We start from the raw sequence: 62,500 nt of genomic DNA on the forward strand, positions 1-62,500 counted from the left end.
ACAATTGTCCAAATACTGCATATTTCAGTTTTACTATAAAAAAACAATGTTGTCTTTGACAGAAAAGGCGTAAGGCTTTTTTTTTTTTTTTACTTTATATCAACCTGAAGTTGATATACAGATTTATTGTAAGCGTTAAATAAAAAATAAAATAATTTGACTTGTTTTTAACATTTTAATGTTATGTTATTTTAATTTATTATGCGCCCCCCAACCAACTGTTACATCCGCGACTGAGACCCTTTATGGGCCCCAGGAGCCCTAAAAGGTAAAAAAAAAAAATCTACATATTTTGTTATGGTTTGAAAGTAAAAAATATCAAAATGGCCCCCGCATGCTTTAATTTTTCCTCAGTGGAAAAAGATTGGACACCCCTGCAATAAAGCAAAACTTCACATTTCAGAGTGACCTTTTATGGCGGGCAGCCTAAGGCACACCTGTGCAATAATCATGATGTTTAATCGGCATCTTGATATGACACACCTGTGAAGTGGGATTGATTATCTTGGCAAAGAAGAAATGCTCACTAACACAGATTTAGACAATATTTGAGAGGAATAAGTATTTTGTGTATATAGTAAAAGTCTTAGATGAGTTCATGTCATGAAAGATGGGAGCAAAAACAAGTGTTGCTTTTATATTTTGGTTCAGTATAAGAATTGTGTCCAAAAAATGATGCCTCTATGAAAACAACATTCAGTTACACATTTAACAGTGTTTATTATGGTGGTTGTAATTGTTCAAATTCCATCATTTTTTATTATTTTATTTTAATTAAAATTTAAACAAACTTTAGTTAGTTGAGTATAGTGCATTTTTACTTTGAGAGCTTCTAATGTTTTAGATCAGAGTGTCTAAACTTTTTCCACCAAGGGCCGCATATTGAATATCTAAGGTGACTAAGAATATTGATAATTATAAGTAGAAACATTTCAGCTTTTTTTCCCATTTCATTCCAATTTTTTGCCACGTTTTTCTTACATTTTTTTACTGTTGTTTGGACACACCTTCTCCTCATTCAATGTGTTTTCTTTATTTTCATGACTATTTATTTACATTGTAGATTGTCACTGAAGGCATTAAAACTATGAATGAACACATGTGGAGTTATGTACTTAACAAAAAAAAAGGTGAAATAGCTGAAAACATGTTTTATATTTTAGTTTCTTCAAAATAGCCACCCTTTGCTCGGATTACTGCTTTGCACACTCTTGGCATTCTCGCAATGAGCTTCAAGCGCACCTGTGAAGTGAAAACCATTTCAGGTGACTACCTCTTGAAGCTCATCGAGAGAATGCCAAGAGTGTGCAAAAAAAGTAAATCATAGCAAAGGGCGGCTGTTTTGAAGAAACTAGAATATAAAACATGTTTTCAGTTATTTCACCTTTTTTTTTGTTAAGTACATAACTCCACATGTGTTCATTCATAGTTTTGATGTGACAATCTACAATGTAAATAGTCATGAAAATAAAGAAAACCATTAAATGAGGTGTGTACAAACTTTTGGCCCGTATGTTATTAGGAAATATACCTAAAGTGCACTGTAAAAAAACGGTCATCTACTGGCAGCCAAACGAAAACCATAAAATTAAAGTAAAACATGGTAAACCAAATAATGATCAAAAACATAATTACAGAAATTTTCATGAAACGTTTTACGGAAAAATATCGTAATATTACATGAATTTGAAAGTAATTTAAGAAAACAGAAAATGCTATGTATAATTAATTTGGTATTTTTCTGTAAAAAAAAATAGAAATATACATAGTTTGTCATTACTGGCATATTACTTAAAATAACAGGCGGATTGTTTATTTACAGATAATGTCTTCAATTCTACAGTTTTATAAACGATTTTTAAAAATAGAAAAATTACAGTAGAAATTTAGAGTAAATTAACCATAAAAATAGGATTTTTTAAAAAAGTGTGCCTGATTAAATTTTAAAAGTTGTATATTTCCAAAAGTATCGGTATCGCCGATACCAGCCTGAATTATACTTGGTATCAAGCAGAAGGAAAAACAGTATCACACACCCAGAGCCGGTTCGTGGCATAGGCCGTATAGGCAAATGCTAAGGGCGCCGTCCATCAGGGGGCGCCACGCCAGTGCCACAAATGTTGGAGGAAAAAAAAAAAAAAAAAAAAAAATGTTGGTACTATTATTTCTAAATACAAAAAATAATCCCACGTTAATTAAAATGCAAAGTAAAGCCTATTTAATATAAATATTATTTGTTACAACACTACGCCCCCTCTCTTCCCGTATCATGACTCTTTTTGGACGTCACCACATCAAAAAAATCAACACAAGATGTCAAAACGGCCAAAACTGTCAGGTGCCCAGGGAAGAAAAAATAGAAAAGAAGAGGAGGAGAAACGAGAAAAAGACAGAGGTAGCAGGTAGGTAACGTTAGCCTACATGAAATTATTTGTCTGTTACAGAATGTGATAGTAACCTGGCTTTTTAGCATTAAGCTAATGTTACATGATTCGGCAATTGCTAATCAATAAATAGCTAGTTCTGTTTTAACGTCGGGTTAATATTGTGGAGGGGGCTAAATTGTTATGGAAAATAATAATGTAACGTTAGGTAATTACAGTACTCCCACCTTACATTCCTCAGGGACATTTGTATTAGATCTTTTAAGTACCGGTAGGTGTTTTTTGTTTACATTGTTATTGCCTTCTGGTTAGCTAATGTTTGCCCTGCAGGTAATAGTCACTTTTCCGCCCCTTTATATATTAGGTATAGTTGTAAGCCTAGTTGTTAAAGTGCACATCATTAATGTTAATTAAGCAATAACACACGAGTGCTGAATGCTGCTTTTTTAATTTGAGCACTGCTGTGATTCGGTTAAAGATAATCATAACACAACATTCTCATATAATATGTTAATTTGCTTTCTTTAAGCAAAAAAAAAAAAGGTCAAAGACAAAGCTATTCGGTTTTTCGTGAGTATATACACTTCACTGCCGATGTGGGGGGGCGCCACCTAATGTACAGTATGTACAGTATGTGTCCTGACCGCTTTTTGTGTTCACCAGACAGGTAAAGAAAGTGTCAAAATACCCCAAATAAAAACGGCAAGTAAATGTATTTCAAGTATTTGTCGTTTATTTCATCTTATTCTGAGGATTATGGTCTGATTTCATTTTCACGAGGCCATCTTTAAGATGAATCATGCAAAAAACAACCACTAACAATCAGTTCACCTCCAGAAGGTGTCTTCCTCCCCATTTTTTGTCACTATTGCTCCCATATCTGAAAAGAAAGAGTGAGTATTGTCCACTCTTGGATGCACTTGATCCATGCATAGAGGTCAGTTTGGGGCTTTCCCAGGAGCCTCGTTATTGTCAAGGCACCTAACACTTATATATAAAAAGAAAAGAAAAGAAAAAGGTCTCAGAACATATTTTAGTCTGGGTCTTAACGGAGTCTGGTGTTGAGGCAAAGTAATGAAAGTTCCTGAGAAGAGATTGTTTGGTTTGTGAAGAGAGCAAAAAAAACAGGTATAATTCATTGTAAGAATCATAAGGGGATTAAAAAAACGTACCACGTTACTTTATAGTTCCATTGAAGCACCTCTTTGAAAGATAATCACGATAAGGATAAATGGCATAAAAGTGTGTATATTCAGTCCTGCTGGGGCCTCAGAGGCCTTTGTTGAAGTACACGCTTTGTACGCCGTCGCCGTGCTTGGACAGGATGGCGTCACGGAGCTCCGGCTCGAGTTTGGACACGGCAATGGAGCTGGGAGGGGAGGAGAAGGAAGAGCAACGTGGTCAGGCTTTTATTTGGTGTTGGAGAACATTTACCGTATTTTCCTGACTATAACCCGCTACTTTTTTCCCCACGCTTTGAACCCTGTAGCTTATATTTATTGATTTTTCTGCGCAAATGGTCATAATGTTCTGTATTCAACTAGGGCTGCAACAACTAATCGATTAAATCGATTAAAATCGATTATAAAAATAGTTGTCGATTAATTTAGTCATCGATTCGTTGGATCTATGCTATGCGCATGCGCAGAGGCTTAAAAAAAAAAAAAATAAATAAAAATGTTTTTTTTAATTTATTTATTTTATTTTTTTAAAATAAACCTTTATTTATAAACTGCAACATGTACAAACAGCTGAGAAACAATAATCAAAATAAGTATGGTGCCAGTATGCTGTTTTTTTTTCAATAAAATACTGGAAAGGATAGAAATGTAGTTTGTCTCCTTTATTCGATTATTAAATCGATTAATCGAAGTAATAATCGACAGATTAATCGATTATCAAATTAATCGTTAGTTGCAGCCCTATATTCAACTAATACTTTTTGTATTTCAAGACACTAAAAAAGTTGTTATTCTTTGTGCCATGGCGCCATCAATCAATCAATCAATCAATCAAAGTTTATTTATATAGCCCTTAATCACAAGTGTCTCAAAGGGCTGCACAATCTTTTGGATGAGTTGGCTAACTGCAGGTGGTGCCGTTTGAAAATAGAATAGAATAGAATGGACTTTATTGTCATTATATTTGCATATAACGAGATTAAGGACTCCAATTTAAGATGCGGTAGTGGGAACAAATATGGGGTAAAAGTAAATTACACAAGAGGTAATAAAGAAAAAAAACTAACAATTGAAATAAACAGACTACTATCCAATAAAAATAAGCAATCCTGTACAATATACAAAACACTAGAAATACAAAATAATGTACAATATACAGCAGTGGTCCCCAACCACCGGGCCACGGCCCGGTACCGGTCCGCAGACCGATTGGTACCGGGACGCAGAAGAAATAAAATTTAAAAAAAAAAATAAAAAAATTAAAAAAGTTTTATTTTTATTTTTTATTAAATCAACATAAAAAACACAATATATACATTATATATCAATACAGTCTGCAGGGATACAGTCCGTAAGCACACATGATTGTATTTCTTTATAAAAAAAAATAACCCCCCCCCCCCCCCCCCCCCCCCGGGACAAATTTTCAATCGTTGACCGGTCCGCAGCTACGAAAGTATTCGCCCATAGCATTTTTTCCTCGAAAGGATTCTTCATTTATCGCTCCAAGCAACATTTGTCAATTTTACAATACAATATACCCCTTAAATAATTTTACGGGGTATATTGTAGCGTCCCGGAAGAGTTAGTGCTGCAAGGGCTTCTGGGTATTCTGTTGTGTTTATGTTGTGTTACGGTGCGGATGTTCTCCCGAAATGTGTTTGTCATTCTTGTTTGGTGTGGGTTCACAGTGTGGCGCATATTTGTAACAGTGTTAAAGTTGTTTATACGGTCACCCTCAATGTGACCTGTATGGCTGTTGACCAAGTATGCCTTGCATTCACTTGTGTGTGTGTGAAAAGCCGTAGATATTATGTGACTGGGCCGGCACGCAAAGGCAGTGCCTTTAAGGTTTATTGGCGCTCTGTACTTCTCCCTACGTCCGTGTACACGGCGGTGTTATAATAAGTCAAAATTTTACTTTTTGAAACCGATACAGATAATTTTGAAACAGATACCGATAATTTCCGATATTACATTTTAAAGCATTTATCGGCTGATAATATCGGCAGTCCGATATTATCGGACATCCCTAATATTTACTGTACATGATAAGTTTTTTGTGATTAATCACACGAGTTAAGGCGTTATTATTGACAACCACAATAAAAAGTAACGGGTTACCATTTCTGTGGGAACAAAGAGCAGGCTGCCGGCACCATGAAGACCAAACTGTTGAAAAAAAAAAAGAAAAAAGAAAAAAAAGAGTCAAAAGATGTGTTTATCCCTGAGACTTCCACAATAAAATCCTCTCATCACGCCAGATGTTGTACTTACAAGACGCCCACCATCATCACTTGAATGGGCCCGTGGAGATACGTGATTCTCTGTGAAAGGAAAACAATGTTTTTATTTGGCCTTTCTCAGCAAGCAGGCATGTGATTTGACCACAATGAAAAAGACTGAAAAATTTTCCGGGGGTCTGGGGGACGAAGGCCCCCAGCCAGGTCCAGGGCAACGCCCCCCCCCCCGAAGCTCCTGGTTTTTCACCAATTTAACATGCTAAAATTAACAAAGACAACACCATTTGAAGAAAATATTTTAGTGTTTAAAGACATGAAAACATCATTAATAGAACATACATAACACAATTATCCTAATGAATCACTGTATATGGTTCAGTCCCAACAGTATTTAGTCACTAATATTTACATCTTGTGTTCATTTCACATCCACAGGTGTCACATTGATCAGTGTTATTATCTACAGTTTATTTACAGTATTACTTCAGTTCACTTCACACATTAGCTTCCTCAGAGAGCCCAGCCCTAACATGAGCTTTCCTTGCAAATTTCTGAGCAGCCTGCATTTTCCTTTTGGTCTGTGCTTTTGTAGCTTCTTTTTTGGATTTTTGGATAAATATAACAAAATACCAAATGTAAACATTTCATTTTTTTCTGCCAAAATAGGATATAAATTTATGAAAATAATTAAACATGTTTAGTATTGTTTACTCATATTTGAAAATAGGAAATAATAATAATGTGAGGACACTGACATATTGCATAAAACAAGTGTGAAAATATTTACCTTCAAGATTGTTACACCACTGACAAAACAAAGGATGAAGTCCGTAAGGTTTGCTCACTTTCGGTTGACATCCAAAAGTAGCAGCTAGTGAAAAGTTCGTTTTCCTTGCTTCAAGTTGTTTCATATGTTTTTGGCGTTTCGCATGTACTTCCAAACCCTTGAAACTTCGTGATCCATAGTCAATATTATCATGACACCACGTGCACAAAACCTTTCCGGGACGATCGATTTTCCGAATAAAATCACCGAACAAAGTCGTAACTTCCTTCTTCCCGAACGGTATCAGTGATTTCCCTTTCCATCCAGTCCCATCGAAACTTATTTTTGACATGTTTATCAATTTTTTTTACTCGCAAAGCGTCCTTTCTCTCGAGAACCGACATCGTTTACATATGGAAAATGGCGGTAATAACCATTATGAATGATGACGTTATTAAAGTCATCATTCATAACAGATGTCCTGATTGGTCACAAGGAACATATCGACCAATCAACTACGGCGTAATATAAACTACGTCTCGAATCTTGATTTAGGGTCGGAAAAAAACGGAAAAACGGGAGATAATTTTTTTTTTTCCCCGAGATTAAAAGACGGAATTCCGACTTTAGACGGAAAAATCACATGCCTGAGCAAGGCAGCAAAAAAAAAAAAAAGAAAAGGGGGGAGCTAACCTGCATGAATTTGTATTTTTCCAGCCTCTGCATAATGATGGGGAGGATGACTGCAAAACAGACACGAGCAAAGATAAATACAGCCATTAAAAATAAGTTTTTAAAATGTTCTATACATACTCATTCCTGGTGCAGCCATGGTGATCCTGGAGATGACCACCTGGGTGATGCCTTTCGCCGCCGCCTTCTACACAGGAGAGAATAACACCATAGAAGTAGTAAAAAGGACAAAAAATAACAAATGCAAAAAAAAAACAAAAAAAAAGGCCTCACTTTTGAGTGGCCGAGTTTGTTCCCGTTTTCATCGGTGACAGCGATGCCGTTTAGGATTTCCCTGAAGAAAACAAGGACCAGAATTATCGCATTATTCCTTCATCCATATTGAAGGAACAAAAATGCAATGGACAAAAATACAGCAAATATTTATTAAAAAGGACACACAGAGTGAAATAAATATTCACATGAATGTGCTTTAATCCAGTGTTTTTCAACCTTTATTAAGCCGAGGCACATTTTTTGCGTGGAAAAAATGCGGAGGCACACCACCAGCAGAAATCATTAAAAACGAAACTCAGTTGACAGTAAAAAGTTGTCGCAATTGTTGGATATGACTTTAAAGCATAACCAAGCATGCATCACTATAGCTCTTGTCTCAAAGTAGGTGTACTGTCACCACCTGTCACATCACACCCTGATTATTTGGAGTTTTTTGCTGTCTTCCTGTGTGTAGTGTTTTAGTTCTTGTCTGGCGCTCCTATTTTGGTGGCTTTTCCTCTTTTTTTTGGTATTTTCATGTCGCGGTTTCATGTCTTCCTTTGAGCGATATTTCCCGCATCTACTTTGTTTTAGCAATCAGGAATATTTCAGTTGTTTTTATCCTTCTTCGTGGGGACATTGTCGATTGTCATGTCATGTTCGGATGTACATTGTGGACGCCGTCTTTGCTCCACAGTAAGTCTTTGCTGTCGTCCAGCATTCTGTTTTTGCTTACTTTGTGGCCAGTTCAGTTTTAGTTTGGTTCTGCATAGCCTTCCCTAAGCTTTGATGCCTTTTCTTAGGGGCACTCACCTTTTGTTTATTTTTGGTTTAAACATTAGACACTTTTTTACCTGCACACTGCCTCCCGCTGTTTCCGACATCTACAAAGCAATTAGCTACCGGCCGCCACCCACTGGTATGGAAGAGTATTACAGGGTTACTCTGCCGAGCTCCAGACAGCACCGACACTCAACAACAACACATCATTTGCAGACTATAATTACTGGTTTGCAAAAAATATTTTTTACCCCAAATAGGTGAAATTAGATTATCTCTCACGGCACACCAGATTATATCTCACGGCACAGTGGTTGAAAAACACTGCTTTAACCTACTAATATTCAACATGCTATATTTTTATGAAGAAATTATATAATTAGCAGGAGAAATGTTGCAGGGGTGCCGGAAATTATTTAATTACGTAATCTATTAATGTCATTATTTGTTTCATAATTTAATTTTTTTTCCCTACAAATTACTTCATTATTTAACTAACTATTTCACGACTTACTTAAGTATTTCATGATTTACATGAAACTGTATGTCAGCGCTTCAATAATTTATTTTATTCTATGAAGTGCTGCTGAACATAGGGTTCATGGAATAGATAAATAAATCATTACATCATGAAAAATTAAATTAAATCAATAATTTAGTGATTAAATAATCAAACATTAAAATAATTTATTACCATAAATGTACTTTTACGTCAAATAAATTAATGACACATTTAATAACATGTATGTATTTAATTCCAATTAGAATTAACAAATTTAGGTAGATATTTAAAGATGTATTTATTTAATTTTCCTATTTGGACCTACTGGTCTGCCAGAGAATAAGAAAACATAGCAGAAGGGATCAATGTGGCCAACTTAGCGCCTTGTTTAGTATTCAGACCTCTCTAGAGAGTCTCTGTCTACATTTACACTGCAAGTAAAATGTTATCTTTATCAGACTCCAGTGTAAACGCGCACAGGCCCCAACGTGGCCCCAATGTGGCCGATAACGTGAAAACAAAGGAAGTTGCGTAAATGTACATGGAAGTCGCTGCTGCTGCTAATACTACAAAAATAAAATAAAAGTCCCCACACATTAAAAATGAGTGTTTTTTACGTGAAAATAAATTAAAAGCAAAATAATGTATGAATGGATATATACAGTATATAGGTGTAATATATTTAGGTTTTTAATCTTTTTATGGCTGTAAGTAGAGGCAACACGGACATCAGTGTAACTTTATTTTTCAATTCACTTACATGTGTACGTAACATGTAAACAAATACGCCACAGCGTCAATTCAACAATTGCTATTTCTTTGGAATCAAAATATATATTTATATATTACACATTGCCTTTTAGTTGTGCACTATTGACTAGTGATGCACTGAAACTGGATGTTGGGATGACGTTTCCACTTCCGCTGGCGAGCTGCGGCCTTTTTTGCGCACACGAATGACGTCGCTCACCCAAAAGTCGCATACTCAGGCCCTGGCCCTAACCAATCTGGCGCCCTAGGCAAGATTTTAGGTGGCGCCCCCCCCCCCCACATCGGCAGTGAAGTGTATATACTCACAAGAAACCGAATAGCTTTGTCTTTGACCTTTTTTTTTGCTTAAAGAACGCAAATTAACATATACTTGTGATTTAGGGCTATATAAATAAACATTGATTGATTGATTGATTGGTATTATATGAGAATGTTATGTTATGATTATCTTTAACTGAATCACAGCAGTGCTCAAATTAAAAAACAGCATTCAGCACTCATGTGATATTGCTTAATTAACATTAATGATGTGCACTTTAACAACTAGGCTTACAACTATACCTAATATATAAAGGGGTGGAAAAGTGACTATTACCTGCAGGTCAAACATTAGCTAACCAGAAGGCAATAACAATGTAAACAAAAAACACCTACCGGTACTTAAAAGATCTAATACAAATGTCCCTGAGGAATGTAAGGTGGGAGTACTGTAATTACCTAACGTTACATTATTATTTTCCATAACAATTTAGCCCCCTCCACAATATTAACCCGACGTTAAAACAGAACTAGCTATTTATTGATTAGCAATTGCCGAATCATGTAACATTAGCTTAATGCTAAAAAGCCAGGTTACTATCACATTCTGTAACAGACAAATAATTTCATGTAGGCTAACGTTACCTACCTGCTACCTCTGTCTTTTTCTCGTTTCTCCTCCTCTTCTTTTCTCTTTTTTCTTCCCTGGGCACCTGACAGTTTTTGGCCGTTTTGACATCTTGTGTTGATTTTTTTAAGTGGTGACGTCCAAAAAGAGTCATGACACGGGAAGGGAGGGGGCGCACCTTGCGAGGGGGACGGGGGGGGGGGGGGGGGGGGGGGGGGGCAGGCGTAATGTTGTAACAAATAATATTTCTATTAAATAGGCTTTACTTTGCATTTTAATTAACGTGGGATTATTTTTTGTATATAGAAATAATAGTACCAAGTTTGTTTTTTTTTGTTTTTTTTTCCTCCAACATTTGTGGCACTGGCGTGGCGCCCCCTGATGGACGGCGCCCTTAGCATTTGCCTATACGGCCTATGCCACGGACCGGCCCTGCGCATACGGTTGCCGTTTAGACTAAAGTCACATTTGAAAAGATTAGATTCGGACTACCTCCTGATGTGGCCTGAATCTGATGCTAAAAGATTAGATTTGTAGCACTTTGGAGCGTCAAGACTGGCAAAAAACCCTGATCTGTGTATTTGAGGGCAAAAAAACCCCTAACAGATTCGGCGTGCAGTGTAAACGAGGCCTCTGTCTGTGGGCCCCAGGTTGGTAGAGTGGCCGTGCCAGCAAACTTGAGGGTTCCAGGTTCGATCCCCGCTTCCGCCATCCTAGTCACTGCCGTTGTGTCCTTGGGCAAGACACTTTACCCACCTGCTCCCAGTGCCCCCCACACTGGTTTAAATGTAACTTAAATATTGGGTTTCACTATGTAAAAGCGCTTTGAGTCACTAGAGAAAAGCGCTATATAAATATAATTCACTTCACATCTAATAGCACTCACAAATAACTTGGTCTTGTTTTTGACATAAAATGAAAGAAGCGACAGGAAAAATGTAATTTGTATTTCTATTACGGTTGTACAGATAGCGATATTTTGGTACCGGTACCAAAGTATCGATACTTTTCTAAATAAAAGGGACCACAAAAAATGTCATTATTGGCTTTATTTGAACAAAAAATCTTAGGGTACCGGTACATTAAACAAATGTTTATTATTGCAACGAAAAACAATTTTGTCCTTAAATAAAAAAGTGAACATACTAGACAACTTGTCTTTTAGTAGTAAGTAAACAAACAAAGACTCCTAATTAGTCTGCTGACGTATGCAGTAACATATTGTGTCATTTATACACCTATTTTGTACACATTATAAAGGACAAGCTGTAAAATTGATTTTTAATTTACTTGTTCATTTACTGTTTAATATCTGTTTTAACATGTTCTATCTACAATTCTGTTAAAATGTAACGGGGGGTTTTTTTGTCATAAAAAAATACAATCATGTGTGCTTATCCTTGCAGACTGTATTGATATATAATGATATATAATGTAGGAACCAGAATATTAATAACAGAAGGAAACAACCCTTTTGTGTGAATGAGTGTAAATGGGGGAGGGAGGTTTTTTGGGTTGGTGCACTAATTGTAAGTGTATCTTGTGTTTTTTATGTGGATTTAATAAAAAATTATTATTTTTTTATAATTTCTTGTGCAGCCCGGTACCAATCGATTCACGGACCGGTACCGGGCCGCGTCCCGGTGGTTGGGGACCACCATCTTAAAGCACCTCTTCCTGAGGGCGTTTCAGTGTTATAACTTCATCTTTATCTTTACTTTTTAAGCCAAAATGCGTCCATTCTCCTTTTTCTGTCTACACACTGTGTCTGCTTGTAGGTACTCTGTGATTGTGCGCTGCCGAACATGCTTCTCTGCTCGTAAAACCAGCAATGTGACGACGCACCATCATGCCCGGTACTTTTCAAACAGAGTATAGTACCGTTTTTGATAGAGATGTCCGATAATGGCTTTTTTGCCGATATCCGATATTGTCCAACTCTTAATTACCGATTCCGATATCAACCGATACAGATATATACAGTCGTGGAATTAACACATTATTATGCCTAATTCTGTTGTGATGCCCCGCTGGATGCATTAAACAATGTAACTTTACCATGAATTGATTAATGTGGACCCCGACTTTAACAAGTTGAGAAACTTATTCGGGTGCTACCATTTAGTGGTCAATTGTACGGAATATGTACTGTACTGTGCAATCTACTAATACAAAACCCGTTTCCATATGAGTTGGGAAATGGTGTTAGATGTAAATATAAACGGAATACAATGATTTGCAAATCATTTTCCACCCATATTCAGTTGAATATGCTACAAAGACAACATATTTGATGTTCAAACTGATAAACATATTTTTTTTTTGCAAATAATCATTAACTTTAGAATTTGATGCCAGCAACACGTGACAAAGAAGTTGGGAAAGGTGGCAATAAATACTGATAAAGTTGAGGAATGCTCATCAAACACTTATTTGGAACATCCACAGGTGTGCAGGCAAATTGGGAACAGGTGGGTGCCATGATTGGGTATAAAAGTAGATTCAATGAAATGCTCAGTCATTCACAAACAAGGATGGGGCGAGGGTCACCACTTTGTCAACAAATGCGTGAGCAAATTGTTGAACGGTTAAGAAAAACCTTTCTCAACCAGCTATTGCAAGGAATTTAGGGATTTCACCATCTACGCTCCGTAATATCATCAAAGGGTTCAGAGAATCTGGAGAAATCACTGCACGTAAGCAGCTAAGCCCGTGACCTTCCATCCCTCAGGCTGTACTGCATCAACAAGCGACATCAGTGTGTAAAGGATATCACCACATTGGCTCAGGAACACTTCAGAAACCCACTGTCAGTAACTACAGTTGGTCGCTACATCTGTAAGTGCAAGTTAAAACTCTCCTATGCGAGGCGAAAACCGTTTATCAACAACACCCAGAAACGCCGTCGGCAAAAAAAAAAAAAAGTTTATGAGTTTGAACATCAAATATCTTGTCTTTGTAGTGCATTCAATTGAATATGGGTTGAAAAGGATTTGCAAATCATCGTATTCTGTTTATATTTACATCTAACACAATTTCCCAACTCATATGGAAACGGGGTTTGTACAAGTTTCAATCAATCAATCATAAACAAGGTTTTCCAAAATAAGAGAACAACTTCAACTCCAGTTATGTTTGGCGGGGTTGAAGTGGGCGGGGTTTGGTGGTAGCCGGGGGTGTATATTGTTGCGCCCCGGAAGAGTTAGTGCTGCAAGGGGTTCTGGGTATTTGTTCTGTTGTGTTACGGTGCGGATGTTCTCCCGAAATGTGTTTGTCATTCTTGTTTGGTGTGGGTTCACAGTGTGGCGCATATTTGTAACAGTGTTAAAGTTGTTTATACGGCCACCCTCAGTGTGACCAGTATGGCTGTTGACCAAGTATGCCTTGCATTCACTTATGTGTGTGTGACTGGGCCGGCACGCTGTTTGTATGGAGAAAAAGCGGACGTGACGACAGGTTGTAGAGGACAATAATGTTGTCCGGGTGGAAATCGGGAGAATGGTTGCCCCGGGAGATTTTCGGGAGAGGCACTGAAATTCGGGAGTCTCCCGGGAAAATCGGGAGGTTGAAACCGATACCGATAATTTCCGATATTACATTTTAAAGCATTTATCGGCCGATATCGGACATCTCTAGTTTTTGATTCATTAGTACCGTACAACCCTAATTTCTACACACAATTGTTTCGCTTTGCATGTTCTTTACTAGGGTTGGGTATTGAGTATCGATTGGAACCGGGACTAACTTTCAGATTCTCCCGGAATCGTTCAAAAGTTTAAATTTCGATTCCTATTTTCGATACCAGTCCGCCGACCGGAAAAAAATATGTCCGCCGAACCGGAAGAAGAAGCCGCTGAACACCAACGAAGAAGCGCCCACCGCCGGAAGTGTTAGCAAAGCCGAGCGAGTCAGTCAAGCTCAAGCATGGATAGCGGGCGTCGGCGGTCGAAAGTGTGGCTTCACTTTACACAAAAAAATGAAATAACCGCGAAATAACAGAGCTCCATGTCCATCAAGAAACGAGTGGAGAGAGAGCTGCATATGTACCAGGACGTTCCACCGATACTTATGTCTGACGACCCTGCTGCATGGTGGTGGAACCAACAAAAGACTTATCCTTTGCTGTCATATCTCGCTTTCTCCTATTTATGCGTTCAGGCTTCTTCCACACCCAGCGAACGTGTATTTTCCACAGCAGGAGACACTATCTGTCCAGAACGCTCACGCATCCTGCCTGAGAAGGCGGATATGGTCATTTTCCTAAACAAGAACTGTCTCTGATTTTATACTGTACCTGCTGCTAATCTGGACTGGGTTTTGCAAGTTGTTTCTTATTGTTTATTTGCTTTTCTGCACCAGGTTAGCCCATCAGTGGGAGCACGGTAACATTTTTAAGTACCTGCAGCATCATACACTTGTGTGTAAATGTGTTTTCATGAGGTTTCCTGCAGCATCATACACTTATGTGTAAATGTGTTTTCATGAGGTTTCCTGCAGCATCATACACTTATGTGTAAAGGTGTTTTCATGAGGTTTCCTGCAGCATCATACACTTATGTGTAAAGGTGTTTTCATGAGGTTTCCTGCAGCATCATACACTTATGTGTAAATGTGTTTTCATGAGGTTTCCTGCAGCATCATACACTTATGTGTAAAGGTGTTTTCATGAGGTTTCCTGCAGCATCATACACTTATGTGTAAATGTGTTTTCATGAGGTTTCCTGCAGCATCATACACTTATGTGTAAATGTGTTTTCATGAGGTTTCCTGCAGCATCATACTTATGTGTAAATGTGTTTTCATGAGGTTTCCTGCAGCATCATACACTTATGTGTAAAGGTGTTTTCATGAGGTTTCCTGCAGCATCATACACTTATGTGTAAAGGTGTTTTCATGAGGTTTCCTGCAGCATCATACACTTATGTGTAAATGTGTTTTCATGAGGTTTCCTGCAGCATCATACACTTATGTGTAAATGTGTTTTCATGAGGTTTCCTGCAGCATCATACACTTATGTGTAAATGTGTTTTCATGAGGTTTCCTGCAGCATCATACACTTATGTGTAAATGTGTTTTCATGAGGTTTCCTGCAGCATCATACACTTATGTGTAAAGGTGTTTTCATGAGGTTTCCTGCAGCATCATACACTTGTGTGTAAATGTGTTTTCATGAGGTTTCCTGCAGCATCATACACTTATGTGTAAATGTGTTTTCATGAGGTTTCCTGCAGCATCATACACTTATGTGTAAATGTGTTTTCATGAGGTTTCCTGCAGCATCATACACTTATGTGTAAATGTGTTTTCATGAGGTTTCCTGCAGCATCATACACTTATGTGTAAATGCGTTTTCATGAGGTTTCCTGCAGCATCATACACTTATGTGTAAATGTGTTTTCATGAGGTTTCCTGCAGCATCATACACTTATGTGTAAATGTGTTTTCATGAGGTTTCCTGCAGCATCATACACTGTGTAAATGTGTTTTCATGAGGTTTCCTGCAGCATCATACACTTGTGTAAATGTGTTTTCATGAGGTTTTCAAAAATAAAGCTCTCTTGAGGAAAGTGTACCCCTGGGAAAATGTATTCATAATTTATAATATTTATATTCAAGTTCATAGATTTGATATTTATATTCTAGTTGAAAACAGCCCTGTGAGGAATTTATAGTAAAGTTCATAAAAAGTTAATAGAATTACAATTTGATGGAGAATGTCAGACTATTTCATTCAGAAAGACTGTAGGTTAGCTAGCTCATTTAAAATATCCTAAACTTTTTTTTGACCCTGCCTCTTAAAAGAATCGGAATCGAGAATCGCCAGGAATCGGAATCGGAATCGTTCAAATTCAAACGATACCCAACCCTATTCTTTACACACATTGCTTTGAGCATCTTCAGTGCACACAATGAAATATGATGCCAATGTTGTGGAGTGGGACTCACTGTTGCCTCATCATGGGAATGTTGACACAGTTGGCCGCTGCCACAGCCACGAAAGGGACCCATCGTGCGACCAGAGGGGGCGCTCTCTGCGGAGGGAGCAAAACATTGGCGGCGATGTAAAGATAATTGAAGGCTGCACAGTGCCGGCTTGAAGCGAGTGACGGTACCTTCGTGTAGAGGTTGAGCCCGACCGCCGTAGCCAAAGCCGTGCTGGTCGCCGTGACGTAGGCCACGCCGATCTGCCTAAAACGCACAACAAACGCATTTCAGCACGGTGACGATGACAGATGTGGCGTAAGCGAGGCTCTTACTTCGGGGTGATGCTTGACGCGGCGTTGCGGTTGGTGTAGTTGACCAGCGCGTTGAAGGACTGATTGACCCACTGCCAAAACACCACCGCGGGGGACCGTCCTGGAAAGACAAGACCATCCAAGACATGTCTGGCACAAGCTTTACTACCAAGTGGCATTTGTGTGAATGTGAGGTTTCACTTCTTTACTGTCTAAAAACATATAAAAGCAGGATTAACAAAAGAAAAGGGGTCAAATTGTTCAATTGTTATTGTTTTAGTTAGGGATGTCCGATAATGGCTTTTTGCCGATATCCGATATTCCGATATTGTCCAACTCTTTAATTACAGATACCGATATCAACCGATATATGCATTCGTGGAATTAACACATTATTATGCCTAATTTGGACAACCGGGTATGGTGAAGATAAGGTACTTTTTTAAAAATTAGTAAAATAAGATAAATAAATTAAAAACATTTTCTTGAATAAAAAAGAAAGTACAACAATATAAAAACAGTTGCATAGAAACTAGTAATGAATGAAAATTAGTCAAATTAACTGTTAAAGGTTAGTACTATTAGTGGACCAGCAGCACGCACAATCATGTGTGCTTACGGACTGTATCCCTTGCAGACTGTATTGATATATATTGATATATAATGTAGGAACCAGAATATTAATAACAGAAAGAAACAACCCTTTTGTGTGAATGAGTGTAAATGGAGGAGGGAGGTTTTTTGGGTTGGTGCACTAATTGTAAGTGTATATTGTGTTTTTTATGTTGATTATATTAAAAAAAAAAAAAAAAAAAAAAAAACGATACCGATAATAAAAAAAACGATACCGATAATTTTCGATATTACATTTTAACGCATATATCGACATCTCTAGTTTTAGTCTATTTTATTGATCATGGATCAGGCTAAGTGCCTTTGGATCGATGTTGGTTGTTGATTATGAACATTATATGCAATAAGGTTGTCACTAGAAATGTCCGATAATATCGGACTGCCGATATTATCGGCCGATAAATGCTTTAAAATGTAATATCGGAAATTATCGGTTTCAAAAGGTAAAAGGTATTACTTTTTAAAACGCCTCTGTACGGAGTGGTACACGGACGTAGGGAGACGTACAGAGCAGTTGCGTCTCCCAGTCATACTTGCCAACCCTCCCGATTTTCCCGGGAGACTCCCGAATTTCAGTGCCCCTCCCGAAAATCTCCCGGGGCAACCATGCTCCCGAATTTCTCCCGATTTCCACCCAGACAACAATATTGGGGGCGTGCCTTAAAGGCGCACCGTAACGCAACAGAACAAATACCCAGAACCCCTTGCAGCACTAACTCTTCCAGGACGCTACAATATACACCCCCGCTAGCCCCTAACCCCCCACCTCAATCCCGCCCACCTCAAACTCCTCATGCCCTCTCAGGGAGAGCATGTCCCAAATTCCAAGCTGCTGTTTTGAGGCATGTTAAAAAAAAGAATGCACTTTGTGACTTCAATAATAAATATGGCAGTGTCATGTTGGCAATTTTTTTCCCGTAACTTGAGTTGATTTATTTTGGAAAACCTTGTTACATTGTTTAATGCATCCAGCGGGGCATCACAACAAAATTAGGCATAATAATGTGTTAATTCCACGACTGTATATATCGGTATCGGTTGATATCGGAATCTGTAATTAAGAGTTGGACAATATCGGAATATCGGCAAAAAAGCCATTATCGGACATCTCTATTTATAATGTATATTTTCTGCTGGATCTACTATTAGCGGGGGGTGTGTATTGTAGCGTCTCGGAACAGTTAGTGCTGCAAGGGGTTCTGGGTATTTGTTCTGTTGTGTTTATGTTGTGTTACGGTGCGGATGTTCTCCCGAAATGTGTTTGTCATTCTTGTTTGGTGTGGGTTCACAGTGTGGCGCATATTTGTAACAGTGTTAAAGTTGTTTATACACTACCCTCAGTGTGACCTGTATGGCTGTTGACCAAGTATGCTTCGCATTCACTTGTGTATGTGAAAAGCCGTAGATATTATGTGACTGGGCCGGCATGCAAAGGCAGTGCCTTTAAGGTTTATTGGCGCTCTGTACTTCTCCCTACGTCCGTGTACACGGCGGCGTTTTAAAAAGTCATACATTTTACTTTTTGAAACCGATACCGATAATTTCCGATATTACATTTTAAAGCATTTATCGACATCTCTAGTACTTATGATATTGAAAAAAGCAAGTATTGATGCATTTTTTTGTGTGTTGGTATCAATACTGTTGACTACACTAATGCAATACATGATATATATTTTTGGCGACATTTGGGTCACCGACGAGAGACTCTCTTTGAAGTACCTGTAGAACTGGAGCATGGCGCCCGTGATGGCCATGCCTCCTGGTACCTGAAAGGACATACGTCCGATGAGGTTCATGCGGTCCCCCGTGTCGGGGTGAAAGGCGGAGTCATAGAGCTTCTTGGCGTAGTGGAGCTGCTCCTCCGTGGTGCCCGGCGGGACGGAACCTGCCCTGAAACGTGGAAGGTGCACTTGAACGCAGCACGTACGAAATCACACCAGCCAGCTCCCGTTCTTACCTGCAGCTCTCCACTAAGGCTTTGGCCTCGTCCAGGCGCGAGTCCGGCAGGAGCGCCGTCCGCCAGTCGGTGATGTTGAAGAAGTGCTTCAGCCGGCCCATGAATGTGGACTGGTCCCATCGCGGCGCGTCAATGTCGAACGTGGAGGTCAGCGCCATGACGGTTCCTGGCGGGCTAATCCAAGGCGGCTGGTCTTGCAGACCTGAAGAACAGGCAGTTATTAGTTATGGGTCAGATGTTATTAATTGATGTATAATGAAACACAAGGAGTGATACTGCGTCCCTAGATTTGAAGGAAAACCACACGATCGATACAGCTGCTGTCATATGACTATGACAGTTGGAAGAGTGGTGTTCTACGCTTAACATCGTTTTATTGTCAACATCATCAGACTAATAGTAACTTAAAAAAAAGGCAAGCGTTTGCCATCATTTGTATCTTTTAGGGCTGGGCAATAAAACAATATCAATATAAATTGCAATACACTTTTAATCAATATCAATAAAAAAGGCATTTGATAAAAAAATAAATATACAGTACAGGCCAAAAGTTTGGACACACCTCATTCAATGTGTTTTCTTTATTTTCATGACTATTTACATCAGGGGTCCCCAAACTATGGCCCGCGGGCCGGATCCGGCCCCCCAGCATCCAAAATTTTAATTTAATTTTTAATTTTTTTAATTAATTAATTTATTTTTTCTAATCCATTTTCTACCGCTTGTTACTCTCGGTGTCTCCTAGCCGCTCAGGCAAATCATATTGTTTAAAAATAAATTTTCCCATCAATAATGTGACAATGTTAAACGTTGATGAACATCAATGTTAATTGATGTTAAATGACAAAAGGGATTAACTCGCTGGAATATAAAGACAATGTATATACATATATATATATATATATATATATACGGTATATACATATATATATATATATCAGTGTTTCCCACACATTCATTTATTTGTGGCGGCCCGCCACGAAAGAATTACGTCCGCCACAAATAAAACATTTATTTATTTTTTTTATTCCTGTCCAGCTTCTCAGGCAAATCATATAGATGATGTCTTGGTGACCACGCCCACAGCCAAGCCCCCAGCCAAGCCCCCACAGCCACAGGTATCTTGGCAGTTTATGGGAAACACTGTATATGTATATATATATATATATATATATATATATATATATATATATATATATATATATATATATATATATATATATATATATATATATATATATATATATATACAGCCCGGCCCCGGGCCAAATTTTTTTAACCCAATGCGGCCCCCGAGTCAAAAAGTTTGGGTACCCCTAATTTACATTGTAGATTGTCACTGAAGGCATCAAAACTATGAATGAACACATGTGGAGTTATGTACTTAACAGAAAAAAGGTGAAATAACTGAAAACATGTTTTGTATTCTAGTTTCTTCAAATTAGCCACCCTTTGCTCTGATTACAGTTTTGCCCACTCTTGGCATTCTCTCCATGAGCTTCAAGAGGGAGTCACCTGAAATGGTTTTCACTTCACAGGTGCACTGCAAAAAGTCAGTGTTCAAAAACAAGAAAAAACAAAACAAAAACTAGGGTTATTTTTAGAGATGTCCGATAATATCGGTCTGCCGATATTATCGGCCGATAAATGCGTTAAAATGTAATATCGGAAATTATCGGTATCGTTTTTTTTTTTATTATCAGTATCGTTTTTTAAAAAAACTTTTATTTATTTATTTTTTTTATTTATTAAATCCACATAAAAAACACAAGATACACTTACAATTAGTGCACCAACCCAAAAAACCTCCCTCCCCCATTTACACTCATTCACACAAAAGGGTTGTTTCTTTCTGTTATTAATATTCTGGTTCCTACATTATATATCAATATATATCAATACAGTCTGCAAGGGATACAGTCCGTAAGCACACATGATTGTGCGTGCTGCTGGTCCACTAATAGTACTAACCTTTAACAGTTAATTTTACAAATTTTCATTAATTACTAGTTTCTATGTAACTGTTTTTATATTGTTTTACTTTCTTTTTATTCAAGAAAATGTTTTTAATTTATTTATCTTATTTTATTCATTTTTTTAAAAAGTACCTTATCTTCACCATACCTGGTTGTCCAAATTAGGCATAATAATGTGTTAATTCCACGACTGTATGTATCGGTTGATATCGGTATCGGTTGATATCGGTAATTAAAGAGTTGGACAATATCGGCATATCGGATATCGGCAAAAGCCCTTATCGACATCCCTAGTTATTTTATTTGAACTACGCAAAATGATCTGCCGATAGAACAAGAAAATTCGGCTTGTCAAGACTTTCCAAAACAAGTAAAATTAGCTAACCTCAATGAACCCAAAAATACCTTAAAATAAGTATATTTTCACTAATAACAAGTGCACTTTTCTTGGTAGAAAAAAAAAAAGGAGACCTTTTTGCTCAATATGTTGAAAAATATTCTTAAATAATAATAATAATAATGAATTGCATTTGTAACGCACTTTACATTTGTTAAATTAAGTAAATGCTAGTGCCATTATCTTGACGTAATGATATGCGCTCCGCATCATGATTTTTTTTTTCATGCTTGAAGTAAGAAATTATTACTTAAAAAAAAGTAGTTTTATACTTGTGAGTGTTAATGACACAAGCTTTGCAACAGTTGATATTCTAGTTTCAAGCATGTTTTACTCAATATAGGTCATCAAATCTCAGCAACAAGCTGTAATATCTGACTGAGATCATTTAGGACCAAAACCCTTAAAACAAGTAAAACACTCTAACATAAAATCTGCTTAGTGAGAAGAATGATCTTATCAGACAGAAAATAAGCAAATATCACCCTTACTTAGATTTCAGTTTTTGCAGTGTGGGGTTGAAGCACCAGTTGTGCTTTCTGCGCAGCTATTCTTAAAAAAAAAAAGGAAAACAAGTATATTTGCTAACTATTAATTTATTCGCAGTGCTAATGTAATGGCTTTTATAATCCAGCCCATGACAATTATGAAACACAGACACAGTATCAGTGCAGGCCATACAGCTAGTGAGTGTGCCATATAGGGGTGTAACGGTACGTGTATTTGTATTGAACCGTTTCTGTACGGGGGTTCCGGTTCTGAGGTGTACCGAACGAGTTTCCCACACGGACATATTAAGTAGCGTAACGCACGTTGTGTAAACAATGCACACCGAGGCACAACACACGGCATGCTAGCAGCTAACGGGCTACGATAGACTGACCATACGTCCTCTTTTCACCGGACATGTCCTCTTTTGCGGAGCTGTCAGGGCGGAGTTTCTTAAATGCCTCAAATGTCCGGCATTTTGAGTTAGGGTTGCGTGTATTTTCAATGTACGTTCAGGGTTAAGAAGGGGTTAAAAACAAAACAAATTGTGCTCGCAGCAGCATTCTTGAGGGAGGGGCAGAGACAGAGAGTGAGTTATGATAAACGTGCATGCGTCGCCAGGCTCTGCTTTTTATCCATAGATTTATCAGATTTAATTTTTTATTATCTATAGCAGGGGTGTCAAAAGTGTGCCCCGGAGGCCATTTGCGGGCCACAGCTAATGTTTTAAAGGCCCACGGCACATTCTAAAAATACTATTAAAATAAACAAAAATATAACAAAAGTGAAATAAAAAAGCTTAAAGGCCTACTGAAAGCCACTACTACCGACCACGCAGTCTGATAGTTTATATATCAATGATGAAATCTTAACATTGCAACACATGCCAATACGGCCGGGTTAACTTATAAAGTGACATTTTAAAATTCCCGGGAAATATCCGGCTGAAACGTTGCGGTATGATGACGTATGCGCGTGACAAAGTCCGAGTAACAGAAGTTATGGTACCCCGTAGAATCCTATACAAAAAGCTCTGTTTTCATTTCATAATTCTACAGTATTCTGGACATCTTTTGCAATTTTTTTAATGAACAATGAAGGCTGCAAAGAAGACAGTTGTAGGTGGGATCAGTGTATTAGCAGCGGACTACAGCAACACAACCAGGAGGACTTTGTTGGAGCGCTAGCCGCGCTAGCCGCCGACTTCACCTTGACTTCCTACATCTCCGGGCCGCCAAACGCATCGGGTGAAGTCCTTCGTCCTTCTGCCGATCGCTGGAACGCAGGTGAGCACGGGTGTTGATGAGCAAATGAGGGCTGGCTGGCGTAGGTGGAGAGCTAATGTTTTTAGCATAGCTCTGTGCAGTCTGGTTGCTAAGTTAGCTTCAATGGCGTCGTTAGCACAGCATTGTTAACCTTCGCCAGCCTGGAAAGCATTAACTGTGTATTTACATGTCCACGGTTTAATAGTATTGTTGATTTTCTATCTATACTTCCCGTCAGGGGTTTGTTTCTTTTGTTTCTATATGCAGTTAAAGCAAGATGCTATCACGTTAGCTCGTAGCTAAAGCATTTCGCCGATGTATTGTCGTGGAGATAAAAGGCACTGAATGTCCATTTCGCGTTCTCGACTCTCATTTTCAAGAGGATATAGTATCCGAGGTGGTTTAAAATACAAATCTGTGATCCACAATAGAAAAAGGAGAGTGTGGAATCCAATGAGCCAGCTTGTACCTAAGTTACGGTCAGAGCGAAAAAAGATACGTCCATCGCTGCCTCTCAAGTCATTCACTGTAACGTTCCTCATCTACGAATCTTTCATCCTCGCTCAAATTAATGGGGTAATCATCACTTTCTCGGTCCGAATCTCTCTCGCTCCATTGTAAACAACGGGGAATTGTGAGGAATACTAGCTCCTGTGACGTCACGCTACTTCCGGTACAGGCAAGGCTTTTTTTAATCAGCGAGCAAAAGTTGCGAACTTTATCGTCGATTTTCTCTACTAAATCCTTTCAGCAAAAATATGGCAATATCGCGAAATGATCAAGTATGACACATAGAATGGATCTGCTATTCCCGTTTAAATAAAAAAAATTAATTTCAGTAGGCCTTTAAAGGTTAAATGTAATTTAGAAAAAGTTGCAATGTTGACTAACAAAACAAAGCTGTTTTTTTTTTCTTTCAAACTGTCATTGCTCAAAACATAATATTCAATCAAAATCAATGTTATTATGAATTATTGACCTATCCAAGGTTCCCATTATTTCACATCAAATATTCCACTAAGAAAAATATTTTTGGTGGAAGATTCTGCAAATTTCGAAAATAAATAATCCAAAAATTTACATTTTGTTGTTTTCTTACTGTATCGAAAAGGAACTGAACGGTGACCTCTAAACCGAAGTACGTACCGAACCGAATTTTGTGTGTACCGTTACACCCCTAGTGCCATACACTCCTTGAGGTATCATTTACTCATCACTAGTAAAAACAAAACAGTACTACTCTATATTTCCATTATATTGATTTTGCGGAAGTGTTTTTGTCTTGTGCAGCTTTTTGGCCACAATAAAAGCCGCATTTTACACTTAGTCACTAAATCCTAAACAACCTTCCCCCAGTAGACAATCCTGCACTAGAAATCATTGACCAACTCCTGGTGGAAAGAAACAGCATCGTCCACCACTAATTATTCACCTGCTTCGTTGAATATTATCAGTGGCTGTTTTCGCAAGGTTTTCGGAGGAGAATGCGTGACCAGGCCTGACCCGGACTGGATTGTTCTGGTTCTTGTTTGCTTTCAAAGTGAACCCTGCAAAGGCCAAAAGGCCTGTATCTAACGCGTGACATGACGCTGAGTTTTACTAACATGCCTGGAAGTGATAGGGCCTACAGGACATTCCTTCTGCAGAATGTAGGTCATCAGCAGTGGAGGGGCAGCCTGTGGATTTAAGTAAGATATGTAAAGGCCTGCAAAAATGTACACTACCGTTCAGAAGTTTGGAGTCACCCAAACAATTTTGTGGAATAGCCTTCATTTCTAAGAACAAGAATAGACTGTCGAGTTTCAGATGAAAGTTCTCTTTTTCTGGCCATTTTGAGCGTTTAATTGACCCCACAAATGTGATGCTCCAGAAACTCAATCTGCTCAAAGGAAGGTCAGTTTTGTAGCTTCTGTAACGAGCTAAACTGTTTTCAGATGTGTGAACATGATTGCACAAGGGTTTTCTAATCATCAATTAGCCTTCTGAGCCAATGAGCAAACACATTGTACCATTAGAACACTGGAGTGATAGTTGCTGGAAATGGGCCTCTATACACCTATGTAGATATTGCACCAAAAACCAGACATTATCTCCCCGTGAATGCGTGTACATTTAACCATAGTGTAATGATAAGTGTGACCAGTAGATGGCAGTCAAACATAAGAGCTATGTGTAGACTGCACTATGATGGTGATATGACTCAAGTAAAGACCAACATTTTGTATGTTCCATTGAAAATATAGAACATTACACACGGCGCTCAAAAATCTATCAAAAATGTTTTAGTACGACTTTGGTAAGCTATGAAGCCGCACCGCTTGATGGATTGTCGGCGCATTAAAAATATGAGTATTATTATGGTGTGTGTATAAGGTAAGACATTATCTGGCCTTTTGTTTTGTAATATTATACAAAAGCAACTTTTCTTACATTCTGTTACCTGCTGACCTGTATTTGGGATCTGCATAAATCCTGAAAAATTGCGCGCGTCCACCTTTGTAGTCAAAAAGCTTCTTCTTTTTCTCTATCTTCTAGTTATGGGACTTTCATCGTCCGCTGTTGCCATTTCTAATATAAAGTAGTGTAAAGTTCTTACTTATATCTGTCAGTAAACTCGCCATGAAAGCGCTAAAACATACCGGTGTGGTGAGTTTACATTATTCACCCAAGGAACTTTAGTTAATTAGTTGACAGGAAGTTGAATTAGCTAACAACTCCAGTATCTCCCCGTGAATGCGTGTACATTTAACTATGGTGTAATGATAAGTGTGACCAGTAGATGGCAGTCAAACATAAGCGCTATGTGTAGATTGCACTATGATGGTGATATGACTCAAGTAAACACCAACATTTTATATGTTCCATTGAAAATATAGAACATTACACACGGCACGGCGCTCAAAAATCTATCACAAATGTTTTAGTACGACTTTGGTAAGCTATGAAGCCACACCGCTTGATGGATTGTCGGCGCATTAAAAATATGAGTATTATTATGGTGTGTGTATAAGGTAAGACATTATCTGGCCTTTTGTTTTGTAATATTATACAAAAGCAACTTTTTTTACATTCTGTTACCTGCTGATCTGTATTTGGGATCTGCATAAATCCTGAAAAATTGCGCGCGTCCACCTTTGTAGTCGATAAGCTTCTTCTTTTTCTCTGTCTTCTAGTTATGGGACTTTCATCGTCCGCTGTTGCCATTTCTAATATAAAGTAGTGTAAAGTTCTTACTTATATCTGTCAGTAAACTCGCCATGAAAGCGCTAAAACAAACCGGTGTGGCGAGTTGACATTATTCACCCAAGGAACTTTAGTTAATTAGTTGACAGGAAGTTGAAGTAGTTGACAACTCCAGTATCGCCCCGTGAATGCGTGTACATTTAACCATGGTGTAATGATAAGTGTGACCAGTAGATGGCAGTCAAACATAAGAGCTGTAGGTAGACTGCACTATGATGGCAATATGACTCAAGTAAACACCAACATTTTATACAGTATGTTCCATTGAAAATATAGAACATTACACACAGCGCTCAAAAATGTTTTAGTACGACTTTGGTAAGCTATGAAGCCGCACCGCTTGATAAATTAAGTATTATTATGTTGTGTGTATAAGGTAAGACATTATCTGGCCTTTTGTTTTGCAATATTATGCAAAAGAAACTTTTCTTACATTCTGGTACCTGCTGATCTGTATTTGGGATCTGCATAAATCCTGAAAAATTAGATATGATATATATATTTATATACATACTAGATGTAGATATGCATAACTAGATATGACCATGTATGTTTATATACATACTAGATTTAGATATACATAACTAGATACGACAGATGTTTATATACATACTAGATGTAGATATACATAACTAGATATGACATAGATGTTTATATACATACTAGATGTAGATATACATAACTAGATATGACAGATGTTTATATACATACTAGATGTAGATATAAATAACTAGATATGACATAGCTATTTATATACATACTAGATGTAGATATACAGTACATAACTAGTCCGTGCCGACACGGTAGTCGATAAACTTCTTCTTTTTCCTCTATCTTCTAGTTATGGGACTTTCATCGTCCGCTGTTGCCATTTCTAATATAAAGTAGTGTAAAGGTCTTACTTATATCTGTCAGTAAACTCGCCATGAAAGCGCTAAAACATACCGGTGTGGTGAGTTTACATTATTCATTCAAGGAACTTTAGTTAATTAGTTGACAGGAAGTTGAATTAGTTGACAACTCCAGTATCGCCCCGTGAATGCGTGTACATTTACCCATGGTGTAATGATAAGTGTGACCGGTAGATGGCAGTCAAACATAAGAGCTACGTGTAGACTGCACTATGATGGCAATATAACTCAAGTAAACATTATATATGTTCCATTGAAAATATAGATTACACACGGCGCTCAAAAATCTATCAAAAATGTTTTAGTACGACTTTGGTAAGCTATGAAGCCGCACCGCTTGATGGATTGTTGGCACATTAAAACATGAGTATTATTATGGTGTGTGTGTATAAGGTAAGACATTATCTGGCCTTTTGTTTTGCAATATTTTGCAACTTTTCTTACATTCTGGTACCTGCTGATCTGTATTTGCGATCTGCATAAATCCTGAAAAATTGCGCGCCTCCGCGCCGACACGGTAGTCGATAAGCTTCTTCTTTTTCCTCTATCTTCTAGTTTTGGGACTTTCATCGTCCGCTGTTGCCATTTCTAATATAAAGTAGTGTAAAGTTCTTAGTTACATCTGTCCGTAAACTCGCCATGAAAGCGCTAAAACATACCGGTGTAGTGAGTTTACATTATTCACCCAAGGAACTTTAGTTAATTAGTTGACAGGAAGTTGAATTAGTTGATAACTCCAGTGTCCCCCGTGAACGCGTGTACATTTAACCATAAATATTAGGGCTGGGAATCTTTGGGTGTCCCACGATTCGATTCAATATCGATTCTTGGGGTCACGATTCGATTAAAAAAAAAAATTTTTTCGATTCAACGCGATTCTCGATTCAAAAAGGATATTTTTCCGATTCAAAAGGATTCTCTATTTATTCAATATGTAGGATTTCAGCAGGATCTACCCCAGTCTGCTGACATGCAAGCAGAGTAGTAGATTTTTGTAAAAAGCTTTTATAATTGTAAAGGACAATGTTTTATCAACTGATTGCAATAATGTAAATTTGTTTTAACTAGTGATGGGTCCGGCAACACCGATGCGTCGAGCTCATAGAGCAAAATCCTGTGTCGGTGCGCGTACCGCTTTTAGAAAGTCACGTGACCGATCATGAGCTGTTTCGGTCACGTGACCGATACGCAAACTGTGTCGCACTAACACTCTGTGCCCTGTGAGCGGGTCTTTTCTACAGCCGGAGAAATAATAACAAAGAAGAGAAATCGTCTAAAATTTAATACGTTGGAAAACTTTTTTTTTTAAATAAAATTTTTTTTAAAAATTCCCAGTACACAAGCACCCTCATTCACAACACGTTCTCTTAGATTTCCATGTTATAATACATGTTCACATTATTTATTGACTGTATCTAAAAAAAAGATACAAATATATTTTTATTTAAATGAAGATATGAAATAATCCTGAATTAAATACAATATTATTGTATATTCTAGGTCATAAAATCAGTGTCAGTTGAGTCCGTCCATAGGTTGGTTGCCTGTAGGGATTTTTAATGTCCAGCAGATGTCAGTATTTAGTGACACAGTATCGACACAGAATCAATACAGTTTTGCAATGTGTCGAAACGCTTCATGACGCCTCATCAACCCATCACTAGTTTTAACTATTAAATGAACCAAAAATATGACTTATTTTATCTTTGTGAAAATATTGGACACGGTGTGTTGTCAAGCTTATGAGATGCAAGTGTAAGCCATTGTGACACTATTGTTCATTTTTTTTTATAAATGTCTAATGATAATGTCAATGAGGGATTTTTAATCACTGCTATGTTGAAATTGTAACTAATATTGATACTGATGTTGATAATATTCATTTTTGTTTCACTACTTTTGGTTTGTTCTGTGTCGTGTTTGTGTCTCCTCTCAATTGCTCTGTTTATTGCAGTTCTGAGTGTTGCTGGGTCGGGTTTGGTTTTGGAATTGGATTGCATTGTTATGGTATTGGTAAATATGTTGTCCTGGTGCTTTTAGATCTGTCTGCTGCGTTCGACACCATCGACCACGCCACCTTAATCACTCGTCTTGAGAACTGTGTGGGCATTAAGGGCGCCGCCCTCAACTTGTTCCAGTCGTACCTAACCGACAGGAGTTTTTGTGTAAAAATAGACCGTTTTATGTCTTCCACAGCTCCTTTACCACATGGGGTCCCCCAGGGCTCAATCCTTGCCCCAATCTTATTTGCGCTTTACCTTCTCCCCCTTGGTTCTATTTTCAGGAAGTACGGTATTGCATTTCATTTTTATGCCGATGATTGCCAGATTTATTTTCCCATGGCACAAAATAACACGGTTCAACGTCTTATTGACTGCCTGCACGACATCAAAGCCTGGCTTTCAGCTAACTTCCTGAGCCTAAATGAAGACAAAACAGAAGTTATGTTGTTCGGTCCAAGTCGCTCTCCCTCCCCCAACGTTGACCTCGGCACTCTGACCCCGTATCTCAGCGACTTTGTCACAAACCTGGGGGTAAAGTTCGACTCAGATTTTAAATTCGAAAAACAAATCAGCAGCGTCGTTCAAAAAAGCTTTTATCAATCGCGCCAAATAGCAAAAGTGAAACCGCTTCTATCAGGACATGATCTCGAGAAATTAATCCACGCCTTTATCTCGACTCGTTTAGACTACTGCAATGCCCTGTATGTAGGCATTAGCCAGGCCTCCCTCGCCCGCCTGCAGCTCGTGCAGAACTCTGCTGCTCGTCTGCTAACACAGACCCGCAGACGTGAGCACATCACCCCTATATTAGCGTCCCTTCACTGGCTCCCTGTGCGTTACCGAATCAACTTTAAACTAATTTTATTTGTTTTTAAATGTCTAAACAACCTCGCGCCAACATATCTCTCCGACCTCCTTCAGCCTTACTGCCCCACCCGACCCCTAAGATCAGCCGATCAGCTGCTACTGACGGTCCCTGACACAAGGCTGAAGCTTAGAGGTGACAGAGCTTTCGCCGCTGCTGCTCCCAAGCTCTGGAACGACCTACCCCTTAAATCTCTCTTAAAAACATACTTTTATTCCATGGCTTTTAACACTGAGTGATATCCATCCTGCAATGGCGCCCCATAATACACCTATTGTGAACCTGTTTTTATGTTTTATTTATTTATTTTTTATTGTGTTCTGTTTGTGTTGTGTTTGCTCGGTACTCGTAATATCTTTTAACCTGCCCATTGTACAGCACTTTGGCTACCCCTGTGGTAAATTTTAAATGTGCTTTATAAATAAAGTCGATTTGATTTATTGCTGTGTATTGTTTTGTTGGATTGATTAATTAAAAAATTTAAAAAAATAAAAAATAAAATAAAAAAATAAACACCATTTAAAAAAAAAAGAGAGAATCGATTCTGAATCGCACAACGTGAGAATCGCGATTCGAATTTGAATCGATTTTTTCCCACACCCCTAATAAATATGATATGTATATATGATAAAAAGGGAAAGATCTGTGACAGCTCACACAAAGGTGTGCAACAGAGGCTGGACAAACTGGCTCTACAGGCCGGAGAACATCTGGTTAACTCCACTATGCACGAAATACTCTTTTGCAGCCTTCATGCTGATTAACATGCGTTTAATTGCATTTACAGACTACCATGTGGTTAGATTCTGTCAATGGGGTTTGTGTGAAATACAAACTATGTCAGTGGAGTGACGCAACTTCGTGTGTCGCGTTACCTGGGCGCGCTGCCTCTACGAGCCGGTAGCGACGCGGAACAGAAAAAACACCCGCAAACATGTGGACATTAGCACTTACTGCGACAATTGAGGACACAAAGCTCACCTTTACGTGGGTCGTCCGCCGCCTGTGAGCAGAAAGCTGGCCGCTAATCAAACGTGCTCGGTTGGCAGTAGTAGTCATGTGCACGTGGCAAGCTCTCCGCCAATGACGTGCCGGGGGGGCGGCTGATGCGGAAGTCGAATCGGTCCTAAAGCCCGCCCAATCCAATGACAGCCGTGTTGCGCTAATAGTAGCGACAAGCTAATGCTGTGGATGAACTTATAAACTAAACACGTCCACAAAAGTCTCTGAATTAAACGTTCCTTATTTTATAAAGATGTGTGGACAAAAAATGGCTTACTTTTCCGCAGTAGGGGGAAAAGCGTAGACATCTTATAAGTAGACGCAGCATTGGCCGCTGTGACGCGAGAAATTCGGCCGCCATCTTGAAGTGGTGATGAGGAGCCGGCGAGCAGCCTAAACTGACAGTTGACAAGTAGAAAACAAAGATGCCGGGCTGGTGTTCAGCGTTTTCCTGCTCAAATGAGCGGACTGTTGAAAACAGGAATCGGGGGATTCCTATTTTCACAAGTAAGATTTAACATTAATTGATTGATTGATACATAGATTGCACAGTACAGTACATGTTCCGTACAATTAACCACTAAATGGTAACACCCGAATAAGTTTTTCAACTTGTTTAAGACGGGGTCCACGTAAATCAATTCATGGTACAAATATATACTATCATCATAATACAGTCATCACACAAGTTAATCATCAGAGTATATACATTGAATTATTTACATTATTTACAATCCGGGGGTTGGGGGGGGGGGGTTGTTAACGTACTATTGGTTGTCCATCCATTTTTTACCGCTTGTCCCTTTTGGGGTCGCGGGGGGTCGCTGGAGCCTATCTCAGCTGCATTCGGGCGGAAGGCGGGGTACACCCTGGACAAGTCGCCACCTCATCGCAGGGCCAACACAGATAGACAGACAACATTCACACTCACATTCACACACTAGGGCCAATTTAGTGTTGCCAATCAACTTATCCCCAGGTGCATGTCTTTTGGAGGTGGGAGAAAGTCGGAGTACCCGGAGGGAACCCACGCAGTCACGGGGAGAACAAGCAAACTCCACACAGAAAGATCCCGAGCCTGGGATTGAACCCAGGCTCTTCTTCTCAGGACCTTCGTATTGTGAGGCAGATGAACTAACCCCTCTTCCACCGTGCTGCCCTACTATTGGTTGTATTTTGTGAAAATAATATTACCACAGAGTCGAGAAGGAGCAAAGATTTTCAATAGTACTGAAACCGTAGCCGCTAGCAAACAAGAGTATGACCATAATAAAATTGCTTGTCAATTAAATTAATTACATTTAAAAATGTCATACTAGATAATAATAGATAATATATACCATAATAGATGGTCTCCTTCTGGCCCCACTATGGACTGGACTCTCACTGTTAGATCTACTATGGACTGGACTTTCACAATATTATGTCAGACCCACTCGACGTCCATTGCATCCGGTCTCCCCTAGGGGTGGGGGTTGCACCCACATATGCGGTCCTCTCCAAGGTTTCTCATAGTCATTCACATCGACGTCCCATTGGAATTGTGAGTTTTTCCTTGCCCTTATGTGGGCTCTGTACCGCGGATGTCGTTGTGGCTTGTGCAGCCCTTTGATACACTTGTGATTTAGGGTTATATAAATAAACATTGATTGATTGATACTTGAATAACATAACATGAAAAACAAAATTCACCAGCCGCCACTGATTGTGATGCATTCTCATTTTAGGCAAAGTATAACACAATACTTTCTTAACAGTATAATTGTAACCAGGAATAAGTCTTCAAGTAACAATATTCAAATACTAACATTGTTGGGTAAAACAGAATTTGGTTTTATTCTGAATCCAGTGAAACAGATTGGTGGTTTTAGCTGATATAAAGACTTTCAGGTGTTTATATATGTTTATGTTGAAGTATTTGGCAGACGCTTTTATCCAAAGCGACATACATAAAAAATACATATAAAACAATCACTGCAAACATGATAATTTAAAGGAAGAATGTAATACAAAATATCAATACAAAGTGTCAAGACAGAATAAACTCTCTGCTGCTGCAGCAACAGAGATACAGTCTATAGGTCCCTAAGATATATAGATATCTAAAGTAATCATACATTGTTTATGTAGGATATATGCATGTATATATAACCTAATCATATTGTTTCTTCAATTTAAAAATAGCTGACCGTTTTTTTCCCCCTTCTCTGGGATTATTTTCCCAGTTTTGATCTCGGACATCTGGTCACTTATAGCATTTAAGAATATTCTATTACTGTTAAGCAAACTATGGATAATAAAACACGCCAAAACATGTGTCCTTTATCATAGCTACACGTATGACCAAAAACCCGCGTGAAAATAAGTGGTATTCAGTGAGGTAAAATGATTTAAATGCGCTGACAGTTCATTGCTCCTGCCAAATGAATTGCACTGAGTGGAGCGGATCACCTCTCCAAGATGGCGGCCCCGCGTCTCGTCAGCGCCAGTAGGCAGTAGCGCTCGATGCTGCGTACCCTTATAAGATGTCTATGGGGGAAAAGGGCTGTGGATAGTCTTCTTCTGGGTCCTAACCAGAGTTGGCAGTAAGCAAATGTATCTCATTGTTGCTATCTGTGGTTGGGAGTAGACACTACTGTTTTGAACGCTTCTCTGATGCCAACTATGTTAATACATTAATCGGCTATTTAAAATAGAAATTACAATCACATTTATTAAGAGTGTTTGTACCAGGTCAGTGTATGTTTCGGCCATTGAATTTTATTTTTTATGAATGGAAATTGAAAAACAAAAACGATTGCTTTATTTGAATTTATTCTAAAATGCAAAAAAGGTTATTAAAAAACAACGTGTGTTTGTGTTTTGTTGTTAAAGAGCAACAACTTCGTATGAAAAAAAAGGTTTTCATTTCATATTTCGTATTACAAAAACGTAAACGCCAATAAATGTTTTTTTTTTCATTTGCAGACACCGGAAGTTTGTTTTTCAAAGTAAAAGTGGGATTATTACTTCGGTAGCCGTAAATGTCACTCTTGCTAAAATGTCTTTGGTTTCCTACATAAAAAATATATGTATGTATGTATATACATATGTATAGTATACTGTATACAAATAAATATTTAATAGAATGGAATTCCTTTTATTGTCACTATACACACTATACATATCTCCTTTTACAGCACAAATAGTATAGACTATTTACATAGTTACAGCTAAGTAAAATATGAAAACAAATATAGAAATACAGAAACAACAAATAAATTAAAAATAGAAAGATTGTGGAAGAAGGTCAAAGTTTGGTCAAAGTTTATTCATTTATATAGCACAATTTTTAAACAGCCATTAATTCCCAAAAACGATGTACAGATCAAAAACAGAAAGGTAAAATAAAAATAAAAATAAAAACAAGTACAGAACATTCCATGTATGAAACACAGCTAAACAAATAAATCAATACAATTGTAAAGACTACATTAGCACTACACAGAAACAGCAAACAACACTATAAATCAAATCAAATAAGGAATATGCTTACGAATAGTAAAATAAATCAATACAATTTTGATTTTAAAAAGTGGTATGTTTTTATTTGCACGGCAACATATACAAATAGTTAACACGAATTAAATTTAAATGCTTCTATAATATAAATATTTAAATGACATGAAAAAATAAAACAATAAAAACAACAATACACAATAGTACCCACATAAATATATTGATTGTGATTCCGATGTAAAGCAAACAAAGAAACAAACAAACCATTAAATTCTAAATGAGCTACAAGCAAATCCCCCTTCCTCCCCCCTCCCTGTGCGTGCGTGACCGTGCGTGTGACGTCATCGTCCTTAGTAACCCTCCGCGGCTGGCGTCTCTACGACACAAGACAACAAGATGGTGAGTCTTTTCTTTTCTTTTTTTAATTCACTAATTCACTCTCACCCAGCTCATCAAATAACCCTCGGTGCGGGGAAGATAAAAACGTGTACATTTCACCTCCGGACGCTGCTAATGCGAAGTCTGGCGTCGTTTGTGAATAAAATGGAGCCTTAGCTTCAGTTGTTAGGGTAGATTAGCTTAGCTAGCTTAGCCTAGTTAGCGCTAGCTGTTGTGCGTGGCCGTTATCTTAGCCTTCAGTCGGCGAAAACAACGCTTGGAACCTCATTTAAGAGCAGAAAATATTTTATGTGAATGAAAAAAATAAGTGTCAGCCATTACCTAATTGATAAATGTGTGTATAAGTATCAATCAATCATCAATCACCACTTCAAGATGGCGGCCCAATTTCTCACGTCACAGCAGCCAATGCTGCGTCTACTTATAAAATGTCTATGCCGTCGCCTGTGTTCGCTCTCCAACCCACAACGTTGACGGCTTTCTAGTTAACTGCTCATCTTTTTTTGGATGATTACAATCCGAACAACGTTGGTTCTGAACCAGTTGTAGTTCTAGGGCATTTATTGGTAGCCAGCAAGTTTAAGTTAAAGTTTAACTTTAACTTAACACCAGAAGTATATTACCTTGAGGGGCGTGGCTATATGATAGTTTTTGGTTTTTTGCATGCATAATATTGTGATAGTCCAGTCCATAGTGGATCTAACATAATATTGTGAGAGTCCAGTCCATAGTGGATCTAACATAATAGTGTGAGAGTCCAGTCCATAGTGGATCTAACATAATAGTATGAGAGTCCAGTCCATAGTGGATCTAACATAATAATGTGAGAGTCCAGTCCATAGTGGATCTAACATAATATTGTGAGAGTCCAGTCCATAGTGGATCTAACATAATAGTGTGAGAGTCCAGTCCATAGTGGATCTAACATAATAGTGTTAGAGTCCAGTCCATAGTGGATCTAACATAATAGTGTGAGAGTCCAGTCCATAGTGGATCTAACATAATAGTATGAGAGTCCAGTCCATAGTGGATCTAAAATAATAGTATGAGAGTCCAGTCCATAGTTGATCTAACATAATAGTATGAGAGTCCAGTCCGTAGTGGATCTAACATAATAGTGTGAGAGTCCAGTCCATAGTGGATCTAACATAATAGTGGGAGAGTCCAGTCCATAGTGGATCTAACATAATAGTATGAGAGTCCAGTCCATAGTGGATCTAACATATTATTGTGAGAGTCCAGTCCATAGTGGATCTTACATAATAGTGAGAGTCCAGTCCATAGTGGATGTAACATAATAGTGTGAGAGTCCAGTCCATAGTGGATCTAACATAATAGTGTGAGAGTCCAGTCCATAGTGGATCTAACATAATAGTATGAGAGTCCAGTCCATAGTGGATGTAACATAATAGTATGAGAGTCCAGTCCATAGTGGATCTAACATAATAGTATGAGAGTCCAGTCCATAGTTGATCTAACATAGTAGTATGAGAGTCCAGTCCATAGTGGATCTAACATAATAGTGGGAGAGTCCAGTCCATAGTGGATCTAACATAATAGTGGGAGAGTCCAGTCCATAGTGGATCTAACATAATAGTAGGAGAGTCCAGTCCATAGTGGATCTAACATAATAGTAGGAGAGTCAGGTCCATAGTGGATCTAACATAACAGTGTGAGAGTCCAGTCCATAGTGGATCTAACATAATAGTGTGAGAGTCCAGTCCATAGTGGATCTAACATAATAGTATGAGAGTCCAGTCCATAGTGGATCTAACATAATAGTATGAGAGTCCAGTCCATAGTGGATCTAACATAATAGTGTGAGAGTCCAGTCCATAGTGGACCTAACATAATAGTATACGAGTCCAGTCCATAGTGGATCTAACATAATCAGTGTTTCCCATAAACTGCCAAGATACCTGTGGCGGTGGGGGCGTGGTCACATGACATCATCGAGTAATTTGCATAATTTACTACAATGATATGATTTTCTCTAAAAAGGCTAAAAAAATGTATACTTATTAATAATAACAGTTTTGTTTTAAACGTCCATCCATACATTTTACAATATAATTACAACACTTTATGTACATATTTATATACAGATTTGAACAATAAGTTATTCACTGAAATATATCTATTAATTGTGGTTCTTACAAAAAATATATCTTATTAAAATATAAAAGCTAAAATGTCTTTTAATGCTCTGCCCCTTTAATTAGTGCATACTAAATAATTTAACTTTAGCCTACTACTACAACCATATTATTTACCAGCAACATAAAGTGAAACAGAGGCAGAGGTGTCCTGTCACAGTCAGTAACAAATAAACACAAAACAGTAGTGGTGGTAGATAGACACAGAGCTTCATCAAACATCTGATCCACTGAACAAAGAGCTCCAAAAATCTTGATCCTACACTTCTCTTTTTTAAAGTAAATCTGAACAGCCGATATGGGCATCCACATCAACTATATGATTTGCCTGAGAAGCTGGACAGGACACAAAAAAAAAAAACTATTTGTGGCGTCCTTAATTCTTTCGTGGCGGGCCGCCACAAATAAAAGAATGTGTGGGAAACACTGATAATAGTATGAGAGTCCAGTCCATAGTGGATCTAACATAATAGTATAAGAGTCCAGTCCATAGTGGATTTAACATAATAGTGTGAGAGACCAGTCCACAGTGGATCTAGCATAATATTGTGAGAGTCCAGTCCATAGTGGATCTAACATAATAGTGAGAGTCCAGTCCATAGTGGATCTATCCATCTGTGGTCACTTAATCTGTGCCCACCCCTCTCCACGCAGGAGAGGGGGGCAGAGCAGAAAACAGACGGCAGATCAACTGGTCTAAAAGGGGGGTCGATTTAAAGCAGGGGTGGGCAATTAATTTTTACCGGGGGCCGCATGAGCTACCCGAGCACTGCTGGAGGGCCACATCGACAATATTTCAAATAAATTTTGCTCAATATTATTTTTGATGTATACCGTAAGATAAATAATAATAATAATAATAATAATAGTAATACTTCAACATAGTGTGTGTAACAGCATTCCATGACTAATATATATAAATTAACATTAATAATAAATGACAGTAAAATAAGCACACGTATGACTGAGGAGTCATAGTGTAACTTTGTGTGGTGTTTGAGTTGTCCGACTTTTTGTGTGGCCTTAAACGCACCAGTGGTTTAGTGCTATGCGTGTTGGTGACAGATGACAAGTTGGTTTTGGCCTGGTTTGTACGGCAGAAAATGACTAGTTTTTCCAGATAGAATTGTTTTACTCATGTTTTTGGTGTGGTTATGTCCGAATATAAACAGTTTTGTTCAATAAAGTGATCGATATAATTCCTGTCCTCGAAGCATCTCGATAGACGTTACAATAATTGAACGGTGTTCAATTGAACGGTGTTGACGAACACCGTTAGGGTCGCTTGTTGTCACTGTCACTCAAAGTTGCATTGCAAAATTCCATAGAATAAATATGTTTATTTTGTTTAGAATTCAGATGGGATTTGATTTGGTGCGCGGCATATACTTGCTGCGCGCAGCGGACGCTTGAGCAGTGCGCAATTGCGCAGGCACGCACCTTAGGTGAGGGGACGTTGCTTTGCAGTTCATGTGTTGTTGAAAACACGGCATTCCTCATCAACTTTTCTCTTTTTAGCGTCTCGGGTGTAAACCGTGCATCACTTGTCGCTGCATGTGCACCTTCACTCGCAGGTTACACACGGACACACGGCCATAAATAATACTTTTCAAAATAAAAGCAGCACAGTTGTATTGCGCGCAGGACATAGATGTTTTTTCAACTTTATTTTGTAATTGCAGTTGTTCACATTCACTCACAATCACGCATACGTCCACACGGAAGTAATACAAATAACGATTTTCAAAACAAAAGCAGCACCGTTGTGTTGCACACTCGACATAGATACTTTTTAAAATTTATTTTGTAATTTATAATTGGCCTCACGCGGGCCGGACAGGGACGCACAAAGGGCCGGATGCGGGCCGCGGGCCGCAGAATGCCCAGGTCTGATTTAAAGGCTAGAGCATTGTTTTTCACTAGTGTGCCGTGAGATACAGTCTGGTGTGCCGTGGGAGATTATCTAGTTTCACCTATTTGGGTTAAAAATATTATTTGCAAACCAGTAATTATAGTCTGCAAATGATGTGTTGTTGTTGAGTGTCGGTGCTGTCTAGAGCTCAGCAGAGTAACCGTGTAATACTCTTTCATATCAGTAGGTGGCAGCCGGTAGCTAATTGATTTGTAGATGTCGGAAACAGTGGGAGGCAGTGTGCAGGTAAAAAGGTGTCTAATGCTTAAGCCAAAAATAAACAAAAGGTGAGTGCCCCTAAGAAAAGGCATTGAAGCTTAGGGAAGGCTATGCAGAACGAAACTAAAACTGAACTGGCTACAAAGGAGAAAAAAAAACAGAATGCTGGACGACAGCAAAGACTTACTGTGGAGCAAAGACGGCCAAACCTGACATGACAATCAACAATGTCCCCACAAAGTAGGATAAAAACAACTGAAATATTCTTGATTGCTAAAACAAAGTAGATGTGGGAAATATCGCTCAAAGGAAGACAAGAAACTGCTACAGGAAAATACCAAAAAAAGAGAAAAAGCCACCAAAATAGGAGCGCAAGACAAGAACTAAAACTTTACACACAGGAAGACAGCAACACACTCCAAATAAGTCAGGGCGTGATGTGACAGGTGGTGACAGTACACCTACTTTGAGACAAGAGCTATATTGATGCATGCTTGGTTATGCTTTAAAGTCATATCCAACAATTGTGACAATTACTTTTTACTGTCTATATCGGCTACTGAGTATACAAATGAGTTTTAAGATGGGACTTAAATGCTTCTACTGAGGTAGCATCTCTAACTGTTACCGGTAGGGCATTGCAAAGTGCTGGAGCCCGAATAGAAAACGCTCTATAGCCCGCAGACTCAGGGGTTGGAGATGCTCCATGAGGATGCTCTCAGCACAACAATGGCCGCCATCAATAACAACCGTGTTGTGACATTTTTTTGTTTTTGCAGGGATTGCTGTCAATCCTCCGCAAACTGAAGAGCACACCGGACCAGGAGGTGCGGATACTGCTGCTGGGGCTGGACAACGGTGGCAAGACCACACTGCTCAAGCAGCTGGCCTCCGAGGACATCAGCCACATCACCCCAACTCAGGTGAAACAGTACAGAGGCAAGCCAGCAGTGGTATATAACATAGTGCTTCACTTAGGCCATGTCTACACGAACACAGATACTTAATAAACGCATACTTAACTCTGGTATAGTAGGGGTGTAACGTTACGTGTATTTGTATTGAACCGTTTCGGTATGGGGGTTTCGGTTCAGTTTGCAGGTGCACCGAATGAGTTTCCACACGGACATATTAAGTAGCGTAACGCACGGCATGCTAGCAGCGACCGGGCTACGATAGACTGACCATACGTCCTCTTTTCACCGGACATGTCCTCTTTTGCGGGGCTGTCAGGGCGGAGTTTCTTAAATGCCTCAAATGTCCGGCATTTTTAGTTAGGGTTGCGTGTATTTTCAATGTACGTCCAGGGTTAAGAAGGGGTTAAAAACAAAACAAATTGTGCGCACAGCAGCATTGGTGAGGGAGGGGCAGAGAGAGAGAGAGAGAGAGAGAGTTATGATAAACGCGCATGCGTCGCCAGGCTCTGCTTTTTATCGATAGATTTATCAGATTTTATTTTTTATTATCTATAGCAGGGGTGTCAAAAGTGTGCCCCGGAGGCCATTTGCGGCCCACAGCTAGTGTTTTAAAGGCCCACGGCACATTCTAAAAATACTATTAAAAGAAACAAAAACATAACAAAAGTGAAATAAAAAAGGTTAAATGTAATTTCGAAAAAGTTGCAATGTTGACTAATAAAACAAAGCTGTTTTTTTTCTTTCAAACTGTCCTTGCTCAAAACATAATATTGAATCAAAATCAATGTTATTATGAATTATTGACCTATCCAAAGTTCCGATTACTTCACATCAAATATTCCACTAAGAAAAATATTTTTGGTGAAACATTTTGCAAATTTGGTAAATAAATAACCCAAAACATTTATATTTTGTTGTTTTCTTACTTTACCCAAAATGAACCAAACCGTGACCTCTAAACTGAGGTACGTACCGAACCGACATTTTTGTGTACCGTTACACCCCTAGCGTATGGGCCTCTTGTCCACACGCAGACGCATACTTTTGTCTTTAAAAACGCAGACTTTTGCAAACGCTGGCCAAAGTGTAGAGCGTCATTTTTCAACCATAACACACTAATGTGCCGTGAGATACAGTCTGGTGTGCCGTGGGAGATTATGTAATTTCACACAATTGGGTTAAAAATATTTTTTGCAAACCAGTAATTATAATCTGCAAATGTGCCGTTGTTGAGTGTCTGTACTGTCTAGAGCTCGGCAGAGTAACCGTGTAATACTCTTCCATATCAGTAGGTGGCTGCTTTGTAGATGTCGGGAACATGGTTCGTCGTGATCACAATATGTAAATAGGTAAAAAGGTATCTAACACTTAAACCAAAAACAAACAAAAGGCGAATGCCGCTAAGAAAAGGCATTGAAGCTTAGGGAAGGCTATGCAAGACGAAACTAAAACTGAACTGGCTGCAAAGTAAACAAAAACAGAATGCTGGACGACAGCAAAGACTTACAGAGACGGCGTCCACAAAGTACATCCGTACGTGACGTGACACTCAACAATGTCCCCACAAAGAAGGACAGCGTCCGCACAACTTAAAGAGTCTTGATTGCAAAAACAAAGCAGGTGCGAGGAATAGCGTTCAAGGAAGACATTAAAACTGCCACAGGAAAATACGGACAAAACAGGAAAAGCCACCACAATAGGAGCGCAAGACAAGAACTAAAACACTACACACAGGAAAACAGCAAAAAACTCAAAATAAGTCAGGGCGTGATGTGAGAGGTGGTGACAGTACACGTACTTTGAGACAAGAGCTATAGTGATGCATACTTAGTTATGGTTTAAAGTCATATCCAACCATTGCGAGAATGACTTTTTATTGTCAATATCGGCTACTGAGTTTCATTTTTTAATGTTTTCTGCTGGTGGTGTGCCTCAGAGTTTTTTCAATGAAAAAAATGTGCCTTGGCTCAGAAAAGGTTGAAAAACACTGGTGTAGAGATCCAAAACTCTCCGCTCAGCGTATGCGTGTACACGGCACAAACAGATGACTCGTGACGTCACGGTTGTGCGCTGTCTTTTCCAAGCTCAACAACACTGCCTTGCTGCCTTTAAATACACTATAAAGAGGAATTATTGTATGTTTGAACGTAAACATGCTGCTATTTTCACTCAACCTCAATAAAAAAGACACATCAAAATGGGCTTTGCGACACTCCCGCCGGCGCAAATGACAGTCAGCTGTTTTGGATTTGATCGCTGTGGAACATCCACCCGATGGGACAATATTGACAAGCAAGGTTTTTTGCTTTGTGTCATAAAAAAGGTGCAACATTCGCTCATGTTTTTAGTCCTTGTTTAACGACAAATCATGAAGTTAACTTACGTGTGTTGCTTCCATTCTTGAAGATGGAGCGACCGTGCTCGCGGCGTAAAAAGTGAGCAAGCAACTAAAAAAAAACCCATTATGTAGCGTCCTCCTTGTAGTGCAGACCTGAGCAAATTAAGGCCCGGGGGCCACATGCGGCCCGTTAAGCTTTTCAATCTGGCCCGCCAGACATTCCCAAAAAAAATATTTTAGATCTTTAAGATGGAAAGTGTAGCTGCCATTATGATGTGCAGTGATGTTTTCTAATGACCGTAAGTCTTCAACTATACAAAGTATTTCAATGCTTGGAATCTGCGCTTTTGGATGATATACCAGTTACTATGGTCATCTAATTAGTTACTATGTGATTTAGGGCTATATAAATAAACATTGATTGATTGATTGATACTATGGTCATCTAATTCGTTACTATGGTAATCTAATTAGTTACTATGGTCATCTAATTAGTTACTATGGTAAACTAAGTAGTTACTATGGTCATCTAATGAGTTACTATGGTCATCTAATTAGTTACTATGGTAATCTAATTAGTTACTATGGTCATATAATTAGTTACTATGGTAATCAACATCACAGCTGCTCAGACGAGGCACCAAGCAGTGTGGGTGGGAAGTGTTTCCACAGACGCGGAAGGAGATTTTCACAACAAAGTTCTAAAGCTTAGTGATATATCAGATGTATCAGATTGTAGGTGGGTTTATTTTGTACCCTTCGTGTTTATATTTCACTGTTTGTTGCATTTTTGTTGCGTTTCACTTGATTGTAAAATATGTCGATCGAAAGGGGGTGTGACATTCATATTTTGTCAATATTCAGTGTTTTATCCTTCATAGAAAAAAATAAAATTCCATTACGTTTTTTAAGGCGGTCTGTCATGACGTTTTTAGCATTCATTCAGACATTATTGTGAGGTTTTGTATTAGTGTTCCTAAAAATAGATATACCGGCCCCGAGACACATTTTTCTCTCTAAATGTGGCCCCCGAGTCAAAATAATTGCCCAGGCCTGTTGTAGTGTGTACTAGGGTTGCAAAGGGGTGGAAAGTTTCCGGTAATTTTCCGAAAACTTTCGGGAAATTAACCACGGTAAATTAAGCTCAGGAAGTTTGGAAATATTGACCATTTTTTGATTATTCAAAGTTGGACAGCGTCCACGGGAATTAATGGGAATATATGGGAATTAATAGGGAATTACAATAATGATATATTATTGGGCACTTGTCTATATGCTGCTTCATCTTTGTGGCATTTTTGACGTAGCTCTTAGCACAGTTTTTGCAAATGTACACAGCCTTTCCACCTACATTGGTTGGGGTGAAATGTATCCACACATCAGATGGTTTACGTGGTATTATTCTGTTTATATTTATTTATTCTTGTAAAACACTAATGCAATGCCACACAGATATAAATAGTCAGCTAAACAGTTGGAGTAGTCTTTAAAAATATTTTACTGATGGATGGACAAATGAATAGAAATAGGCTAGATCAATAAATGAACACTCAATCAGCATGCTAAATCACACTATAACCTACATTCTTGTATGACAACAGAACTATAACCTACATTCTTGTATGACAACAGAACTATAACCTACATTCTTGTATGACAACAGAACTATAACCTACATTCTTGTAAGGCGACTTTGGGTACTTAGAAAAGCGCTATATAAATCCCAGGTATTATTATTATTATTATTATCATTGTATGACAACAGAACTATAACCTACATTCTTGTATGACAACAGAACTATAACCTACATTCTTGTATGACAACAGAACTATAACCTACATTCTTGTATGACAACAGAACTATAACCTACATTCTTGTAAAGCGACTTTGGGTACTTAGAAAAACGCTATATAAATCCCAGGTATTATTATTATTATTATTGTATGACAACAGAACTATAACCTACATTATTGTATGACAACAGAACTATAACCTACATTCTTGTAAAGCGACTTTGGGTACTTAGAAAAGCGCTATATAAATCCCAGGTATTATTATTATTATTATTATTGTATGACAACAGAACTATAACCTACATTCTTGTATGACAACAGAACTGTAACCTACATTCTTGTATGACAACAGAACTATAACCTACATTCTTGTATGACAACAGAACTATAACCTACATTCTTGTATGACAACAGAACTGTAACCTACATTCTTGTATGACAACAGAACTATAACCTACATTCTTGTATGACAACAGAACTATAACCTACATTCTTGTATGACAACAGAACTATAACCTACATTCTTGTATGGCAACAGAATGGCTAGCAGAACAGAAGGCAGAGGAAACTACACCTTTTGATTTAGTATTTGCCAGTTGAACTTTACAGATCACAACAAAAGGTAAATTCGGATCGCTAACGTTGTTAGCATAAATGAATGGGATTTAACATAGAGAAAATTAGCATCACGGCTAACAGAGAAATATTTTCGGTTCATTATGAGACTGTGGCGGTACATAAACCTAGCTAGCTAGAGATATTGACCCCAAAATCATTTAACAAGTACAGGAATAGCTAGCTAGCTTGAGTGGAAGTCTGCTGGAGTAGTCTACAGTCATACAGTAACAAGCAATTACACCTCTATTCAACTTAAATACCATAGATCAAATATATTTACCCCAGTAATATCAAAACTTACCTGACCATATGAAGTCTTTGGGCTCAAATACTAGTGTGGAATAGCCCTGCTGTAGTGTGTAGCATGCTGGGAATTATCTGTGCATGTGATGGATAAATGCACTGCACATGTGATGGAGGAATGCACAGTGCAGGGTTGAAATTCTACTGAATTTGCATTAAATCAGGTTGTTTTAGCTAATAATCATGCTGCAAGATCTAGCATGTTGCATTCAATGTTTATTCCCATTAATTCCCGTTAATTCCAATATATTCCCGTTAATTCCCATGGAAAGTTTCCAATTTTGAATATACCCGGAATTTTGCAACCCTAGTGTGTACTGATGTTAAATACAACATACACTTCATTACACATGTACCATATCACTATATCCATGATTAAATGCTTTATAAATCCCTTAAACATGCAACATGGTTTCCTTGGCTCGTTAGTGCGTGCTGATTTTAGAAATAATGTAGACTTCACTGCACATGATGTAATACTTCACCATGTTGCAGAACATGTTATAATTTTATGAGTGTTGGGTTTCAGCAGCATAAGCGTGCAATCACTCTTTAATAATGTTCCCATGGCTTTGTGCAGGCTGGTTTTAAAGAGAATGTACATGTCATTGTACATCTGTAGTCGATCAAAATAAACATAATAGGAGGTGTAACGCCACCAAGTCAGATATTGCTTTTTTCAGGCTTCTGATTGGACAAAATGTGTAAGACAGCAAGTGTATGTGTTTGTGTGTAGACATAGACACTTTTGAAACTACACTTGTGTGGATGGAGATTGTTTTAACCCCAAATATGTGTTTTTGAAAGTCTCCGTGTTCGTGTGGACCTGGCCTTAGTTGTTAACATGTACACTCTGCACGCGCTCTCCTTTAGGGATTCAACATCAAGAGTGTCCAGTCTCAGGGTTTCAAGCTGAACGTTTGGGACATCGGAGGCCAGAGGAAGATCAGACCGTATTGGAGGAACTATTTTGAAAACACTGACGTGCTCGTAAGTAGTGTGCTAACTGCTAACCGTGACGTTGTTCCACACGCCTGCTGTATGGAGGAAAATGACTGCCAAAACTCCACAAACACACGCAAATGTTTTACTCACGCCCAACGATTTGCATGGAAAATGAACAATTTATTTCAATATATTAAAGAAAAAAACGATTTGCAAGTTAAAAAACTATTTTCTGCAAGAAAAAAACTATTTTCTGCAAGAAAAAAACTATTTTCTGCAAGAAAAAAACTATTTTCTGCAAGAAAAAAACTATTTTCTGCAAGAAAAAAACGATTCGCACGTATTAAAAACCAGGGCTGTCAAACGATTAAAATATTTAATGGCGATTAATCGCAGTTTGTTAGTTAACTCAGAATTATTTGCGATTAATCTCCAACAAAGTGAATTTTTCGTCATTAATAGGTGTACCCTCGACATAGATTTTCAAATTTTTATTACCATGACTGGACAATTAATTTGCTTTAATTAAATGCTTTTTATAACATTATGCTTTTTTTTAAATAATAAACACACTTTTAATGAGAATTTTAAAAAAAATACCTGCAGTGCGTTGGGGTCTTGCCACATGTTGTATTTTGTAAGGATGCATAGTTTGTATTCCTGCTGTAGAAGCACTTGCATTCAGAGGGGGAGCTACATCATGTTTAGATACCAATTTCTTTCAATATATTAAAGAAAATAAAAACATTTGCAAGTTAAAAAAAACTATTTTCTGCAAGAAAAAAACGATTCGCAAGTATTAAAAAACTAGGGCTGTTAAACGAATACAATATTTAATGGCGATTAATCGCAGTTTGTTAGTTAACTCAAAATTATTTACCGTTAATCGCCAACAAACTTAATTTTTCGTCATTAAAAGGTGCACCCTCGACATAGATTTTCCAATTTTTATTACCATGACTGGACAATTAATTTGCTTTAATTAAATTCTTTTTTTTAACATTATGCTCTTTTTTATAATTAACACATTTTTTATGAGAATTTAAAAAAAAATACCTGCAGTGCGTTGGTGTCTTGCCATATGCTGTATTTTGTAAGAATACATACTTTGTATTCCTGCTGTAGAAGCACTTGCATTCAGAGGGGGAGCTACATCATGTTTAGATACCAATTTCTTTCAATATATTAAAGAAAATAAAAAAATTTGCAAGTTAAAAAAAAACTATTTTCTGCAAGGAAAAAAACGATTCGCAAGTATTAAAAAACTAGGGCTGTTAAACGAATAAAATATTTAATGGCGATTAATCGCAGTTTGTTAGTTAACTCAAAATTATTTGCGATTAATCGCCAACAAAGTTAATTTTTCGTCATTAATAAGTGTACCCTCAACATAGATTTTCCAATTTTTATTACCATGACTGGACAATTAATTTGCTTTAATTAAATGCTTTTTATAACATTATGCTTTTTTTTTTATAATACACACACTTTTAATGAGAATTTAAAAAAAAATACCTGCAGTGCGTTGGTGTCTTGCCACATGTTGTATTTTGTAAGGATGCATAGTTTGTATTCCTGCTGTAGAAGCACTTGCATTCAGAGGGGGAGCTACATCATGTTTAGATACCAATTTCTTTCAATATATTAAAGAAAAAAAACAAATTTGCAAGTAAAAAAATTTCTGCAAGAAAAAAACGATTCGCAAGTATTAAAAAACTAGGGCTGTTAAACGAATAAAATATTTAATGGCGATTAATCGCAGTTTGTTAGTTAACTCAAAATTATTTACCGTTAATCGCCAACAAACTTAATTTTTCGTCATTAAAAGGTGTACACTCGACATAGATTTTCCAATTTTTCTTACCATGACTGGACAATTAATTTGCTTTAATTAAATTCTTTTTTTTAACATTGTGCTCTTTTTTATAATAAACACACTTTTAATGAGAATTTAAAAAAAATACCTGCAGTGCGTTGGTGTCTTGCCAGATGTTGTATTTTGTAAGGATGCATAGTTTGTATTCCTGCTGTAGAAGCACTTGCATTCAGAGGGGGAGCTACATCATGTTTAGATACCAATTTCTTTCAATATATTAAAGAAAATAAAAATAATTTGCAAGTTAAAAAAAACTATTTTCTGCAAGGAAAAAAACGATTCACAAGTATTGAAAAACTAGGGCTGTTAAACGAATCAAATATTTAATGGCGATTAATCGCAGTTTGTTAGTTAACTCAAAATTATTTGCGATTAATCGCCAACAAAGTTAATTTTTCGTCATTAATAAGTGTACCCTCAACGTAGATTTTCACATTTTTATTACCATGACTGGACAATTAATTTTCTTTAATTAAATGCTTTTTTTAACATTATGCTTTTTTTTTTATAATAAACACACTTTTAATGAGAATTTAAAAAAAAATACCTGCAGTGCGTTGGTGTCTTGCCAGATGTTGTATTTTGTAAGAATACATAGTTTGTATTCCTGCTGTAGAAGCACTTGCATTCAGAGGGGGAGCTACATCATGTTTAGATACCAATTTCTTTCAATATATTAAAGAAAATAAAAAAATTTGCAAGTTAAAAAAAACTATTTTCTGCAAGGAAAAAAACGATTCGCAAGTATTAAAAAACTAGGGCTGTTAAACGAATAAAATATTTAATGGCGATTAATCGCAGTTTGTTAGTTAACTCAAAATTATTTACCGTTAATCGCCAACAAACTTAATTTTTCGTCATTAAAAGGTGTACACTCGACATAGATTTTCACATTTTTATTACCATGACTGGACAATTAATTTGCTTTAATGAAATGCTTTTTTTTAACATTATGCTCTTTTTTTTTTATAATAAACACACTTTTAATGAGAATTTAAAAAAAAATACCTGCAGTGCGTTGGTGTCTTGCCGGATGTTGTATTATGTAAGAATACATAGTTTGTATTTCTGCTGTAGAAGCACTTGCATTCAGAGGGGGAGCTACATCATGTTTAGATACCAATTTCTTTCGATATATTAAAGAAAATAAAAACAATTGCAAGTTAAAAAAAACTATTTTCTGCAAGAAAAAAACGATTCACAAGTATTGAAAAACTAGGGCTGTTAAACGAATCAAATATTTAATGGCGATTAATCGCAGTTTGTTAGTTAACTCAAAATTATTTACCGTTAATCGCCAACAAACTTAATTTTTCGTCATTAAAAGGTACACCCTCGACATAGATTTTCCAATTTTTATTACCATGACTGGACAATTAATTTGCTTTAATTCAATTCTTTTTTTTAACATTATGCTCTTTTTTATAATAAACACACTTTTAATGAGAATTTTAAAAAAAATACCTGCAGTGCGTTGGTGTCTTGCCAGATGCTGTATTTTGTAAGAATACATAGTTTGTATTCCTGCTGTAGAAGCACTTGCATTCAGAGGGGGAGCTACATCATGTTAAGATACAAATTTCTTTCAATATATTAAAGACAAAAAAAATTTGCAAGTTAAAGAACCGTTAAGCGAATAATTTTTTTACTTGAATAAAATGTTTTTTTTTATTTTCACTTGCAAATCGTTTTTTTACTTGCTGGAGAAGGTTTTTTTTTTCCCCTTGGAAATCTCTTTTGTAAAGTAAATCTGTACAGCCGATATGGACATCTAACATCAACAATATGATTTGCCTGAGTAGCTGGACAGTGTTTTTTTTCTTGCATAAGTTTTTTTTTTTTACTTGCAGGAAAGAAAATGTTTGACATCCAAATCGTTTGTTTACTTGCAGATTTAAAACATTTTTTAAATTGCGAATCGTTTTTTTAAGTGCTGGAAAAAGGGCGTACGGCAGGTTTTTGTACGTACGCAAGCTTTGTACATGAGGCCCCTGGTCTCTTGATATTTTTCCATGAAAGGGCTATTACTCTCTTGCCCAGCAATATACCCAAGTGCACAAAGTATTGTTGATTCTTTTTAAGGGTCATATTTTCTGGGTACAAACAACTGTGGAACCAACGGCAGTTGAATTTGTAGAAAGTCTTTGATGCGTGGGTTTACGTCTTGCCAAAATGGTTAGATTTCTCTACACAGCCAAACTCAATGGACAAATGTACCTTTTTCCTCCCCACACTTCATGCAAGTATCAGCTATTTCTTGATTATATTTGTGGAGTTTTTCTCAAAGGTTTTTTTTTTAAATGAAGACAATTCTTTTGTTTAGTTTTTACTGGCGAATCATTGGGTGTGAGTTAAACCATTTTTGTGTGTTTGTGGAGTTTTGCCAGTGGTTTCACTCCACACTGCTGCAGACTCTTACTTCTTTGTCTGCCTGCTTGCAGATTTATGTGATTGACAGCGCTGACAGGAAGAGGTTTGAGGAGACGGGTCAGGTAGGTCAACTTATGCACTGTCATGGCGTTATTACAGTCTCGTTCCGTCTCAATTATATTCTGTCACGCCCCACCAAAGAGTGGCCCGCCTCACTATTTAAGAAGCACTGCAATAAATGGCCTGTTTAGAACTTCTCACAGTTAAAATTTTTCTCAGAATTTTTTTAGTGAATGTTTATTTATTTCTCTCTGTGTCAAGATATACGCTATTACGCTATTGCCTCTCACGCCCCCCACCTCATACATATCACGGCGCCGTCCCACTCTGAGTTACACTGCGTTGTTCGCATTGTCAACGTGACTAAACATGCCTAAAAGTGAGCCACAACCAAGGAAACTGCACTCGTTTTTTTGTCAGCGGGTACCTTGCAAATTGTCAGTTTCAAACACTGATGACATCTATTAAACAAGACAAGAAGCAAGGAATTAAACAGAGACAGAATTAAATTTGGCTCAATTGAGAAGAGACGTCTGGACTGTACTCTTTGTACGGTCTCACCACGCTCTGGCGAAAGATTGTACGCCTCCTCTTTTGTTTGGACTTTCCCTGATTACATGGCAACAGCTGTTTCTAAGGGACGGGGGTCGTAAACATCCATCGCCTTTGATTACAAACAGTTCAAAGAAAAGGTCGTAAAACAGTTCAAAGAAACGGTCCCTGGAGGGGGGTCAGGTCCTGCTTCCTCTTCGCTTTGTAGTTCAATATCTTTCTGTTGATTATAATACATCAAAGAAACAACAACAACGCCGGGAACTCATTGAAACACAAAGTTTTGTTATAACTTAGATACAATTATTCTGACACAAATGTACTTTGTTACTTATCTACTGAAATCTCAACATTATCTTGAAAAAAAAAAATACAATAGTCCTTCCTCGCCACATCATGCTTCAAATATTGTAGCTTCCCCACATTGCAGATTGTTTAAAGCATACTTTGGCCTAAAATAAATGGTAAATTAATATGTCCTTTATGTATAACCAGGCAGTATTTCTTTTATTTCTATACTTTAATGTGCCGATAATCAAATATAGTAACAAAGCGGCGCTTCTGTGTCCGGGTTAAGAAGAAATACTGCTAAAATGGCGGCTAATCTTCACCGCAACAATCACGTTGACCAACTTTTGGCAAAACAACTTTTTGATGGCCTTCATCTTTGACTCCTGCCTTATCAATAACACATCTCCACATTGGCAACCTTTTGACGCGAGTGATATCAAAAGTCAAAACGGTACAGCGTCGTAGGGACGTAGCAGTACTCGGTGGGACATGCAACGCTAATGCTAACAACACAGCGTGTGTGTGTGTGCTCTTGGAAGAGGCTCCACTGAACGAGATGTAATCTCGTGTAAAAAAAGGCCGCTTTGACGTCTTTCTCCGGGAAAAGTCTTGTGTCATCACAGTCGATTCTTCCATACCTGCAAGCGTCATTAATGTACTCCTCGCGAATGGTCTTTTTTTGTAACTCCACAGCGATTCCATTAGTTATCCATTAAATTGTGCCATGTAAAAGCAGCAATAGATTTCATGGTAAAATTGTGAAATTTACTGTGGTTCTTACAGCATTTTTCTCTAAATGAAAAAAACGGCACTTTTTTTTTTTACTGTAATAAACTGTGGTGCCGTTTTGGCATTTACAGTAATACACCGAAAACTCTACAGTTGTTGATTTGCGGTAAAAAACAAAAAACAAACTGGCAGCTGAGGTGCCAAAATTTTACTGTAAAATTGCATTTTTTTTTTAAATTTACAGTAAAAAAAAACAAATGTAAATTTGACAGTAAAATTCTGGCAACTGAGCTGACTTTTTTTAAACCAGAAAAACAGAAGTACTGTTTTTCCATTTACAGTAATATACACTACATTTTGAGGTGAAATTATTGCAACTTACCATGTTTTTTTTACTTTTTTTATTCTGCTCATAAAATGCATTAAAAATGGTGTAATAATAGTATTTACTTTTAGAAGCGGCCCTCTTGGGCCAAACATAACCACTTTGACACCTCTGATGTACAGGTATTAGAAAAGAGAAGTGTGAGATACCTCTCTTGTTGCCTTATTTGTATTTGACGTCATTAAATGTTTGGGTACAAAAAAAACAAAAACACTGGCAGCTAAGGTGCCAAAATTTTACTGTTAAATTGCAGTTTTTTTTAATTTACAGTTAAAAAACAAATGTACATTTTACAGTAAAATTCTGGCAACTGAGCTGCCTTTTTTTAACCATAAAAACAGCAGTACGGTTTTTACATTTACAGTAATATACACTACATTTTGAGGTGAAATTATTGCAACTTACCATATTTTTTTTTACATTTAAAAAAATTTTACTAATAAAATGCATTAAAAATGGCGTAATAATAGTATTTACTTTTAGAAGCGGCCCTCTTGGGCCAAACATAACCACTTTGACACCTCTGATGTACAGGTATTAGAAAAGAGAAGTGTGAGATACCTCTCTTGTTGCCTTATTTGTATTTGACGTCATTAAATGTTTGGGTATATTTTTATTGAACAAAACCAGTTTTCTTTTAAGTAATATCGCAAATTATGTTCACTTAAATATTGTCTAATTATGCAAAAATATATGATCGAACATTCAAACCATTTTTGAAATAGAAATAAATACTAATAATGATGATTTCAAAGCAAGTTATCCATTAAATTGTGCAATGTAAAAGTAGCAATAGATTTCATGGTAAAATTGTGAAATTTACTGTGTTTTTTTACAGCATTTTTCTCTATATGAAAAAAACTACTTTTTTTTACTGTAATAAACTGTGGTGTTGTTTTGGCATTTACAGTAATACACCGAAAAATCTACAAAAAAAACAAAACACACTGGCAGCTCAGGTGCCAAAATTTGACTGTAAAATTGCATTTTTTTAAATTTACAGTAAAAAAAAACTAATGTACATTTTACAGTAAAATTCTAGAAACTGAACTGCCTTTTTTTAACCATAAAAAAACAGTACTGTTTTTACATTTACAGTAATATACACTACATTTTGAGGTGAAATTATTGCAACTTACCATATTTTTTTTTACATTTAAAAAAAATCTACTAATAAAATGCATTAAAAATGCCGTAATAATAGTATTTACTTTTAGAAGCGGCCCTCTTGGGCCAAACATAACCACTTTGACACCTCTGATGTACAGGTATTAGAAAAGAGAAGTGTGAGATACCTCTCTTGTTGCCTTATTTGTATCTGACGTCATTAAATGTTTGCGTATATTTTTATTGAACAAAACCAGTTTTCTTTTAAGTAATATAGAAATGTATCACAGCTGTTGATCTATTTCATGGAGGAATGTAATGAATCATAGAACTGGCACCCAATGTTATTAAAAAAGTCCTCACTTCAATTGTGCTTCAAATGCAGTGCAGTACTGGGCTGCAACCAGCAGAGGTGCTGTTGAGTCTGCCTTGTTAAGTTAAAAATCGAATTAAAATGCGCACAGAAAAAACAAATGTATTGATGGGGAGGTTGAGAATGGGCGTTGTGGTGTTTTCCAGGAGCTGGCCGAGTTATTGGACGAGCAGAAGCTGAGCGGCGTCCCCGTGCTCATCTTCGCCAACAAACAAGACCTGCTGACGGCCGCCCCGGCCTCCGAGATCGCCGAGGGCCTCAACCTTCACACCATCCGCGACCGCATCTGGCAGATCCAGTCCTGCTCCGCCCTCACCAGCGAAGGCATCCAGGTACCCCCCCCATCACTCACGCGCCCGTTTCTCGCACCTCCGCATGGGTCACAATCTCCCTCTCCCCGCAGGAGGGCATGAACTGGGTGTGCAAGAGCGTCAACTCCAAGAAAAAATAGCATTTTTTTTGTGTAGTCTTTTCCTCAGGAGGAACCGCAGCAGCACACGAGAACGTAGACGCACACACACACTCGCGCCTTAACAGCGGGATACACTTGTGAATGTACACACACACGCACACACACTACTAATCCAACATGGAGTTTTTAAGCTAACAGCTGCTGGTGTTTTGAAGCTTTTTCATCATGGACCTCCTAACATACCAGCAGCTTGTCTCGCAAACATCCCTCATGTAGGGAGGTTCATTTGTGTCTACATTACCAAAGCTTTTTTTGGACGCTAAAATTATATAGCTGAATTAAAAAAAATAAAAAAAATTTTACATTAAATGTATTCCTTTTTTTAGCAAAATTTGCGTGTTTAAAAATGTTGGTAAAAAAAATGGAGTGTAGAAAAATTCAGTGCAGAAAAATGTGTCGCTTCAAATATACCGTATTTTTCAGATTATAAATCGCTCCGGCCGAAAATGCATAATAAAGAAGGAAAAAACCATAAAGCAAATTTTTCGGACTATAATTCGGAGTTTTTTTCATAGTTTGGCCGGGGGTGCGACTTATACTCAGGAGCGACTTATGTGTGAAATTATTAACACATCAGCGTAAAATATCAAATAATATTATTTATCTCATTCACGTAAGGGACTAGACGTATAAGATTTCATGGGATTTAGCGATTAGGAGTGACAGATTGTTTGGTAAACGTATAGCATGTTCTATATGTTATAGTTATTTGAATGACTCTTACCATAATATGTTACGTTAACATACCAGTCGGTTATTTATGCCTCATATAACGTACACTTATTCAGCCTGTTGTTCACTATTCTTTATTTATTTTAAATTGCCTTTCAAATGTCTATTCTTGGTGTTGGCTTTTATCAAATAAATTTCCCCCAAAAATGCGACTTATACTCCAGTGCGATTTATATATGTTTTTTTTCCCTTCTTTATTATGCATTTTCGGCCGGTGCGACTTATACTCCGGAGCGACTTATAGTACGGAAAATACGGTAACTGAATTTTTTTAACCATTTTTTTTTACATTAAATTTCTTTTTTTTTTTTTTAGCAAAATTTGCGTGTTTAAAAATGTTGGTAAAAATAATGGTATGGAGTGTAGAAAAATTCAGTGCAGAAAAATTTGTAGCTTCAAATATACCGTATTTTTCGGATTATAAGTCGCTCCGGCCGAAAATGCATAATAAAGAAGGAAAAAACCATATACCAAATTTTTCGGACTATAAGTCACAGTTTTTTTTTCATAGTTTGGCCGGGGGTGCGACTTATACTCAGGAGCGACTTATGTGTGAAATTATTAACACATTAGCGTAAAATATCAAATAATATTATTTATCTCATTCACGTAAGAGACTAGACGTATAAGATTTCATGGGATTTAGCGATTAGGAGTGACAGATTGTTTGGTAAACGTATAGCATGTTCTATATGTTATAGTTATTTGAATGACTCTTACCATAATATGTTACGTTAACATACCAGTCGGTTATTTATGCCTCATATAACGTACACTTATTCAGCCTGTTGTTCACTATTCTTTATTTATTTTAAATTGCCTTTCAAATGTCTATTCTTGGTGTTGGCTTTTATCAAATAAATTTCCCCCAAAAATGCGACTTATACTCCAGTGCGATTTATATATGTTTTTTTTCCCTTCTTTATTATGCATTTTCGGCCGGTGCGACTTATACTCCGGAGCGACTTATAGTACGGAAAATACGGTAACTGAATTTTTTTAACCATTTTTTTTTACATTAAATTTCTTTTTTTTTTTTTTAGCAAAATTTGCGTGTTTAAAAATGTTGGTAAAAATAATGGAGTGTAGAAAAATTCAGTGCAGAAAAATTTGTAGCTTCAAATATACCGTATTTTTCGGATTATAAGTCGCTCCGGCCGAAAATGCATAATAAAGAAGGAAAAAACCATATACCAAATTTTTCGGACTATAAGTCACAGTTTTTTTTTCATAGTTTGGCCGGGGGTGCGACTTATACTCAGGAGCGACTTATGTGTGAAATTATTAACACATTAGCGTAAAATATCAAATAATATTATTTATCTCATTCACGTAAGAGACTAGACGTATAAGATTTCATGGGATTTAGCGATTAGGAGTGACAGATTGTTTGGTAAACGTATAGCATGTTCTATATGTTATAGTTATTTGAATGACTCTTACCATAATATGTTACGTTAACATACCAGTCGGTTATTTATGCCTCATATAACGTACACTTATTCAGCCTGTTGTTCACTATTCTTTATTTATTTTAAGATTGCCTTTCAAATGTCTATTCTTGGTGTTGGCTTTTATCAAATACATTTCCCCCAAAAATGCGACTTATACTCCAGTGCGACTTATACAGTCAAGAAAATAAGTATTTGAACACCCTGCTATTTTGCAAGTTCTCCCACTTAGAAATCATGGAGGGGTCTGACATTTTCATGGTAGGTGCATGTCCACTGTATGAGAGACAACCTAAAAAGAAAAATCCAGAAATCACAATCTATGATTTTTTAACAATTTATTCGTGTGATACAGCTGAAAATAAGTATTTGAACACCAACATTAATATTTGGTAGAGTAGCCTTTGTATGCAATTACAGAGGTCAAACGTTTCCTGTAGTTCTTCATCAGGTTTGCACAGACTGCAGGAGGGATTTTGGCCCACTCCTCCACACAGATCTTCTCTAGATCAGTCAGGTTTCTGGGCTGTCGCTGAGTAACACAGACTTTCAGCTCCCTCCAAAGATTTTGAATTGGATTTAGGTCTGGAGACTGGTTAGGCCACTCCAGAACCTTGATATGGTTCTTACGAAGCCACTTCTTGGTTTTCCTGGCTGTGTGCTTTGGGTCATTGTCATGTTGGACGATCCAGCCACGACTCATCTTCAATGATCACACTGAGGTAAGGAGGTTTTTGGCCAAAATCTCACAATACATGGCTGCAGTCATCCTCTCCTTAATACAGTACAGTCGTCCTGTCCCATGAGCAGAAAAACACCCCCAAAGCATGATGCTACCACCCCCATGCTTAACAGTAGGGATGGTGTTCTTGGTATGGTACGCATCATTCTTCTTCCTCCAAACACGCATAGTGGAATTATGACCAAAAAGGTCAATTTTGGTCTCATCTGTCCACAAAACTTTCTCCCATGACTCCTCTGGATCATCCAAATGGCCATTGGCAAACTTAAGACGGGCCTTAACATGTGCTGGTTTAAGCAGGGGAACCTTCCGTGCCATGCATGATTTCAAACCATGACGTCTTAGTGTATTACCAACAGTGACCATGGAAACAGTGGTCCCAGCTCTTTTCAGGTCATTGACCAAGTCCTGCCCTGTAGTCCTGGGCTGATTCCTCACCTTTCTTAGCATCATTGAGACCCCACCAGGTGATATCTTGCATGGGGCTCCACTCCCATTGAGATTGACCGTCATGTTTAGCTTCTTCCATTTTCTAATGATTGCTCCAACAGTGGACCTTTTTTTTACCAAACTGCTTGGCAATTTCTCCGTAGCCCTTTCCATCCTTGTGGAGTTGTACAATTTAGTCTCTGGTGTCTTTGGACAGCTCTTTGCTCTTAGCCATGCTGAATGTTTGGGTCTTACTGATTGTATGGGGTGGACAGGTGTCTTTATGCAGCTAACGACCTCACACAGGTGCATCTGATTCAGGATAATACAGTGGAGTGGAGGAGGACTTTTAAAGGCAGACTAACAGGTCTTTGAGGGTCAGAATTGTAGCTGATAGACAGGTGTTCAAATACTTATTTTCAGCTGTATCACACGAATAAATTGTTAAAAAATCATAGATTGTGATTTCTGGATTTTTCTTTTTAGGTTATCTCTCATACAGTGGACATGCACCTACCGTGAAAATTTCAGACCCCTCCATGATTTCTGAGTGGGAAAACTTGCAAAATAGCAGGGTGTTCAAATACTTATTTTCTTGACTGTATATGTTTTTTTTCTCCTTCTTTATTATGCATTTTCGGCCGGTGCGATTTATACTCCGGAGCGACTTATAGTCGGAAAAATACGGTAACTGAATTTTTTTAACCATTTTTTTTTACATTAAATTTCTTTTTCTTTTTTTTTAGCAAAATTTGCGTGTTTAAAAATGTTGGTTAAAAAAAATGGAGTGTAGAAAAATTCAGCGCAGAAAAATTTGTAGCGTCAAATATACCGTATTTTTCGGATTATAAATCGCTCCGGCCGAAAATGCATAATAAAGAAGGAAAAAAACATATATAAGTTGCACTGGAGTATGAGTTGTATTTTTGGGGCAAATGTATTTGATAAAAGCCAACACCAAGAATAGACATTTGAAAGGCAATTTAAAATCAATAAAGAATAGTGAACAACAGGCTGAATAAGTGTATGTTATATGAGGCATAAATAACCAACTGGTATGTTAACGTAACATATTATGGTAAGAGTCATTCAAATAACTATAACATATAGAACATGCTATATGTTTACCAAACAATCTGTCACTCCTAATCGCTAAATCCCATGAAATCTTATACGTCTAGTCCCTTACGTGAATGAGATAAATAATATTATTTGATATTTTACGCTAATGTGTTAATAATTTCACACATAAGTCGCTCCTGAGTATAAGTCGCACCCCCGGCCAAACTATGAAAAAAACTGCGACTTACAGTCCGAAAAATACGGTAACTGAATTTTTTTAACCATTTTTTTTACATAAAATTTATTTTTTTTTAAAGCAAAATTTGCATGTTTAAAAATGTTTGTTAAAAAATGGAGTGTAGAAAAATTCAGTGCAGAAAAATGTGTCGCTTCAAATATACCGTATTTTTCGGATTATAAATCGCTCCGGAGTATAAGTCGCACCGGCCGAAAATGCATAATAAAGAAGGAAAAAAAACATATATAAGTCGCACTGGAGTATAAGTCGCATTTTTGGGGGAAATGTATTTGATAAAAGCCAACACCAAGAATAGACATTTGAAAGGCAATTTAAAATAAATAAAGAATAGTGAACAACAGGCTGAATAAGTGTACGTTATATGAGGCATAAATAACCGACTGGTATGTTAACGTAACATATTATGGTAAGAGTCATTCAAATAACTATAACATATAGAACATGCTATACGTTTACCAAACAATCTGTCACTCCTAATCGCTAAATCCCATGAAATCTTATACGTCTAGTCTCTTACGAGAATGAGATAAATAATATTATTTGATATTTTACGCTAATGTGTTAATAATTTCACACATAAGTTGCTCCTGAGTATAAGTCGCAAACTATGAAAAAAACTGCGACTTACAGTCCGAAAAATACGGTAACTGAATTTTTTCAAACCATTTTTTTTTACATAAATTGTCTTTTTTTTTAAGCAAAATTTGCATGTTTAAAAATGTTTGTTAAAAAAATGGAGTGTAGAAAAATTCAGTGCAGAAAAATGTGTAGCTTCAAATATACCGTATTTTTCGGATTATAAATCGTTCCGGAGTATAAATCGCACCGGCCGAAAATGCATGATAAAGAAGGAAAAAAAACATATATAAGTCGCACTGGAGTATAAGTCGCATTTTTGGGGGAAATGTATTTGATAAAAGCCAACACCAAGAATAGACATTTGAAAGGCAATTTAAAATAAATAAAGAATAGTGAACAACAGGCTGAATAAGTGTACGTTATATGAGGCATAAATAACCAACTGGTATGTTAACGTAACATATTATGGTAAGAGTCATTCAAATAACTATAACATATAGAACATGCTATACGTTTACCAAACAATCTGTCACTCCTAATCGCTAAATCCCATGAAATCTTATACGTCTAGTCTCTTACGAGAATGAGATAAATAATATTATTTGATATTTTACGCTAATGTGTTAATAATTTCACACATAAGTTGCTCCTGAGTATAAGTCGCAAACTATGAAAAAAACTGCGACTTACAGTCCGAAAAATACGGTAACTGAATTTTTTCAAACCATTTTTTTTTACATAAATTGTCTTTTTTTTTAAGCAAAATTTGCATGTTTAAAAATGTTTGTTAAAAAAATGGAGTGTAGAAAAATTCAGTGCAGAAAAATGTGTAGCTTCAAATATACCGTATTTTTCGGATTATAAATCGTTCCGGAGTATAAATCGCACCGGCCGAAAATGCATGATAAAGAAGGAAAAAAAACATATATAAGTCGCACTGGAGTATAAGTCGCATTTTTGGGGGAAATGTATTTGATAAAAGCCAACACTAAGAATAGACATTTGAAAGGCAATTTAAAATAAATAAAGAATAGTGAACAACAGGCTGAATAAGTGTACGTTATATGAGGCATAAATAACCAACTGGTATGTTAACGTAACATATTATGGTAAGAGTCATTCAAATAACTATAACATATAGAACGTGCTATACGTTTACCAAACAATCTGTCACTCCTAATCGCTAAATCCCATGAAATCTTCTTCCTCTGTGTGGCTTCTAAACAACTTTGCCAACTCCAAAGGTAGACAATGCGCCACTTCCTCTTCTATCGGTACGTCGCTTACGTCAGAGTCATCGTCAGTTGCAGTTCCAATTATTCCAGCCTTTCTGAATCCGTACAGGATGGTTTCGGTTGTCACTGAAGCCCCGCCCCCAACCAATTTTTATTGGTTGGTGTGTGTGCGTGACAATTGCTGATATACGCCTAGTCTCTTACGTGAATGAGCTAAATAATATTATTTGATATTTTATGGTAATGTGTTAATAATTTCACACATAAATCGCTCCAGAGTATTGCTCCCCCGGTAAAACTGCGATTTATAATCCGAAAAATACGGTACTCCTTTTCGGTAAATTAATAGATAGGTCTTCATTGTCATTGCACAAGTACAACAAAACTTTGTTTTCAGCACAAACCCGTTCAAGATTAGACAAACAAACAGTGTACAGGGTTACAGATATATGTGTGCTGATGGGTCGCCACAAGGCGTCCCGTAAAAGATGGGGAAAAAGGCAAAACGCTGGGGAAGGATGAGTAAAAAAAAATACAATCTAGACTGGGGAAAAAACCTCCATAGCAAAGCACATATACATATTACAACGTACATCTCGAGATATCTAGCAACAGAGGGAAAGGGAGTGCGAGGTCATGATGGTAGGCCGCAGCTCTCAGGCGCTGACCATCCATTCATCACCCCTACGGGATTTGCGTCGAGGGCGTTGGGTTAAAGGGGGTGGGGTGTGTATGTGTGGCGTATATTTTTGTGGTTGCAAGTTGCAAATTAAGACTGAAGCAATCGATCCAGTCTTATTTTTGAGACAGGATCGATTGCTTTGGCCTTAATTTACCGGAAGTGAGTCGTAAGTTTTAAAGCAGGGGTGTCAAAAGTCAAGTCTTTTACCTTTTATTTATCTTCAGTTTACTTAATTTTACCTTTTATTTACTTTCTATTGAACTTATTTGACCTTTTATCTACAGTCTATTTACCTGATTTCACCTATTATCTAACTTCTTTTACCTTTTATTTAATTTATTTTACCTTTTATCGACCATACATTTAACTTCTTTTACCTTTTATCTATCTTGTTTTACTTTCTATTTACCTGTTATTTATCTTCTTTTAACTTGTATTTACTTTTTACCTTTCATATTCCTTCCATTTAACTTATTTTACCTTCTATTTGACTTACTTTACCTTTTATCTTCTATGTAACTTATTTTCCCTTCTAGTTTTCTTCTTTTACCTTTAATTTACATTCTATCTACCT

The 62,500-nt window shown here is 37.4% G+C and overlaps 2 protein-coding genes across 2 annotated transcripts; one reads left to right on the forward strand and one right to left on the reverse strand.

Annotated features, from left to right (window-relative positions):
- Positions 1-3,078: 3,078 nt before the first annotated feature.
- Positions 3,079-31,401, reverse strand: sfxn2 (sideroflexin 2). The gene is made up of 12 exons (XM_062057193.1): positions 31,315-31,401; positions 19,291-19,492; positions 19,053-19,223; positions 16,719-16,847; positions 16,575-16,650; positions 16,408-16,493; positions 7,541-7,601; positions 7,388-7,454; positions 7,268-7,317; positions 5,843-5,892; positions 5,690-5,737; positions 3,079-3,753 (listed from the first exon to the last, which is right to left on the reverse strand). The coding sequence occupies exons 1-12, from the start codon at positions 31,373-31,375 to the stop codon at positions 3,654-3,656; spliced, it is 1,101 nt and encodes a 366-aa protein (XP_061913177.1). The 5' UTR covers positions 31,376-31,401; the 3' UTR covers positions 3,079-3,653.
- Positions 31,402-35,266: 3,865 nt separating this feature from the next.
- arl3b (ADP ribosylation factor like GTPase 3b) lies at positions 35,267-55,389 on the forward strand. Its single transcript, XM_062055148.1, has 6 exons — positions 35,267-35,338; positions 40,405-40,548; positions 46,469-46,585; positions 50,858-50,908; positions 54,430-54,615; positions 54,687-55,389. Exons 1-6 carry the CDS (start codon positions 35,336-35,338, stop codon positions 54,732-54,734), a joined length of 549 nt encoding a protein of 182 aa, XP_061911132.1. The 5' UTR covers positions 35,267-35,335; the 3' UTR covers positions 54,735-55,389.
- Positions 55,390-62,500: the final 7,111 nt, after the last annotated feature.

This window comes from Entelurus aequoreus, linkage group LG08 (genome assembly GCF_033978785.1).
Source record: "Entelurus aequoreus isolate RoL-2023_Sb linkage group LG08, RoL_Eaeq_v1.1, whole genome shotgun sequence".
In the NCBI taxonomy this organism is placed as follows: Eukaryota; Metazoa; Chordata; class Actinopteri; order Syngnathiformes; family Syngnathidae; genus Entelurus; species Entelurus aequoreus.

Coding starts and splice junctions, on each gene's coding strand:
- sfxn2 (XM_062057193.1), bottom strand. CDS start 31,375: ATGTTTGCGGGTGTTTTTTCTGTTCCGCGTCGCTACCGGCTCGTAGAG. Junction 19,224..19,290: donor GCCTTAGTGGAGAGCTGCAG/GTAAGAACGGGA, acceptor TCCACGTTTCAG/GGCAGGTTCCGTCCCGCCGG. Junction 7,318..7,387: donor CATGGCTGCACCAGGAATGA/GTATGTATAGAA, acceptor TCTGTTTTGCAG/TCATCCTCCCCATCATTATG.
- arl3b (XM_062055148.1), top strand. Junction 46,586..50,857: donor TTGAAAACACTGACGTGCTC/GTAAGTAGTGTG, acceptor GCCTGCTTGCAG/ATTTATGTGATTGACAGCGC. Junction 50,909..54,429: donor GGTTTGAGGAGACGGGTCAG/GTAGGTCAACTT, acceptor GGTGTTTTCCAG/GAGCTGGCCGAGTTATTGGA.